Raw genomic sequence first — 72089 nt, forward strand, 5'->3', positions numbered from 1 at the left:
TCAATTCCAGCAAGTCAGCTAACACTTGAACGAGTCTGCTCCACTCCATGTCAGCATTGTGACTTCTCTAGTTCATCAGAACTGCAATTAGAAGCCAACATAAGAGTCCAACCAACTCAGATTCTCCACTGAAGCCCCATGATGTAGATTAAAACAAAACAACTCACCCACACACACACACCAAGGCATGGTTCTTGCTTACTCAATACGATCGCATTGGTCATTGAGTTACTTGGCACAAAGTTTCCCTCAACCTCCAATTAAATAAAGAATGTCCTAACAGTCTTGGAGAAAGATGTTACACACCAGCTTGCATCCCTTATGAGTCTGGCAGGCAGTTAACAGAATGCTAAACGAAACACTAATCACCCAGGCAGACAAAATGCTACTGCTATCCAAAACTGTGTTTTTCTCATTGTAGACACAAACCAGCTACATTAAAACTGTAAATATGATGATGATCAATAATAAAGTGACTTTGTGTCTGCTCCCAACTGCTGTTAGGAACTAGCTCCTGCCTATTGCAGGCACCTGGGGCTGGAGCCCCCCTTACCCAACAGATACTGTGGGTGTTCACAGTTGCTGTCACTGGCTACCTGCTGACACCTTGCAGACCACGGGTGAAGTAGCATTGGCTAGAGTTGTACTTACCTGGATTTATAGTAGTCGCATGCACTTATGCCTTTTATATAGTCAAACATTATAAAAATGCCAAGGTTTCTAAAGCTGGAACAGAGACTGTCCAAACAACTGCCTCACAAATATTTCTTTCCACGGTTTCAGAAAATGAGAAATGCACCATATTAAGCTTGACAGCTTTTTCTTTCAGTACAATTTCTCTGTCTTGTCTCCCCCACACTCCTCCAAGAACTGACACGTAAATATGAATAATAAAGAAATCTCTAAATTATGCCAATAGAACAAAGGAAATATGAAGATTATAAACCATTGTGCTTCAGAAGGAAAGCCAGTGATTTCTAGCCAAGTTTTCAACAGGGCAACAAACGGAGCGATTTGTTTCAGAGCTTCAAAGACGACTTGAGCTCATCTCAAAAAGCTGGCCTTGAGGTGAGTGAGAAATCCCCTCTTCCCTTTATGGGTGCCCAACATCTTCCATGAGCACATCTGGTACTTCCCATGGTCAAGGCAGGATGAAATACCAGATGGATCCACACAACTAGAGGCATGGTTCCTTCTGGTAATATGGGTAGAAGTGCAGGATAAAGAGCAACATTTAGCAGAGCTGACTGTCTCCAAAGGGGAAGGACACACGCCAGCTTTCAGCCAGCAGGAATCTGTCACCACTTTCAGGCATAGTCCCAGACAGGAGACAGCACTCGATGGGACAAGAAGCTGAAAAGTGAAATCAAAGCAATTTGCAATTAGTGACTTTGCTAAACTTGGCCAGGATTTCGGAGCTCGTTACTTCCTGAGATAAGCCACAGAAACAGCAGGACCTCAAGCGGTAAGCATTACTCTTTGTGGAAAGGGTACAAACAGCTCTGAAAACGTTGCAGCAGTCATTATTTTTTCCCCCCAGAGTTTTCACCCTCATTTCTGAGAATCTTCCTCAGAATAGTTTCGATATGAAGCAAGCATTGGCAGGAGCTCTGCTGTATTTTTTCATTCTATTCATGTGGAAGAGCTGCTTGTACAAACTTCATTTCACGTTGATGGAACAATTCTGGGTTTTGTGGACTAGAGAGAACCAGTGAAATCTTGGCTCCATCAAAACCAGTTGCAAAACACTTGTGCCGAAATAAGCCCAGGATTTATCTCAAAAATGAAAAAATAAAAATTATGACAGGAAACCGCAGGGCAGAAATCTAGCATCTGGGAATGTCCCCTATCAGGAGAAAATTGATGCAAGGATTATATTAACACTACTGTCATGATCTTTATAATGGGAGAGTGAGACTCTGATTTACTTAAATTAAGCAAAGATATGTATCTGTTTAGCATATTCGTGACTGCAGTACAATATATTTCATCACTGTGGTTGCAAAATAATCTTTATTTTTTTTTATGGGAGATTACTCAAACCGCAATAATGTGTTTTCCCAAATTAAATAGATAACTTTACAGACTGCTGGGTAATAAAATATGAATAAACACAGAAGATATACCTTATTAAAATATTAGCTTGTCATTTTTCAGACTCTTCTTTTGATTTGCAAGTTAATAAAAACCACAGCCAGTTGCCATAGGGAGGATAATTAATTAGCCATCCATAAAATTAATGTTGGGGGGGGGAGGCTTTCGCATGAAATATCCATAGCACATAGCAGAAACATACTCCAGCAGTAGAGATGGTGTTAGAAGTCTGCCACATAGTCTGATGTCCTTAAATAACTGTAATTGGTTTTTTTCCCCCAAAGGACAGTTCCGATGGTGATAAAAGATGGTCAAAGGAATGACTCAATTTACCAGCTCTCCTGCTAAATGTAGTCACCTGTATTCCTCTAGAGGGACAAAGAATCGCACTGCTGCATTCAGACAATGAGCTGCACAAGCTGCAATCCCTTTCCTCCAGCCCGTTTTTAAATGGAGCTGGTTCCAGCCCCAAGTCTCCCTGCAGAAGGGGTACAGCATATTGAACACCATCTGAGCAACCTCCTGCCACTCACATGCATGTCCCAGAAGCATGCACATTCAGCTGCACCCACTGAGCCCCCAGGAGCTGATGCCAAGCCTGGCTGGGCAAGCACAACTCTCCCAGAGGTGCATCTGGGCATGAAGTCAAACAATATCTCCAGCATGTCCCAAAGATCAGTTGAAGAGAGGTCAGTGAGAGAATTCAGTCCCCAGCCTGGTATTAAGTTTCCTACTCAGGCAAACCAGGAAGCCAGAAAAAAATTAATAAGAGGAGATAGCAATGTCCCCAAAAGCTGGGCGAATATTTTTAAATTAAATATTTATTCCAAAGTGAAGTAAGACAATTTTAACTCTGCACGAAAGTTTCCACCCAGAAGGTTTGAATAATGCACTAATTCAGAGGTTTAATTAATTCATGCCTCTTTCTCTGTGTCCTTTTGCAGAGACATCACAACATCTTTAAATTTGCACTGATGCTGCTAGTGAGAAAGTAGGTAACTGTGGAGTAGTTCTTTTGACTGAATGTACTCCCACATCTACTAAAAAATTGAATAAAAGACATAACTAACTAACTAATTATCCCACAGGACAGTGAAAAGCTGCTAAATAAGTACCTAATTTTTGAAGTCTTGCTTGGACCAGATTTATGCTGAGTATATGAATATTCTTCATCCTTCCAAGTTCTTCAAGATATTATTGTTGCTAATTTTGCATCACCATTACACGATGTACAGAGACCATGCTGGCCCCCAAAGACGTCACCATCCAAAGGCAAGAGATGACAGCAATGTGCAGAAAGAGGAAAAATTACAGGGAAACTGTGAGAACAAGATGATCACCATGGCACACAGCCTCCATATGCCTAATCATTATCATTAGGCAACAGGGAAAAAAGTATGGACTTCAAGGAGGATAACGGCATTGCTGTGTGTAGGCTGATGGTGGGTTTCCTCCAAGAGTGAGGGATTGCCTTGGAGAAAGGAGCAGGAATGTGCGATTGAAAATTTAATGAGCAGGTGATGAAGGCCAGCATTATGGGCTGATTGGAGGCAGGAACTTTGATCTCATTTGATACAGACTAAGAAAAGTGGGGAAGAGTCTGTGAAAGCTCTGAAAAGTGAAGAAAACTGATTTGGTGGAGTAGAGAGGGAAGGATGCAAAATACATGGGCAGTACAGTCACAGTGATATATTCAGTTCCTATAACTGAGCCACATGTCATCTGTCAAAGACAGAGGAAAAACGATGTTGCTGAAATGAAATAAAAGCTGGCACCTGGACACAAGTTTTATTTAAACCAGTAGATAGAAAAGGTCACTGCATCAAATATTATACAAGACCTAGACAAAATGTAGATGTAAGACTTGCAGAGCTACCAGAGTCTAAACATTGCCTGGATGAAAGACATCTGTGATAAGCAAAAACGATGACGATGTTTTGACAGTAAAGGCATTTGGGACTGTAAGTTAAGGAAATTTCGACAACAATCTTGATCTGATGTCTAGACATTCACAAGGAGCTGTTAGAGGCCCATATTTTAATTTGGCAGGAAGGAGGGCTGCAGAAGATAGTTGAATGAGGTGTCACGCAAAGACAATAGCATCATTCTGTCCACATTTTCACTTGCGTGATTGCATTTTACTGCCACAAAACTGGCCATGCCCAGACAGCATGAACCAGAGATGCTCTTCTCCCCATCACATTTCTAAACTGTCCTGGCTTCACTTTGACATATATTCCAGTGGGAATAGCATTACCATGCCTCACAGAGTAAGAGCACCTGCAGTCATCTATGAAGTACCTTAAAGACAAAGTACAAAGCTCTACGGTACTATTTGGCCTCTTTCTGGAGAGGACATCTACTCAGGTAAGAGTGTTATTAATTACAACTCATTAAAGGGGGAGTACCACATGGGAGGATAAAATCTTATTTTTTCCTGAAGTTTAATAATTCCACACTATTTTTAAAAAGTAAATAAACAAGGCTACCATTCTGAGAAAGAAGCCACTGTTTATTGCCACATGCAAGTCCTCATTTATCACAAAATTTCCCATTCACTCTCCCCTCCCACTAAAATCCTCTTACAAATAAGAAGCTGAAGGTTCAGATCCCAGTTAACTGTCAGTGATTCATTTTGCTAAACTATTGTTACCTAAGTGTGATGTATTTTAAAACACATTGAAATAATCACTGGGTCCTTATGGTGTTTTCTGAAGTTGAAAGCACAATGTAAGGGTTGACATTTGCTAGCCAGCAGAGCAGGTAGAAGGCCACCACACCTTCCACAGAAGCCATCTTCTTACGTGAGGACTTCTCATCTCACTAACCTGCCCTAACAGCTCCTGATTAACAGGAAGCAGAGGAGAGAAATCATTTGTGCTCTGTCATTGATCCAAGGGATCAGTGTCCAACCTAGAAAACACATTGCCCTGGGGACATTTACTGTGACATTCTCCATTTTTGCCTTTAAGAGGACCTCTATTCATTTTCTAAGAATACTTCTGGGTGATACCTCATCCCTGATTGTTAATGTGGCATTTACAAAATGCCATAGTCCTGTATGAAATGTGTCGGGATGACAGCTTCACAGACTGAAATCTCCTTTTCTTACCGTTAGGATTCATATAATCTGGACCACAAAGATACTAAGACGACAAGGATTTGGAAGTTTAAGTACCTGATTTGCAAGCACAATTACCTATTTACATTCCAGACTGTCACTGAAATTTCAGCCTGCAGGCAAAGATTGTTGAAGAAAGAAAGGCCTTGTGAAGACAGATAACAGGACCCTCAAATTTGTACCACTATTTGGCAGGACTATCATGACCCTCTGCCCATTACTTTGTACTCATGTTATCATTTACTTCTGCCACCTCAGAAATCCATGTCCAGCTGCTTCTCTCAATGCTTTTTTCAGCTGATGGTTGTGAGGTCCAGCTCAGGAAGAATTTCGTCCTTAACTTAATGATGTTCCCCCGTTTGCAGCCTCAAGTATGCCTTGTGCAATAGCTTTCCCCAGTTTCCCAGCTGCTTCCAACAATGATGCGATTGGAGATGTCCTGCCTGCAGGGGCCAGGGCTCTGTAATATGGACCTACTCCTCTGAGAAATAAAAAAAGTTGAAAACAATTGAGTTCATGGTCAAATTGGTCTGTCAGGAGAGAAGAGCTTCCACAACTTGACATTCCCCTTGGCATCCTCATTTTCCATAGTGCAAACCTGTTACTTACTCCTGCAAAAGTAATTGAAGGACTTTTGAGGAAGTAATGTCAGAGCACTCCCATTTCAAGTAAGCCAAATTTAAAAAAATAAAAGGGGGGGGGGAGAAAACACACCGTGGACAGCATCATGAACCAGATTGCTCAGACACATCTGCTGCTCCTCTCACCACTATAAAGGATTCTTCAAAGACACAGTGAAGGTTCATTAGCAGACATTGCGTGGGTGAAAAAACTCAGAAGCCCACAGTTCATCAGCTTATATCTACACTGGGGGCAAATAGAGGTCTTCAGGTATCTGCCTCAGCTACTCAATCAGCAAAGGATTTACTTAAAAAAAAAAAAAATTTACAAGACACTGTCATATTATCCAGCGAGGACACTGTTCTGTTATATTGGATTACAGGGTGGCTGTCCTTGCTCACTCACCCCTCTCATAGCATTAGCTTTCAGCGCAGCAGTAGCATGCTCACACCTTTTCTTGGGAGTAACACAATAAGACAGGCCCATATTGAACACTAGTTAGGAAGACAAGAAGAAATGGAAACATTACACTGTGTTTTCTAGACAAATTAAAATTTCACTACTGGTTCTTTGAAAAGCCTGAACACCATTTACTCCGTTCATTCTGCCCTACAGCATGGCTAACGGATATAGATAGCTATGAGTAGCAAACCGCAGTCTCCCTCAAACATGATGGATGCTCAGCATTGCAGAGCTGGAGCATTTAATTTGTCATAGACAGGCATATGGTGTTAGCAGAGAGCAGTGCTGCTTCTTCACCTTCACCCTCCTTTGCAGAAGGGGTCATAGGAGTCTTCTGCTGAACCACGACTTACTTTTGTGACTGAAGAAACCTGGAGTGAACTATGGCATTGACTTGCAACAAATCTCTACAGTGACTTGCCAAGCAAGAGAAGATTTCTCTGCATTTGTCAGTCATGCTAATGGGCTCCTTGCTAAGCACATAAAGCCAGGCATTGCCAGCCAGCTCTAGCTATACCAGGTCCTTTGAATGGCTTGAGTTCTTAATCCTATAAAAGGATGTTTCCACTATTCTCTTGCTTCTGTCTCAACCATCCTTCCTTTTGCACAGGGGCTGCCAAAACAGGGCCGTATGAAATGTTTATTATTATCTATCTTGTCTCCAGGAGAATATGATGAAAGATAGGAGAGAAGTTGGAGCCAGCAGTTCCTCGAGCTACCCAGTTGAGAGAAGACCTGATGTTCAGCTATCAGAAATCTAGCCCAGGTAGGCAACAACCCAAAGCTGTCAGATTTACAACAGCAGATGATGTAAAAGGTAGGGAACAAAACCAACCAAGGACAGTAGCAATTTGGTTGGGGTGTACCTACAAATCTAAGTCGGTAATTCAACATTTAACCTGGCCAAGCAACTCCTCAAAAATAGTCCTTTCACAGAGGCCCAAAACATAAATGCTGTTAAATCTAAAAACTGCATTTCTCTGTGTTTTGTTTCATGACTGACAGATGCAGTTCATCCTTCCAACTCAAGAAGCCAGAAAGAATTATAAAAAGAGGGACTAAAAGAAAGCAGCAGAAAAATTTGCAGAAAAAGATCTATAGAGAGGTACCAGTTTGTCTTGCATGGGTGAAGACATTGCTGAATTATAAACCTTCTCTCTTCATCTTTGGTATTTCTGAAAGATTGCTATTTAACATTCCAAAGACTTTTAGTTTCAAACCTTTTTTAAATTTTTTTTCATATTAAAACAAATCAGCCTGTAGATGAGAAAGTCCCCCTAAGTTATACCTCCAGCATTCAGTCAGATTTTAAGTTCTGTAATTGGCCAAATGACTAAACCATGTATGTGTTTCAGCATTGCACTCTCTGAGCCAATAATTCACCCACGAGTTTCCACGAATTTAAGTATAAGCTAATGGAGTTTTATGTAGCCAGAAACATAGAAGTATATATTTTAAAAGATTATGGAGAAAAATGAGATCTCACAGTAAGCTTGGTTCCTTATCCCCACACACCCCCCACAGAAAAGGTCCATAAAAAGAAGAAAATAACAGTTTTTTCACGGGAAAAGAGTACCTTGGATGAACTGATGAAAAAAACCAAAATCCTCAGCCCTCAAGACTTGCAAAAACCTTCCAGAGTTCACTGAAAAATAAAAGCCAGTTTCATTGCGTGACGAGCACTGACAAGCTTGATTTTCTTCTTCGTAAGTATCATCAAACCTAGAAATATTAATTTCCAGTTTGGCTAATGGGTGTCAGGTACAGCCAGAACTGTGCTTTCATGTAAAATTCATAATATAAATCCTTGAAGCTTTCTGATTAAGATCTGTATATATCCGCCTACTAATAAGTCAAATTACTTATCTCCCTTATACAGAAATATAAATAATTGTTGACTAAACACAACAGCTCTTAGTAATCAAATGGAAATACTCTCTTCTCAATATGAAATTTGTTTCTGACATGAAGTCATGTACAAATCAGGCTCTTCCAAGCTAGCATATTTCCACTCCAATTCAACATGGAGAGTTATACTCATGTCAACTGTGGCATGATATACTTGCACTAATTACATGTGCAGTAACTCTACTGTTGGGTCTGAACTCATCTTTATTTTGACAGTTCAGGTCTATATCCACATGGACAAGTCAGACAGTCTCAGAGCTTTAGTTCAGATCCACCTTATCACACACTGAAGTAACATCCTCCAAAAAGATTCACCGAGTTAGGCTTGAGGAATACAAAGTACACCTGTTAGGTCTGCTCAGGTTTATAGGAAGTACTCAGCTGTTAGTTACAAGGAAAATAAAACAACTGAACCACATGCTCCCATTGCCTTGGCACACAAGAGTAAGCTCAAGATTTTGCTTTAAGGATGTTTTTGAATGGGTCCTTTACTCTGCATCCATTTACACTATAAAACAACATCGCTAATGAGCATCTTCCAGAACCAGTTGGAGTCCCCAGCCTTACCTTCCACATGGCTCAGCTCTTCAGATTTCTACTGCTTTCAATGGGATTTTTCACAAGCTTTTTTGATCTTTAAATCATTAGGCATTCATCGGACCTGTTTATTGCCGTGCATCTTTCCTTCCTACAACGAGATATGAATTGGAAAACAAAATGAGAGAGGACCTATGTTCCAGAGGTTTGAGCAAAAGCTCAGGGAATCAAGAGCGTGGAATTAGTTACTGAAGGAATTACCAAGTGAAAAATGTAAGTGGCTCTCCTTCCACCTTGTTCTGAAGATGTAAAAAGCGGCTTAAGCATTTGAAAAGAACAACAAAAAATCCTTTCCAGGAGCAGCTAATAAGGTACCTTAAAGCACCCACACCCAGAGAGGCATCTGTGTAAGCCTTTAACCCTTTGTTAAACTAAGTTGCTTTCTACTCCATATTCTGGCTTTTGTGTACTACACTGACATCCCAGGCTCTCCCAAGCATGTTGTACTGGAAGTCTGGGTATCTTATTCAGAGCTGTGGACCCAGAGCATTTTGGGATGGAGGAAAGGGACAGTGCATTTCTTTAGTCTCTCTGGGGACTTGGACCTTCCCCTTACCTGGGCTTTTACCTTCCCATATAGAAGTTGTGAATATTTGACAGACATTTATGAAGAATTTCAAGATCTGCAGATGAAAATTACAATACACGTGCTATGTTGTTATTTCTCATAGCTAAAGCAAAGGACTCCAAATAAGAGTTCCTAGGATCTAAATACAGATGCTAATGACCTTGGGCAAACCACTAATATTTCTTGGCTTCCACAGATCCACTTAACATGATCCAGAGTTTAAAGAGAGAGGTACAAAGGGGAACCAGTAACTAACAAACAGATCAGTAAAATCTTCCTTAAAGTAGACAAGACATAAGGAGAACTAAATAGTTTGAGATCATGAATTATCTGGGGAAAATGTAAATCTCTTTTTTTAATAATCTCACAGCCTAGATATAAATCCTGCCTGATATATATTTTGTTTCATCGTTGGAAAATTCCACAAGGAAAACACACATGAAGGAATGGGAACACCCTAGTTTGCTGCCGAAAGCTGATGTGAAATAGTTCACGCAGACATTAATAGATAGCAGTTTACATCAAGACAACATCTCTGAAAGCATGATCTCACTGGCTATAAAAGTATATTGCAATAGCGAGAGGGAGAAAGAATGGTGAGGAAGGATGACTGCAGATTTTCACAAAGATGCTCAGAATTACTAATCAGACTCACCTAATTCACCAACTACCCATCTTTGCTCAAGAGCATTTCCTCAGTACATTAGAAAATGTATAACCAGGGGGGAATCAAATCAAGAAAAATTCAATTGAATCTAGAGCAGAGAGAGATAAATGGCCTGTAAAAGATTGTCCAGCCACAAGACAGTCTATAACACAGAGCAAGCAAGATATTTTGCAGTGTAAAAGAGCCAAGTGGACCACGTCGAGATAGCTGGAGATAGGATCATGAAACCATCAGCAATTGTGTGCAGCTGCAGGATTAGGTAACCATCAGCAGTTGCACATAGCTGTGGGGAGAGGCTCTTTGTTCATTAAATTACCTGTGGTACCCATTATCTTTGGGATGAATTTGGCTAGAGGCCCGGAGAATTTAGAAGATGCCATCTCTGCTTTCATCAGCTAGACGAAGAGGTCCTGCCTATTTTCCAGTAGCTTGTATATAAAACAACTTGTTGCTATTCCATAGACTAGCTTGTCTCAAGACTCGGATCGACCCCTAAAGCATTTCTGGAAAGGAAAGAAGAAATTTAAAAAGTGTAGATAGTGCCAAGAAAACTCCATGCTGTCCCAAAATTCATTTTGCTAGGCGCCCATTCCTTTCTGGTAGGCTGCAGAGCTATTAGGCAGGTGAGTTAAGGCTGGCTGATGGAAACTCCTGTGAGTACCTGGATGAACACAAGAGACAGAGAGGTTAGATCTAAAAAGGAGCTTTGCCCAAGTAGAAACTTGAATTTATCTTGCAATGTCTTCCTGAAAATGTTATTTCCAATCATTATTAAATAACTCAAAGACCAATGGTAAAATCTGTATTGCGAGCCCAGAACATGAATAAATTTTGCTTCCATTTTTTGTTGTTTGCCACAAGCTGAACTTAAAACAACTTGTGACAGAAGCAGCATTGCTATATTAACAAGCTAATATGACTCTACTAGCATGCATGTAACCTCATTACAGCCTGAATCAATCTCACCCCAATCAGATATTGCATATTTTACGTATCAGCATCCTGGATTCTTCTCCTGTAGAGCCTTAGGAGAGCTAGCAATAGGGCAGGCTTACAGGACTATCATGGGATTATTTACAAAGCAATAACCCTAAAAGCTTGAGGGACTACTTCACACACAAAACCCAGTGTGGGACACCATGAACTCCCTCCCTCAACTCCACTTTTAACCTAACCTCATAAACCAACTCTTACTCCTGTTCTTGTCAAGCCCAGATAACCATAGGGCCTGGTGCCACACATTCTCTCCCCATGTCACCCCGCACCATTTCAGGATTTTGTCACAATCACTGCTAATACATTTACTGTTGCTGTGTTTTGGTTTTTGTGGTTTGTTTTTGTTTTCCATTTGAAACCTGTTGTCTTAAGTGCCAGCTTTGTTACTGCCCAAAAGGACCATCTGACCATGAAGTTCCCAAAGCCAACTCCCTGTTTGTGGGTCACTCAGCCAGGTCCCTGCATGGTTGGTTTATTCTCCCCTTTTCTGCTCTGCTCTCAAAGCACTTCTCAGATGAGAAGAGGAGCTTATCCAGGAGATCTTTCCATGAGGTCTCTCCACCCAGCTCTTCCCTCCAGCTAGAGAATACTGCAGTCTGGTGCCAAATTCAGCAAGACGCAGCATGTCAAAAAGCACTACTTATTTTCTAGGGAAATAACTGCAACCTGTCTTTTCACTTCCACCCTAAAGGGTGCAGACATCCCAAGCGCACACCCATGATTTTGAGTGTCTTTCCGATTACACTGAGCTCTGTTGAACGAGCCCACAAGTGGGTTCTGGGAATGGATGTACAGAAGAGCTAGGGTCAACTTGCAATATCTACAGGCCCCTGAAGTGATCTTTTTAGGAAATAACTATCTAGCATTCACCCATGGCTACCTCAGAAGACAGACGGCCCACCCAAAGAGCTGCAGTACATTTACTCCAGGAACGTTTACACCATAAAGCCTTGGCTGTTTATTGTAGAGGTTAATGAAGCTGTGAAGAGAACATGGTCTTACTGAGATTATTGCTTCTGGGCAACACAGAACGCTAGCCGTTCTTAATCCAGATGAATGGCATGATAGACAGAGCAATTAAAAGTGTTTCCAAACAAGCTTTGAGACACAGGGCAGCTGTAACATGACTATTTTTTCTATTCCCTCGATTCTACAAACATTATCTAATTGCAGTACCTAGCTATCTCTGAATCCAGCACTCTCAAAAAGATTTGCAGTGCATTACTCGAGACACATTCTTAATGCAAAGCTCCTAAAGCAACCCAGCCCAGTCACATTGCCCAGGCTCATGCACAAGTCAAACAATCCCCATCAGAGAAACTTTGCTGCATTTTTATTTATTTCTTGCCTCAGCAGTTAAAAGTTATTTCTGAATGCTGTCTGGGAAAAGCACAGCTATTCAGAAAACTGCTGCTATCCAGTCCCCTTGATAGCTCAACATTTTCTTAAATCATCACAAAAGCTTTTTATTCTGCAGAGAGAGTTCACACACATACATGGCTGTGCACATATATACAACATATTGCTTGGTTAACTCTCCCATAAACATTTTCTCTGCTTTGGTATATCGTACAAGGGTATATGATAAAATTTCTCTGAGAGAGAAGTTTTGTTCTCAAATGTATGGTTTGCTTTAGTGTGTCTAGATGCACAGAGAATGCAAAAAGGGGAGGGGACCACATGCAACCTCTATTTGTAGCACTCTCGGGTTTATTATTAAATAACCAGAGAAAAGCAAAAAGAAATACAAGTTTCTGCAGTTGCCTGATATTCCTTCCCCCCTAAATCTTCAGTAATCATTCATATTGCAGTTACATATGCTTACCTAGAGAAATAGAATGGGCATCTACGGGACTCAACAGAATAGAGGTCTCAATTAGATGTACAAATAAGAGCTATGTCTGAACCTACCACATTTCCAATTTCCACCATCTCAGAATTACAAGCTAAACTCACTAAACAGGTGTAAGTCACTGGAAGGCAGGAAACCATATTCTTATCCTTGCAGTGGATTCTACCTACTACTGGTGGACCATTAAGGATGCATCTTAAATTTAAAAAAAAAAAAAAACCAACAACAAAATGCTATCATTGTAACAAATTAAGCTCTTCCCCTTCTAAGTCTTGGCTGGCCTAAGGACTATTCTTTCTTTTCCAACTATTTTACAACTATGGGCTGCTCCAGATCTTACTAAAGGAGAAAAAGTAGAGCAGAATTCAATATTCCTACTTTCAAATAGAAGTTAAGTTCTGATGAGCCTCAACAAATATAAACAGTGCAGAAGTACCAAAAGAGGAATAGACCAACTTCATAATGAGCTTATGATCCTGTACTACCAGATCTGAAAATGTTCAGGGAGGAGTCAAGCCCAGTGGGAACAGACTTCAAGGAAGGAGAAGCCTGTGCCTTGGAACTCGCCTCGGCTCTGTCAGTGTCTTTGAATCCAACAGGGCAAATCTTGGGATTTCTCCACTGATGCAGTTCAGGATATCACCAAGTCTCTCAGTGCAATATGCCTCTATTCATTTCAGCTCCCTGCTGCTGTCAGTCTTTTAGATTTCAGTTTGCTCAGAATAGGATTGCCACAAATTTCAGAGTTTCCATTTTCTTAAAAGATACTTTCTTCAGCTATGCTTTACTTGCCTTCAGAGGTGGCCTCAAATGATTGTCTTTCCCCATAGACTGGGAAACACTGTTAAGAGGCATAAGAGAGCCAGGTTCAGACATTCAGGTCTACTTTTAGCTACTCTACTTTTTGAGAATATTTTAATCTGATTTTCATGCAGCGTTCTGAGGATATCCAAAAATGAACCTGCTAGCCCAATGCCAAGTCTTGCCACTGGATGGGTCACTGGTGCCTGGTGCAGATGATGGATACCCAAGAGAAGATGTAGACCTGAAGCAGCAACAAAAATCTCGAGTGAAGTAATTTCTGTGATCCTCAGGACTGAGCCTGAGTGAAAATGAAGGCCATAAAATTTCACCTAAAGATTTGTTCAGGGTCCAAACCTTTCAGCTGAACCTCAACAATGACATTCCGTTTGGAGTGACAGAGGAAATGACAGGAAAATCCAGACCATCCCTTCTTGTGTGCATTGGCACCAAGCTAGAAAGGAATAAAAAGAAATACAGTCTCCCCTGCCCATCCCATCCATTGGAGCATATTTCCAAATGCTTACTCTTCCATAGTACAACAGATCTAGCAAGGAAGGTCAGCCTCAGTATGCTGGAGCCTTCAGGTTCATTTTCTTTCACAATTAAAATATTTACCTTGGAAAAGAGAGTCCTACCCACTACTTACTGCATTTTCAGATAGTTTCAAGTAGCAATGATGTAGCAAAGAGACTGCTCTGAGTATGGATCATTTTAGCAACCTGTGTGGGGAGGTTTCCCATTCCATAAGTGACACCATCGTTCAGATAACAAGTGAATACTTGTTTCCTTATCAAGACTGTGGAATTGAAACACCTGGTCTCCTTGATTCATGGATTAACCAATCACACAAAAACAAGTCTGGGAGCTGGGCTGAACATTATTGTTGGTCTATGCTGTATTTAACCCAAACTCCCTAATCTCATATTCCATTAATAGAATAACAAAACTCATTATTTGAGGGAGCTCCAGAGACAATAGCTTGTTGGCACTAGGTGTTATCTCAACAGCTGGAGCATTCTTTCAATGAGAAAACTGAATAAATATATAAAGCAGTGGTTTTACATGGAGATTTCTCAGGGGAAAAAAAAAAATTCTGGACAGCATGTTGCTTTAGAGGTAGATTTTTCCACGAACACCTCTTCCCTCCCTTCTTCCTGGCTCTTCTCCTTAGATTTTTCTGGTTTTCTTTGCCCAAAGGTGTTGGCTCCTTTTCTCTGGCTTGGCCCTGTATGTGTTTCAAGAGTATTACAAGTTGTTTTTGCACAGCCTCCTGGATCATGTTAGGAAAAGGTGCTTTACAAACATGTTAAAATAATGTTGTTTTTAAATAGAGTTCAGGACTGATGAAAGGTACTGGGTTGACTGAAATATCTAATTTGTTTCCATTACAAATACATTTCAGGTTGGCCAGTCAAAAGCACGTAGGCAATATTTATTGACATTCCCATGCAAATTTTCTGTCATTAGCATTTCCTTAATATACTCATGCTCCAAACCATTTGTACCTTTCCCTTCCTTCCCATTCAACCAGTCATTTACTCTGCATCTTGCATGCGCATGGAGGAACACAGAGGCAATAGTCAAGTAAGAGAGGTCTGGCAAAACAGACAGGTTGTACGCAAGCTGCCAAGTTGTTCATACCTTCCTGCACCAGGGTTGGAAGCAGACTGGAGGCAAAGACCCCAAGCACAGGAGCACCTCTACACATACGTCTATGGTTTGGCCAAACCCATTTGGTGAAGTCTTACTGGAGGAGGAGCTTAATCCATGCAGGAGGTAAAATATAGGATGAACATCTGCCCTGCTGTGTCATGCTCAGGGGACAGCTTCCCCCTCATTAGTCTTACACAGTTAAGCCACAGTCAAGTCTTAACAAGACATTCCCAAACATGAAGACCTAGAGCAGGAAGAAATCCATACATAAAGAGTACAAATGTAAACAAACATAACAGCCCTCCCCATGGCAATACCACAATATCAGTAAGATGCTACCTAAACCATCCTCGGGCCCTCCTAAAAGCAAACTTGCTCCCTGCTGCTCTCCACCTTGGGTTTGGGTTACCTCATTGCTCAGAGCTGGGATGTCGTATCAGCTGTGACTTCAGGGCCTTGCTGCATTTCATAGACAGAAAAGACCCAACACTCCCTGAAGGCCCAGCCCCGCAAGAAGCCGGGCAGGTTTCCCACATATACACAATACCTGCTGCAGGGCAACAACGCCTGCTCTTGGCCATCGACTCCCTCCTGCAGCGGAGCGGAAAGCACAGAAACCCCTTTCACACCTGCTGGTCTTTCGAGGGTGTGTTGGTTCCTGACTTGTCTCCTCCCCCATCAAACTATACAAACTTGAACTTACTCCATGACACTGTTTATTCAGCATGTTTGACAAACTGCATTGTGACTTTATTGTTGTGAATTGTTTGCTAATTTCTGGGAAGAGAGTGCACTTTCCACACCACTGGGAATATGTAAAGGGGACAGCTATACAGCCTTTGGTCATTCACTTCTCAACAGGGGAGCTCATTGATTTAATTACAAAAGTTTGCACTGTGCCGAGAACTCTGCATTTCTCCATATTACAACTTCAAATTATTAAAAAGATTACTATCACCGTTACAATTAAAACACAGTTTCTGCTCTCAGAAGAGGAAAATTCTGCTTCAACACAATAAACTACTGATTGTTTTGAAAGCTTGAGTTGAAAGATATAGCATTGCTAGCCCCTGGATAAAACTTAGAGACTTGGTAGTCTCTAAATTTCACGTGTCACATGCTGGAAAAAAAATATACTCTTTAAAATAGAACTGGTCCTTTTTTAGGAAAACAATTTACAAAGACACTGCTCCAGAAGGCAACATTCAAGCCACATGCAGAAATACTGGCTTCTTGATGCTTCCTGATGTCTTTTCTCCCTCCTGATCCAAGCTCCATCAGGTTCCAGCACCATCAAAAGAGATATCAATCTCCCTCATTAATGGGAAGCCCATTGCTGTGCCTAGCTCTAAAATCAAGCCTATATAATGCAGTGCTAAAAAGGTTCTGAATCCATATGGAGAACATTCAAAATTAGCACTTAAAACTGTGATTTAAGGAAAGAACAAAAAATATATCCAGCTCCAGTAAACTCAGCAAAAATAGGCTTGCTCCCACAAAATTCCTTTGCATTGTTTCAACAATTTTAAAAAGTAAGTAAAAATTTTAATAATGCAAATTTTAAAAATATCCTCCAAGTTGAAACTTCTTGGGTCAATTGTAACTGAATCATTTTTTGTTTGTCCACTGAACTGAAAAACACCTAGAGTGTCAGAAACTCTAAATATGAACCAAACCCTACAGCAAACACCGTAAGGGCTCAGGTTATTTTATAGTGTTGATTCCCGTGTACATCTGCCCCCAACACTGTCATATCTGCGGTGCAGATCTGAAATCCACAGCTCCATCCAGCTCCTCTCGCTGTCCATGAAGTGCACAATCTCACACTGTCCAGCCAGTCCTTAGCCAGCTAAGGACTCCTTTTGGGCTCAAAGGCAGCTATATTGCCAGAATCTCACACAGTGCTTCACAAGAAAACATACTGCAGATAATCAGTGCATCTGACAAACAGGAAAAGGGTCACGGCTCTGAGAAATGGGTTCCCAGTGAATTCCCTTCACACACGCAACCTTGTTCTCCCTAAACGAACAGCTGTGAGCCAGCTGAAATATAAGAACCACTCTCCTCCAGACTACACTTTCTATTCAGGGTTTAAGACAATTACACAGTTATTTTGTGTAAGAAAAGTCAGTCAAGGGGGAGAGACAAATGGTTTTATTTCTCACCCAGCTACATAACAGATTACTAGGAGCACTAACTCATCTGTCTTTCCACTATTTTACTTTCATTATAGGTTGGAAATGGGAAGTCATTTTTCACGAGATGGATCTTTAACTAGTTAGAAATTAAACTCCTCAAACTGGTGCATCCTGCGAAATGGAACATCCATTATCTGGGGTCCGTGGCTTTGGATGCACCTTATTTATCATCATAGCAGGTCCTTCTCCAAACCTAACCTCGCTCACCAAGTTCCCAAGCAAGAGTCAAGACACAAAGACAAGCAAAAGGCATGTGATACTGAGAGAGAAATGTCCAAACCCAAAACCTAATTATAAAAAAAAAGACAGTAGAGTATCAAAACCTAGCAGTTGTGCTGGAGAGAAGCAGGACTGTATCTCAAAACAACCTCATCCCTAGCTGAGTGGGCAGGTCTTTCTTTCATCATTCCCAGCCTTCTCCTCCTCAGTACATCCCCTGCTCAATTGCTGCTGCCAAGCTCCTGTCTAAAGTAGTAAACAACACGTAGTCATGACGTGTGGCTGGTCCCAAGCAGATCAAAGCAATCACCACTTCAATAACCAGTCTCCTGCTCCAGCATGATGTTACATTTCTGTGTGTGGACTGTCCCCACCACTGGGCCTTCAGAGGACCTGAGCTGGAGGAGGTCGTGCAGTGCAAAGGGCAGAATTAGCGTAAGAGCACAACTAAGCTGGTCTTCCCTGATTCTCCTCCTGAGGCTGCTTGGAAGGGGCAGGACACTATTACGTTTTTACTCCCGGTGTGTGGGGAGCATATTACTTTGTCTGAAGAAGTTATCTTTTTTTTTTTTCACTCCTTGTTACAGCATGCAACTGTGCTCTGCTTCATCCTCTCAGATCTTAACAGCACGAGCTGGCTGCAATGGGTGTTTCACTATGACCTCATGTGTAACACATGCTACATAATATGCAGATCTCTGCACTCTGCTCCTGGTTGAAAGAGAAAATTAGATTCTTAGGAAAAGCAAACACATTTTATATAAGCAATATTTCCACACAAGGATACTGCTTGCCACTGTACTCCTAGGTGAGTTGTTCTAACAGCAAACTTCCACCACTGGTAAAAAATTGAAAAAATAATAATAATTTTAAAAAAACCTGTTTTCAGCTGCTATACGTTAATGTTTGGGGGAGGGTCCCTTTGTCAGATTATAGTCAGTTGTTTCCTATGCTTTCAAGCAGATACCTATGGATTATTGATTTGTTTAAAAAAGTTGATATTATTGATAATCTCAAATTTCTCACTATGAGATGAACTTTTAAGACTTATTCCTGCCACCTCCCTTTCCGTTTTTACCCCTACAACTTTCTTTAAAGAAGGGGAAAACACCCTGTCTACATGTTCCGGGGCAAAATATATTTCCAATACCTCCTTGCTTACACATGATGTAAGCACATCTACCCTCCCTACCCACCACATCAAAGACTTCTCTTTTTTTCCAATCTCAGCTGAACACCCTGAAAGCATCCAGTGGTCCAGGGCTGCTTCAATCCCTGTTTAACAAGTGTTACAGTAACTGCCATTTACTATTTATGAGACCAAACCTCCAAATTAATTGCTTTGAAACACTATCATTGTGATCACCAAGAGCCCCTAGAAGTAATTACATGGATTTTATGACCAAATGCAAGAAGAAAAAAAAATTAAAAGGTCGAGCCTTTTGCACCAAGACTTTTGATTTTTTCTTTTTTCATAGCCAAAAGGATTTCTAAGAGATACAGGCTGAATTATTGTGACCTTTCTTTCTCCCAACTTTTTAATTAGTAGAATTGCATAGCTACACCTTAAAATACTGTCATCCTGAGAACGTGGTGACTGAATTTACTGAATGTGATAGCCATATTTACTACATAAATTGCAGGGCTGTGCACTTCTGAACCACACTTGCATTCATCTGAGCATCATGCATTAGACCCCTTTATAAACATGTTATTTAAGACTCACAGTATGCCAGCGAGAACAAGCAGATGTTAGAGGTTGAAAACCTACTCTGCCACAATTGTTTCAATTACTCTTTTCATCTTCTATTTTACATCAGCAAAACCTGGAAATAACAGAGCAATGAAGACTCAGGAGCGGAGTGCAGGACTGTGAGAACAACAACAACAAAAATAAAGATGTTAAAAGCAGAATACTTATTGCCAGGAAAAGCTATCTTAGAATAACAAGGGGAATTGTTTTTGCAGCCCAAAGGCTAGTTTGAGATCAAATCTCAACTCAAATAAATTCACTGGTTTATACAAATGTTCATAGCTTACACACCTGCACACGCGATGACAGCTTCCCTTTTAAAAAGGTACTTCAAATATGAGTCAAACATACCATTCAGTAAAACAAGGGGCAGGTCTTGGCCCTGATCTATCATGATCTTTCTTTAAAAACCTTTTCACATGTTAGTGCTGTTCACAGTTTTAGTTGTGCCCAGTAGAGAGAAGTAAATGCCCCAAGCACGAAGTTGAATACAACCAAGTTTCCTCAACATTTCTATTTTTCAATCTGTCACCTCTTGGCCATTAAAATCAGAGTATACACACAAACCAACATGAAAGATCCCAGAGGTGGAAAAGGAAGATTTTATTCAACCTAAGGAAGCCGCTTACTCTCTTCTGCTGTATGTTCGCATGCAGCAAAGCCTGATCACGTTTATGATTATAGGGAGGCAGATTTCTTAGAGTTTCTGATCTTGTTGGGCAGTTGCTGAATGGCACTAGTTGTGTTCCACCAGCTAGCAAGGAAAAGGCATCTGGACTGCAAGTCAACAGCCTGCCTGAAATCCATCGCTTGCTGTGCCCGTGTAGTCATGGTCCATGCATTAAGCCCACATAGATGCTGATGACGACAAAATGCAACAGTCCTGGAGGGACCTGGTTCAGAACACACTGCTGAGGAAGGGCTGAACTCCCTCTGTGTCCCAGGACTTGAAAGAGTCAGCCAAGTGCATCACTGAAGACTGTGCACTTGTATCACAAACATTACTGCTGATAGCCCTGAAGAAATGTTTCTGTTTGAAATCCTGCCATGTCACTCAACTGTCCCTTTTAATTCCACTTTTTGACCACCTTCCCTTCCCATGGCATGCTGTTCTCCTGCTGTTGGGCCTCCATACAATTGATCTGAGCTCCTGGGCATTTTTTTTTTTTAATGCATAACAGCATCATCTAAACATCATCTAGAGAGCACTACAATTGCAGCAAGGGCAGATGGATGTTGGGAGGTGAGGGTGTCATGGCTGCAGCCAGTCCAGGCTTACAGACCCAGCCTCTGAGCTGGGAGCAGGCACCCAGCTGTATCAGAGCCTCCTGATGCAACACATTGCAGGTCATTATGGGGTGTTGCAAGTGTCTAGGCTGTAAAATGAATGAATATTCTTCAGGCAACACTACCATGTCCATTCACAAACGTTTTAGAACAACACTACCTGGGAATAACTTCCTACACAGACAATTTTGCTGGACAGGCTGAATTTAAAAAAAAAAAAAGACAAAATTCTCATAATGTCACTAGCGCTCAAGCTAGCTTTCTTTGAGTTCATTCACATGGCTGCCAATGTGCAGGTATTGCCTTGGCTGGGGTGACTCGTAAAATTCATGCACAAGACCAGGACCTCAATGTTTTATTAGAATTGCTTTTGTAAGGTCAAATCAATCGGAGAGATTCATATGAGTTTCCACCAGTTAAGAAGTGCTGGGGGTGTCTGGGGTGCTTGGCTCTGCTCTCCTAGCTAACAAAACAGAAACCCAGTATCTGATCTTCCTAAAGGAACTGAGTCATGGTTTCAAAAAACCCATCCAAGCTTTATTGCACACACCTGCACTAAACACTCAGAGGTGTGTTCTGCATATATACCTTTGCCATCTTCTCAGCATCTTACTCAATACACACTTCCCGAAAATACCCAGCTGGCACAAGCACATGCATTTGAAAGCCAGACCCTGATGCAGTGTGGCATCACTCCAGGGAAGACAATTTACACCGGCTGAGAGTCTGACCTATATTTACCTGCTTAACTTAGGGCACTCTATAAGTCTCTGTGCTCATTTGCAAAAGCCTGATCTGTTGACTACATCACCGTGCTCAAACCTGCTAGGAAAACTCATTTTTAGTTCATTCCCACTGAGTGTATAATCAGGTCTTTGCCTCTACTGTGCATAAGGGGGGAAAGAGGGAAAGAGGGTATGTAATTTTTTTATACTTTTTTTAAGAGGTGTGATGTGATTTTGTTGTATGACTATTCACCTGCTTTCTGTGACCTCCTAAGCATATTTAAGAGGGAATCTGACACTGGGACCAAGCATGAGGCTGAGGGAGAAGTCAGCTAACAAAAACCACATGTGCTCAAGCATTTTGCTTTGCCTTGCTAATATTGAAGAGATTTGTTTTGCTCAGTAAAGCACTTGCATTTCAGCTCAGTCCTGCAGGGAAAAGCTAATCCTCAAGTTATGGCAATACAGCTAGTTGATATGGGGAAGGAAGGAGGGGGCCAGAGAACCACGGGAAGGAGAAAGAAAAGATTCAGCATTTTAGCCTGACCTGACTCCAGGTTCACATGAGAAGAGGTGAAGCTGCAGCTGTCATGCTGAAGGGAAATACAGTCATTTATAAATCCAGGGAAGTCTCCTGGGAAAGAGAGGCAACAAAAAAAAAAAAAAAGAAAGAAAAAAAGCGCATTCCTCAAGACTAGAGTTAAGGGCAGGTTTTTCCCACCACATGAGAGAGCCAGTGCAGCCAGACCAAACTCTGGCACTATTCTCATTGCAGCTCTGGCCAGAGTTCCTTCCTGCCCCAAGAGGGGCAGATGCCACTGGCCTTTTCCACATTTTCTCTCTAGGGGAAGACCTCCTCTAGTGCAAGAAGTTCCACCATCAAAGCATGCAAATTCATTCCTTTGCAACCTCTCTAACTTCCAAAAGATCTCACGGGAACAGCTACTGTCCAAAGTGGCTGAACACTGAGAAAAAACAAAATACATGTTCTGTTTCCTTCCCTCCCCCCCGTGTTCTGAACGTCACTTTCACTAGAGGTTTGACTCATCTCTGCTTTTGGTGAGCATGCAAAAATTTTTGTCTGTGCAGCTGAACGGGAAATAGCCACTGTGAATATATATGATTTGATCTTGGTATCTCTTCAGATATTTCAACACATCTCAGAGGTGAGGGAGAGAAGCAACACTGAGTACTCAGGAGGTTATCAACCACAGCAAACAGAAAATCATTCAGAAAAGCATTTGATCAACACAGAGACAGAAAATTGTATACCAAACTGGTCTGTGACCTACAGGGCAGAAGAACTCAAATTGCAAGAGGGGGTCATGGGGAAGGAAAAAAAAAAAAAATAGCCAGCAGGATTCCCAGACTAAAATAAAAGCTACAGCTGTCAGCTACTTTGTTCACATTGAATAACCGAAGCGGGCATTCTGGTTGTCTCTAAACTGCATTTCATGAGGAAAAATAAAATTAGGATAAAAATACAGTTACTTTCATACTGCAGCTACTTGGGTTCATTGTTTCTGTGACCTGCCAGAGAGAAAGAAATTATGGGAATGCTCTTCCTTGTGCTAAGTGCCCTGGCAGCCAGTGCTTAGCCTGGCAGGGGAGCGCAGGGTTTCACCAAAGGGCAAATTATATCCTGCTAATTGAACCAGCATCATTTTAGAATCTCCCCATGAGCCTGTCAGGTTTGTGCATGAGCAACCAAGAAGATCTTAATGGACCTGGGAGGCTGAAGCAACTAGGAGGACCAGGCAAGAGCAGGGAAAACGGGACACAGCGGAAGGGTATCAAATCCTTTTGGGTTAATAACACACCTTCCTGGGATGCGAGGCAGAAGCCTAAGACTCTGGGCTGTGTTAGTTAATTACCGTACAAGAGAAAAACTCCACAAGGCTGCCTCCACACACAAGGCTTTTACAAAAAGAAAAAAAGAAAAAAAGAAAAAAGAAAAAAGAAAAAAGAAAAAAGAAAAAAGAAAAAAGAAAAAAGAAAAAAGAAAAAAGAAAAAAGAAAAAAGAAAAAAGAAAAAAGAATCTAGCCCCCCCCAACCAGTGCAATTAATACATTTGCTGCAGCTTTCCATCACGTTCCCTCACCACCACTCAGCTCCAGTTGTCAACATCTGTCTGAAATGAGCCGCTCCATGAAGCCAGCAGCCCTGCTTGTACAGAGAGGCAAGGGATAAGATTTCAGGAAAGGCCGAAGCCCACTGTTAAGGGATTCGTCCCAGATAAATTGCCTGTCAGCTACAGCTGAAGTACAATGTTGGCTGCCCTTCTCTTGGTGAGTAATAATGGGACTTTGCTGAGTACAGAGGTACCTGACTTCCATGGAAACCAAAGTTTAGTTCTCATGTGACAAGTAAAATCCAGTTCACTTACTTGTGAGAGGAGGTACCTATGATGAAACAGAAAAGGGGATTCAAAGGAGTAACATTGCTTTTACTTCTATATAATCTCTGTTCTGCAAGAGTACAGGCTGAAACGCAACAGCAATACCTGGGTTAATTAGTGTTGGTAAAAATCCAAACAAAATCAAGTATGTGCACAGAGGCAATTCCTGTTTCAGAGCACTAGGAATCAGAGTAGACAAAACAGATAAAAAAGATTTTTTTTTGTCACCCCAGATGTACTCAGTAGAGGATCTGAGGCCCAGAGAAGCTAAATGACTTGTCCAAGATGAAGCAAGCGGTTGGAGACAGATCTAGCATATAAATCCATGTTATTTGAGCCTATTCAGTATTCTGACCATGCTTTCTCTCCCATATGGTAACTCATAAATAGACTTGGGTGTATACCTCATAATACTGTTTATTACATACATACATCTTCTAGCATATGCAACCAAGCTCCTTGTGGGATTTGACTTCTGTGCTTAATTGGCAGGCTTGTTTGTGGAGCTAACAGGTGTGTTAGAAGTGAACAGAGAGCACATTCTCACTTTACAAAATCTGTGCTGCAAACCATGTTATGAGAGACCTAAGCCAAGGAGCAAACACAAAACCATCCAGCACCATCCAGTCCCTCCCAATCCCCAAAAGCCCAGTGACGAGCACCATGCCCTCCCAACCAACAGCCCATGATGCCCTCAGGCTGCCCACACATGCACTTGAGGAGGGGTTGAGTCATATGCCCCATCTTTTCCCTACCTCTCACACCTTTTCTGCTCAGCGCTTGATCCCAGTGAATAAGTAAAAGAGCTTTCATACTGGATTCACTTTGATTGCAGGAAAGAGAAATGTACCAGAAGGAAGAAGCAAGAATTTGGAGCAAAGTTGTGGGTGACATGGCATATCTGCATCATTGGCCAAATGTTCTTCCCGACCCCCATCCCTTTCTGTCTGGTTTGTATAATGAAGGCAAGGAACATCTGATGATGCCAGTCTGTGCAGACTCACTTAGTAAGTCAGAAAATGCAGGTTTGTGATAGGGACTGGAAGGAAAAGTGTCTTCACCTTTCATTCACTTCCTCCAACTCATCTTGATACTGTTACCTAGGGCAAAAAATCTGGACTGAAGGTGGCTGGTTCAAAACTCCTTTAAATGAAGAGCCACACTAAACCAGATGAAAAATTCCCTTGTCCTCACCTTTCCAAAGTGATTTTTCTTTTTAAAATTCATTGCTAGAAAAAGAAGAGAATGGCTGAAATGGAAAGAAATTATCTCCATTGATTCAAAATATTTTCCATGGAAATTCGGGGCCAAAGAAAAGGTGACATCTCCAAAATATTCATGTGACTGAAACCTTCTCTAACCAGGCCCAGATGGGAGTGATGCCTACAGGAGTGTTTAAAATTAGTCTGAGTAACATGACTGCTGCTACTGTTGTTGGGAACTGTCCTACAGCCAAATTTATTTTACTCTCAGTATGTTTTTCCTGATGTTCAGCCAAAGTCTGCCCCTTTGTTTCATTGTTAAACATGCCTGTATCTCTTTGTAACTCTCAATGCCTTCCCTCCTGGGAGTTTTTGCCCTCAATAATGTATAGTTTATTTATTATTATGACTCTTCACACAAATTTAGTCATGGCAGTGGGTGAAAAGGGTTGGGACAGGAAGATAAAGCTTATCATGTGTATTTTAAGCCTCATCTCTTGCTCCTGCTAAGAGGTACTTTCCCATCTGAACAGTAAAGATCCCCAGTCTGACACAGCAGCTTTTCAACAGACCCAGGAGGCAAACCAGTATCTTATGAAACCTGGGACTACGTCCTACTCTATAGGATGAGACGATACGCTCTAAGAGGATTTTACCCCATGCAAGACTCAAGCCCTTCCTTTTTCCTTTGAAAATAAGCTGCAGATAACTGGATAAGCAGTCTCCTATTTCCAGGATATAGGCCAACATACTTGGAGTTGCTCCAGTTCCTCTGCTGTGATAAACTCAGCTTAGATTAGCCCCTCTGCACACACAACACACAAAGAGAAATTGGATTGTTAAAAGCAAAGAAACACCAGTTTTGGAAGGTCCGCTAGTGCTATCCAGGATTCCTTCCCACATTGTGGTGGGTTGTTTGATTTTTAATACACATGCTTCTCTTTGCTGAACCATCCAACTGCTGTTCAGCAAGACCCAATTATGAAAAAGAAATCATGTCAGAAAAACGTATGGTAAATGCATAAAGAAACCTTTTTGCAATGGTCCCAGGCTAGTCACATCTTCCCAAGATGGTATCATCTCCAACTGTATTATGGTTGTCCAAACCATGCTGCTGGTCCCAGCTAGATTACAAACTCCTTGAGGCTCGAATCAACTTGATCTAAGTTTGCACAGATGCCAGGAGATTTCTTACATTCAGCAAACTGTTTCCCTTGGGCAGAAGCCTGACCACACTCTATCCACCACTGCAGCCCCCAGCATTGTTTCTTTTGGGACGGGCACCATTTTCTGTCCCCAGTGCTCATTCACATCAGTAGATACTTTATCCCAGGGAAGGACCTACAGGATTCAGTCTACCAGGCCAGTCTTTTCTGACACTGATTTTCACAAGGGGGCCCAAAGACAAGGATAACATAACTGGGCTTGCAAAAAGAATGGGATCCAACAATTGCCAGTCTCCCAGGCATTCAAACTCTCATTCAAGAAAAGCATTTCTCAACCTTTTAATTTTTTTTTTTCCTGACTCAATTAGAAAGCTGCACTCATTTTTTCCCTGCCTTTAGCAACTCACTCTGGTTTCTCCTTCCAAGGTAAGTTGCAGCATAAGTTGGCAAGCCCCGTTAACAGGAACAAAAGCATACTCTATGATCCGAGAGGGGTTTGGACTTGTGATTTACTCTGAACGCAGCTAGAGAGAAGCTCTCTCCAGGTGGGATACATAAGACTGAAAGATGCTCTCTACATAAGGAAGGTAGCTGGTATTTGAAGCGCTTAAAGCCATAGGATGGCACCAGCCCGTTGGTCAAATAACCCCCAAGTCACAGGTACCAAGGAGAGGTTTGTCACAGAGGTGGAAGTCTCCTTTCTGAGTTTTGGGAACAGCTGCATGAATAGAGTTCCTCAAATGCCTCCATAGGCACACAGAAACAGATATTTGCTTTCTGGCTTTCTAAGAGGAATGCAGTTGGTTTTGGCTCCTCTGTCCTGTCTGCTGGGTGAGGAACCTGATGAGGAGCAAAACCCAGCCAGCCTGGAGCAGCAATGCCCCAGTCACCAGGTGGACCAGTCCCAGAGCCACCTTCATTCCTGCCCCAAAGTCAGCTTCCAAGGTCCATATAGACATAAAAACTCAGGGAAAGTACTCGTGTAGCAAGGATCTTCTGGATGCCTTTACATTCTCTGTGAAGCCCTCAGGGTGTTGGTAGCCCAAGGATTTCTTCAGCAAATGGGACCCTTTTATGGGAAAGTCTAGACTTCCTAATGACCTTGGAAAAGCAGCCAAGTCCTCCTCCACCCAGCCAACACCGCCTCCAGGCTGCTGTCTCTGTCCCACTGCCTGGGGAGCCCTTCTCCTCCCACCGCTTCCACATTCTGCAGCTGCCTTTGGTCTTCACTGTGGCAAACCACTTGCTTCATAGACCTTTCCTCCCCTGATATTCCTTACCTGTGTGGCTAACATAACCCTTCCGCACCTTCATCGCCAAACTTGCACCCTTAGAGGTACCATACTTCGCTCTGGTGATCAAATACCTTTATTTTCTTTAAAAAGAAATAAATTCAAGTAACATACATTTCCTGACTCATTTCTACAACAACCTCTTAATGTTTCCCCTTTGCCAGTATTAGCTACACAGGCAGCCCAGCCTCCACTGCTGCTTTACTTTCACATAGGGCTCAGCTAGAAATTCCCACCACTCCATCTGTATATCCAGGTAGGTTTTATTCCCGTTTCAGCTTCTTAGCAGCACACTAGATCCATTTCCCAGTGCCAGCAGGAAAACAAAAGCAACTAGAATGCAAATAACCCCTTTGCAATCTTCCCATCACCACCCTTGACCTTTCCTTCCCTATCCATGGGCTTCTGGAACAAACCACACAGAGCAGAAAAGGCGTTGTTGATGGTCCCTCTACACATGTACAACAGGACGGCATCCTCATGTAAACCCCTCCCCAGCGAGTGGTCGTGACACCCACATTTAAGGAAGGAGAAAACCCTCCCTGCTCCCACACACACCTCCTGGCTGCAAGGCTGCTAACCACCACACACAGATCCTCTTTCTCCATCTTTACACCTGTTGAATGGTTCAGTTCAGACCAGGAATGCAGTGTTTGACTTCAGCATTATTTAATCGAAGAGGAGCAACTTTCTTTGGCTCCTCTGGCACTGACGCACAGCTCTCTTGCATTATTTTCCCTAATGAAGGCCACCTGAAGCCTGAAACGGTGTCTGAACACAACACAGTGCTCTCTTTTCATGATGGGCTAACACACACACACACACAAATACTCCGAGTATTTCTCGCTCGCAGATAAACTTGGCCATCGTGCAAAGGAAATTAAAGCAAATAGAGCCAGTCTGTCAACTGGAACACTCTGCCTGCTGCCTGCTCTGGCTGTTACTTTACATGGGTCTTAAATTAAATGTCAAATAGTGTTTGGCACAAGAGCCTTGTGGCTGCCCTTAGAGAAAATCTGACACCTTCGCTAACTGTTTCCCACTGCTCTCTACTGCTTGGCTAGGGGTAGGGGAACTACAGACTGTCTCATAGCTCCCTGGTCTTTTTCCTTCAGTTTTTTCCACAAAAAATGCATGAAAACAGATATATTTCTGGTCGATCTCAAAGGGACTGCAAGGGGTACAGTGCTTAGTAGCATCAGGCACAGTTTGGGGCAGCTTGTTGAGTTTGGCTTCCTAGCGCTTCCACCCCCCTTAAGCTGACATAACAGATATCCAGCAATGCTCTCTCATCTCTGCCCACTGCTGTTTCAGTCCTTTCGACTCTGAACTTCAGCATCTTTTAGCAACACAAAAGTGTAATAACACTACTACGTAAGGTCATCCTGCCACCTTGCAGTGCCAATACATCTGTGCCAAGCTGGTGAGACCCCCCCTGCCACAACTTTACCACCAACTGGCTCTTCCTTTCTGCTGCATCCCCAGAAGATAAACCATGATAAACCATGTACAACATACTGAAGACCTCCCTGTGAACTGGTATTCCCTACTAACGCTAGGTTAGGAACAGGGCTGTCAGTCACATTCCCGTGAACTGGGCTTCGAAACAACAATCAGGTTATTATAGCTAAACAGCAATGACAACTGAGCCACAGTAACTCTCCATGAGCACACACAGACCCAAAGGGAAATGGAAATGGGATTGCACTCAGCTGAGACCACCCAGGCTGCCTGCACCATGCCAGTCTTCATGCAGGGGTGAGTTTGTCCCTCTCTGTCCTTAGCTCTTGTTATTCTTCAGGCTGAGACACCAATCCAAGCAAACCCATCCATCTGCACATATGCAGTATTCCCTCTCTCCCATCAGGAATCATTGAGGAACAGAAAGCGTTTAACAGGACCAAATATAAGTAGCTACTCCCCATGTGAGGGAGGAGACTGGGATTGGCTCCCCCAGCACCAGCCACTGAAGGACTGTGGCTTACCTGTACCCCAGGCGGGCAGCCCTTCTGCTACGGGAGAAGGCAAGAAATGTGCTGAGAGGTGGCTGCTTCCTTGCTGCACATGGAGAGTTTGCAGCTGCAGCAGTCGCTGCTTCACATGCCCTCGCTGCCAGCAGGGCCAGAGAGCCCTGGAAGAGCTTGGTTTTTCTTCTGCCTCTCATCCCTTCACCCCTGGGGCACCAAAGTCCTCTCTTGGCTGTACTTCTTTTGAAGCATTTGAGTCAGCTCAGAGAGGAAAGTGTAAGTAAACAGAAGTTGTCCATCTGGCCCCCAGGGGCTACGGTTCATGGAAACAGAGCACCTGCTGTGAAAGGGCAAAAGCAAAACCAAGTTATTGTTACGTATCTGGACACCAGAACACACCACTAAGCTGATCTTGCCGCCTCATGTTTGTCTCTTACACCAGAAATGTGTTTTTTCTTCCAGGTCTAGAAGTTACCAGCCAGAGACACATAGTACAGAAATAGCCAGCTGCCAATAGCCACAGATTATATATTTTTTTTAAACTCGGCTGAGGACCGAGTACACTGTTCTTCATACACACCTTGAATCCAGCTTGGGTTCACACACACATCATCTCCACCCCATCGCTTTACTCCTGGCAGCATCAGTGAGGGCTTCAGCTCTGCCACTGTGCTCTGGGAAGTTCACACTGAGCTTGGAGTGCTGCTGTAAGGGCTGTGAGAAGATAAGCCTTTCCCATGGACTTGTTACTATTCCATGTCTGCACCCAGCTGGAGCCCAGAGCTGCAGAGAGGAAAAACAGGAACCAATATATTTATTGTTTTAACCCTTCACCTCCCAGAAAAAAAATAGAAGAGTAATTGCCTGTGGTTTGAGGTGAAATTTGGGCAGAGGCTAAAGGGGGGGACAGTGTGTGGAAAATATGAGGGAACAAAGAATGGGTATTTTCTACAGTATTCCAGCCAGGGTCAACCCACCACAACTGTACTACTTTAATGGAGTCCTGCATTGATCACACTGGCTGACAGAACTCATACAGTGATGGTGGTACTAGACCTGTCCTGAATTTGTCGCTGCCCCTGTGGAAATAGGAAAGATTGTTAGTGATGGGGAGGATAAGGGGGTCCTCCTCATTCGAGGAAACTCATTCATCAAGACAAGAAATCCATACAAAGCTAGTGACATTCAGAGGCTCAAGGGATGTGTGAAACCAAAGGTGCCTGAAGACAAAGGCATAAGAAATTGGCTCCAAAACCTGCACTTGGCTGCAGCATGTTAACGGAACTGCGGATTACAGCAGCCCCAATACACTGTAAAGAGTGGGAGTCTGAGTGCTCGAACTAAGCAAAAATACAGGTATGTAGTTGATAACAGCTTTCATGTAAGCATCTTGGAAGAGACAACCTCTGTGCTGATATGCACATAGTTAAGTATTATGCTCCAAATCATAAAACTGATGCAGAAAACTTAAGTGACAATACCCAAAGGTTCCCCAGCAAGTTCTTGGAGCTGAGGAGGGAGCACAGGCTGGTAGTCACCTACCTGTGGCCATTCACCAGCACTTCCCTGCCAAGGACAGGCTCAAAACCCATACCTTCTGCTCAGCAGTCTATTGCTGTAATGGAGAGATAGCACAAGCATCCTCAAGTGTTACAGTGCTGGCTGGCTGCAAACACAATAGAACATAAATATTTTCTTCTTCCTTCTTTTTTTTTTTTCCTCCCCCAAGCAGCACGTCGCTCTCTGTGATGTGCTCTGCTGATGGGTCAAGCAGAGCAGGAAAGACTCTCAGTACTTCCCATGCAGAAGGGAAGCCTAGTGGGATAAAAGAGATGCTCGATCTTTTTCTCATACTTACCTCTCCCACCGTATTTTCCAACACATAACTGCTTGTTCTGAATGAACTCCTGAACTGCTGCAAGACTCTCTAATTAATTTCCTACATGCCCCTGAGGCCTCCCAGGGTTTAAAAGAAAAAGGCCTTGAAAAATGATCAAAAATGGTGAAGGGGAACTTCCATCATATGCAGTACACTTATTTGCAAACTGCTGTGCAATTAAAGTGCTGCCGGAGTGCAGCAGGAACCGAAGGAAGTGTGCCATGAGCGGCACCCATTATATCCAGTCTCAGTCTGGACCCAGCCTGTAGGACTGCACAGCTGATGTGCCCCCTTGCCTCGCTAGCTGACCAAGCTGCTGGAACTCCAGCAGGGTCAAGGTAGTGGCCACCTAAATGACTCCTCCTTGGGAGAGAGCAGGCTCATCAAGAACAGGGTTAGAGGGGCAGAGCTGTGGGTATGCAACACAGGGGGTGGTCTACGTAACCTGCCCCTCCCCACCTTCCTAATTGCACTCTCAGTAGAAAAGATCATCTTGACTCTAGGTATTTTGCTCAACCAATGGCAGACACTGACACACTTCTTTTTTCTTTCATAAAATCAGTTACCATCAGATATGCAATGCAGGAGCAGGAAAGAGCACTTCAGCTACAGGGATTCTCCAAACAACGCAGCAATTTTCATATCACTTTTCCACGATAGCAGTGAGTGGTGTTGCACAGACAGAGGGTCACCACTGGAATGCAAGTGTGGGTAGAGGAAAGTTTGAAAAGGCAAAAAAAGTCTCTCCCGCCACCAACACTGTATCTGATAGAAAAGAAAAACAGGAAGAAGGATGCCAGCTGTTTTGATAGCTGTTCTCAGTTTAATGTCTCTTCCAAGGTAAACATACTCTCCTAAAGGAACAAGATTATAATAGGGTCTGTGAAAATTTCCCTCTCAGAGTACTAGAAAACCCAAAGTACTGCGTCCTGCAGTCAGGAAAGAAAGGCAAAGGTAGAAAATGGTGCTTGAGGGCTACAAAATATTAAGGCCTGACAGGAGAAGTGACATCTCACACAGCCACGGAAGAGTCATTGCAAGAAGAGCCAACAACAATTATTGAGGTGATGTCTCAGTCTGTAAGACACAGCACTGGAGAAAAGCTTGGAGGGCGAACTCACTCATATTTTGCAAGAGAGCGCTCACCCCTGATCATGTTTCAGTGTGCTCTACGGGACAGTTGGCAACCCGCAGCTGGACCAGACTGGCAAAGGTCCACCAGCATTTACACAGCCTTGCCCATTGGCACCAGCCAGCCAAGAGCCCAGCCACAGGGACCGAAGGCATTTATTGCTGTGCAAGGTCAGCCCTCTACCACTGCAACAACAGACAAGCTTAGAATCCAAATTCTCTCCTAGCACCTATGGGCAGCAAAGGATTTAACTGGAAAATGCTAATCCCTTTTAATAAGATGACCTTTTTGGTCTGTACTTTACTAGTTTTAATGAGCCCGCCTGCAAGGGTTGATTGATTTACTTGCCTGGTGCTCTTAGACTCAAATTTATTATAATTAAGTTGTTAGTTAAAGAAGCTTGCCTTACTCGCCATCTCTGGGACCTCAGCTCATTATTATTAGACTCTCACATGCATCTCCCTCATCATGCCCCATCTAGAAATTAATGAGAGATTGGCAACGCCGCTTCTTTCCTCTCCGCCCCCCTGCACGCCGTCCCTGCGATGGTTACTTTGGCAGGAGAGGGGCATGAGCAAATGGAAAGGCAGGACAGAGGACGGGTTTCTGTGCAAAAGTGAAGCGCCTGACTCACAAAAACACTTGGACCAGAGCAAGCACAGCTAAGGCAGCCTTCCAGATCCACACGCTGCCCGCTTTCACGGCACTCAGGGGCAAAGAGCTGAGTGGATGGTGACGATGCGCAGAGTCTGGGCAGATTACTGTGAGCCGGAGGAGGGAGTACTGGAGAGTCATGCTTTTATTTACTTAATCAGTAAAACAGCTGTTTCCCCCTACCCTTGTCTTTAGAATAATGGGGCATTATGCTCTTACTGCAGTAAAGGGACTGCACTCACACTATTACATCATGTCACCATGCAGCCAGGGATGAAGAATCAGCTCAAGAAGAGCCAACAACAATTGCTGAGGTGATGTCTGTGAGGCACAGACCTGGAGAAGACATTGGACAGAGATCGCCCGTGGTTTGTGAGCTCCACCAGAGGCCAAGGGATGGCAAATTCAAGGATGCTTGTACTTCATTGCACTCCAGGGATGCAGTCCCAGAGCCTCTATCTATCGGGAAGGACCTGGTGTGTGTCTCAACCCCAACCCCACTTTGAGCCACAGCCGTGTTACCCATGGAGCCGCAGAACCCCTTCATTTCCCCACTGGCACCGTGTTTCTTCCACAGAGCCAACAGGTACATAAGCTTATCACTGCTGTGCTCAGCCTGGAGATACCTTGCTATTGAGGGTTTGCAACATCGAGATTATAAGTTCCTTTAGACATATGCTGTATTTTTGCTGGTCTGTTTGAGGTGTCCCTACCCTAGTGCAATCTTAATCCGTGATTAGATTTCTTAGGCATTACAGCAAGCAAATAGTAAGATTTTATTGTTGTTATAATAATAATAACCTTATCTGCACAGATTAAGCATGTGTTAAACAGCTTTTAATGCAACTATCCAGTAATTTTCTTTCCTTCTCTCTTCCCTCATCCCTTGGAAATGAGGTTGCAGTACCTGGTCCAAACTATCTTCCTTTCACTTCCACAGGTCTGGAACTCACTCAGCAGTAGTCAGTAATGAAAGCTCCCCACCTGCAAGCAACCCAGCCATCTTTCTGCTTTTAGCTGCATCAGAGAAATAGTCCTTACACACACACACACATCCTTTCAAGCACTTGATTAACTCTTCAGTAGGGCCTTACTACCACCAAAACCAACCAAACACAAAAAAACCCAGAGCTCTTTGTGAAAGATACACGTACATTAAGGCTACAGCCTTTTTTCAGAGACATTGGCCCATCTTCCAACCTGACCAGACACAAGCCAGCTCCAAAAAAGAAGTTGTGTAACTGGATTATGCAGTGCCCACTGCAAGCTAATAAATTCTGCTCGAGTTAACTGTGGCCATGCGGTTTTTGGTCAGGTCAGCTCACAGCAGGTCAGTTTGGAGCATGGGTCGAACAAGCACTTGCTGGAAGGAACTGGCTGGGTAAACCCTCTGAGCACACTTTGAAGGCAGATTAAGCCAAGCCACAGAAGGGCTTGCACAGTTCAACCTATGACAGTCTGCTGGGGAAGGAGGACAGAATGCACATGAAGTGTATGCTAACTTACCACACAGGGGCCAGACCAAACAGTACTCCCCAAAGTACCTGAAGGAATCGGATCTGGGGAATCGCCTGCAGAGGTGAGAAGCTCAAGAAAAAGAGCCCAGGCTGACGTCCTGCATGTTTTGGTTTGGACATCCTCCTCTGAATGAAGCAGTCAAAATCTTAATGCCCCTTCTCTTCTACAATCTAGCCATGGGGCTACGTAACCATTTTTCTGACCCTAGCCAAGGTAATATTTTAATGAGACGCTCTCAGCCATGATTAAGTCTGCAGACATGTTTATGCACCCTTCATGAAGAGACGGAAATGATGGGAATGAGTCATGACAGGTGATGGAATGATTCAGCCATCCATCCACCCGCTTTCTACAAACTGTATCACTTCTGACTGCAATAAATTGCCCATAGAAAAATAATGGGCTGTTAAATTCCAGGGCATCTCTCAAAGTCAGGGACTTGTATTTCTAGGATGATTATTTTCAATAAGCAGGTGAAAAACATTTGAAATTTGGAAAAATAAATGCTCTCTTGCACATTTAAGCCCAATGCAAAGACTAATACTGCTATTTAATTAATTAGATTTTAGTTTTATGGACTCCCAAGTCAGTCCAGCTCAGAGCAAGCAAAGAAATACAGAGACCCACAGGAATGTGTTGCCAATGAATGTGGACAGGCGAAGTTCATAATCAGACTTAACTATCACATGTGTTAATGGCTGGAAAAGCTATAATTATGAGTTCATTTCTGTGCTTTATGAGATGTATTTACATGTTAATGACTATGACAAGTATAGGAATCAGTCTGGAAATGAAAAAGTTTCTGCAGAGAGGTAGTGAGGTACAACCAGGCTGACAATGTGCTAGGGACAACAAAGTCATCAGCAAGAAGGAAGAAATGTTTTACGGTCAATTTTGTGATGAATTCTGGATTTCAGTAGCTTTTATGGATGTCTCTTCTGATTCAAGATGAGATTTTGTGAGCATGCTATAAAAAAGTAGTCACAAGTAATTAAATTTATCCTGACTGGTGATAGAGGGACTATGAATGACTGAGTCTAGGGAAGGTACTGGCCCAACCTTTTTTGGAGTCAAAGAGGACTCATGCACTTGCAAGGGAGTAGAAAAAACTCCCTGGTGTTTATGAATGGGAAAAGAAAAACCAGAAAGTAATCCCCTGAAAACTATGACGGGTGGCGGTTCAAAATCCTCTTACACCATACTTAAGGTATATTTTTCAAGCCATTTGTAGCAATGTCCCCGCCAAATTGTAACCTTGCTGTGGTAGCCTGCTTACTAACTCAGGTCAGCTCCTCGTTTTCCTGCCAGGAAAAGCCACCAAACGGTGCAGCTGTATTTCTTTTAATAGCATGTCCTAACCAAGAAAGAGCAGCAGAAAAGATCATGGTGCACCTTGGTGCTTCCTTCAACTGGCTTCGGTATGCTTCACTTACCAAGTGCAAAGTTTCACCGGGGATATGTCTGACCAAAACCTCTCAAAGCCCCTTAAAGTCTTTCAGCTTATCTCAGGGCAGGGTTTAGCCCTTGCAGTTATTTCTTTGGTGAAAACTTGCCATTTCAGTGGTGGCTTTCACTTAAAGTCAACACATCCATTTAGCCGTTGTCCTCACCATCTACTACTGTCATCTTTAGGTTTAGGTCCAATTCAGCAGCAGAGATTTTCTGTTGACTCCACCACTGGAAGCAAAGGCAAACCTTACCCGTAGCAATGCTTTATTTCCATCCGGGAGCACAGGTCCCGCTGTAAGCCTGAACCATCCTCCCTTATAAGATATTTTCAAAGCACACTTGAAATCCCTTTAATCTTACCCTGTTCAGAAACAAAGTCCATGCTGTCTTTCCCTGACTCTCTGAAAAGCATTCTCTCCAAGAGAGTTTGCGTTAGTCTCCCACAACACATGTAACTGAATTATGCTTTCAGAAAGTTGCTGTATTGATCTCTCCACTGATAAAAGAAGGCATGTTTAAAGACATTTTTTACTGCTGACATGACTGCACAATAAGCAGGATAGGATAAAAAACACGTTCTTCCTTGCTAGCAGACAAAGGGAATCCCTTGACTACTCCTACAAAGGAGAAGAGCAGATACTAATGTAAAACCAATGCATTAATCATGTTTGATTAAGTAAACAGCGACTTTGCTACTGTGGTGGCCACATGTCATTTATAATATAGACTCTTTCTGGTCTGGTTAAATGAAAACTAAATTGGGCTAAACAAGCAAATCTGCTGACTGCTTTCAGGCAGATCCAATGGGGGGGAAATTCTGTTAAAGGTAGCTGTTTATCTTTCCAACCTAGCTGAAGTTAGTTTATATACGTGTATTTACACATGGGTAGGTATGTATATTAATGACAGAGTATATTGATGAAAATGGAGGGTTGAACTGACCAAGAAAACCAGCGTGGGGAGAGGAGGGGAGGATCCAGGAAGATCTATGACAGAATGGGATCTCCCTTACACAAAATAGAGATTGTGCCAACTTTGTGGTCAGCTGACTAAACCATACTATGTCCCTAATCCATGCATTTATTTTAAATTCCCCTGGCACCTTGAACTGCCCAATTACAGCATCAACTTTGACAGATCAGAGCAATCTGCTACCTAAATCAAATCCAAATCAGATCCAAAACCAAGGGGTTTCTCTGCCCACAGACACGGTCATCCTTTCCTCCGCCAGCCTTTCCTCTATGAACCTCCATACCCGTGGCACCAGGGCATCCAGCAGAGGAGCTGATTCCTGTGTGCACTCAATGCCATGACTCAGAGACACAAGACATCCCACCTGTCTGTCCAGCTTCCCCCACACCAGTGTCCGGGCTTTAAGTCAGGGCTGCCACATGCACTCTCCCTCTATACCTTCCAGCCCTGGAGCAATGCCAAGGACTCCAGTCCACTGAGGTCAGTGGAAATTTTCTCTTGGTTTGAAGGAGTCTCCCAGTCCTCAGCAGCGGAGCTGGGAAAAGAAGCCAAGTTGGAGAGACACTGACCAACACAAGATTTCTCTCCTTCCAAAATCAGCTGCCAGTCCTGCAGAAAGTCACCCATGTCTAGCTTCTCTTTCACCATTACTCCATCATTTTCTCCTTATTCTCCTCCACATCTATACTATCACTTAAAAGTTTATAATCTTTTCATTCAAAGCCTAAAGAATTCCAGATAAAAAATTGGGACTTGTGGAAGAGAGACTTTTATTATAGCAGGGAATGAAGCTATTAATATTCTAATAACAAATTCTCTCTCCCTTGAAAACATCTACTTTTTCTCTGTTTTGACACTTCAGCAACATCTTCAGCAGAAAAGGTAAAATGTTACTATTCTAATTCTGAATTAATCTGTAGGTACTGTGCTCTGGTGTAGGTGATTATAGATATAGCAAAGAATGATGAATCAAGAACCCACACTTTAAGAGATGGACAGATGAAAAGTCTTCCTCCAGAATGTGGAGGACTTTGTGTTCACACATACTGGTCTTGATTATTTCTGCTGTAATGAAGGGAAGCCACACTGCCCAATCAACATAGTGGTTTAGGTAATGAAATAGTTTTGGGTTTCAGAACATGTTGGGGGAAACAATCATCACATAAATAAATAAACCTCTTGGGAAAAAAAAGCTATGCCAGTTTTGGCATCATTGATAGATAATTACAGCCTCTCTGATTTTCCACCCTAAATTGCAGGTTTCTGGCAATTTTTCCCCCCTCTTCACATGCATTCAGTTAAAGATGCTTTAAGATAAACTGCAAGACTTCTATCAAGCTTTTTCTTCAGCTCCCCCCTCACTTCCCTGCCTGCTCTCCCCCTCCTATTTCTACCCTGCTAGCATCACCCTGAGAAAGGAGCTCTGATATCAGGCTGAGAGAAAGTCAATAGCTGACAGCAAGGAAATAATCTGAGCCATCGATCGTCACTTCAGGCTTCAGATTCAATACAAACCAAAGGGGAGACACACGCTTATAAACACACACAAAAGGGAGTGAATATATTAACTCTTGGTGTGCTACAAAGACTAGGAATTGCTAATGTGATTAATGAGCACAAGAAACACTGAGACACATCCAGAGAGTGAAGAACCTGCATATCAAGTCATTAGAAATATCTTTCTAAAGGCAGACTCAGAGAACAAAATGTTCATCTATAAGGATCAGATTTTCTATTCAAATATCTAAACTCCCATGGCAATGTATAGGATACAAGAATGAAGTGTCAAAATACTCTCAGAGATGGCCTATTTCATGTCTGTCTAAGGGCAAAAGTGACAAAAAGTCAGTTTTGACTGATACTCATCTCCTGAACTGAGCTGAAGTCTCTTACCAAAAACATTCAAAAGAAAAGAGTTCAGTTCTGTGAAAGGATGTTGATTGCACATTTAAGCTTGCCAAGGATGCCCTGATCCTTGGCAACAGACTTTTCCTGGAAAACAGCTACATCACCCAAGACGATGTGACTCTTTTATTCTTCATTCTATCATCAAACTCTTCCTTTACAACTCTATTTTGCAGATTTGTATCTGATCCACTAGTGAGGCCTTTATTTTACATAAATCTCATTTTTCTGTCAGATATTCATATAGAATTACAGCGTGCCATCAGAAGCTGAACTGCTACATTGAGCCTATTGACTATATGAAGTATTCTTCATAATTAATTCACACAGCATTCTGAAAATGAATTCTCAAGCACGTATTATGGTCAGGCAATACCCACCAACAGTGAAGATGAGTAGGGTCTTTTTTGACAAGAGTAAGCCAATATTGATGATGTAACACTCCACTTAGATACACTTATTTATTAAGCAATAATAAAATATATAGTTATTGGAATTATATAAAGCATACTGATATCACATCCATCATCCTAACGCACATTGTCCAATTATCAGACACTAATTTTCAAAAAAACTGATATGTAAGGGACAACAGGTTCTGTCCATTCTTTAAGGTTTTTTTCTTATGAAATGTTAGTTCAAATATTTTTAACAGCATACACAAGATGGAATAGCTTTAATGTCAGTTATAGTTTATTATTACTTGTATTTAATATAACAAAATAGTCATGTTTTAACTAGCACACAGAACTGCTAACGATTCTTCTTATCAATGATCAACTCTAATAGCTTAATTTATAAAATGCACCATGAAGATACTCCTGAAGTTGAATCTTCTATTAATTTGGATCATGACTGAAAAGTGTACACTAAATTAATCAGTGAGGGCCATATCTGGAAAAGCCCAGGGAATAGCTAAACAGTTCTGATATACATTAAGTCTTTGTAAAAAAAAAAAGTCTCTCCTGTGAGACTCCCTAATTCTTTCTGCTTCAGACCATGATAAAAATGAAGAATAAGCATGCCTTGTTTCTGCAACAGTATTTACATAAGTAATCATCCACATTCTGACTGAAGTTGAAAGAGAATTGCATTTCGGGTAAACATTTTGTCCTTGAAAGGGAAACTGCTGGCAGTGTGTAAGGAATCATACAGACCAAGCAGCAAGCAAAGTGAAATCCTTCAGACCTTCAGAGCTCTTCCAAAGAGCCAAGGGATGCAGACATGCGAACTTAAAGCAGTGAGGGGAGGCTCTCGCATGTATCCAGCACCAAGTCAAAGCCCTTTCAGGTACCTTCCCAGCAAGGACACCGTCAGTGCTCAGGATCAAGTCCTGCACTGAACTTCATGGTCAGCCATAGATGTGCTGCTCTTCTCCCTCCTCAGCCCCAGATTCCCCCCTCCAAGACAGTCTCCAGTGCCTGCACATTTCCAGATAAATCTGGATATAGGCCTAGCCCGTTCTCTTGGAACAGAGATTCAATTAAATCCCACTTTCCAAAATGATCTGTGCATGCATCTGTGTGTAGCTGCCTCACCTGTGCTACAAATAACACCTGAAATTGAAAAAGATCATGAGTGATATTCTTGGCAGCGTTAATCACACCACTTTATTGACATCAACTTCTATTATACTGATCTACACCATCTGGTCCCAAATCTAATTTGCTTTTCACTGTCTACTTGCCAGCAGTTTGCTTTCAACATTTTTCTGAGCTGGTAGAATGAGAAAAGGCTGGTCTGCTTCATTTTTAATTTGTAGTCCGGCCGCCTCCTGTCAGCTTCACTTCTGCAAGTCCTGCCTAGCATAAAGTTGCTATATTCCTGATGCAATCAAGACTTATTTCTCCCAGTTAAAAAAAAAAAAAACAACATTAAAAGAAGTAACTCTACATTTTCACAGACCAGACCTTCACATTATGTTTAAGAGAAAAGGATAACATCCCAAAGGTCTAGCATGAGACACAATTTCCATCCCCCCGATCTTGGCAGCTGTAGGTTGTGTTTAACTTTGATGGAACGTGCTGGCTTCCGTGTGCGAGACAGATGCTATCTGATGCGACCCCCGACACCACTAATGTTATCTATGGGTTGAACCTTATGGAACAGGATGGATATCCAGGCATCAGGGATCCATTTCTGAATCACTGTCCCATGAATCCACCTCTGAAACAGTCTCTAGCATCAGGAGTCTATGCACAGTTCCCTATCTGTTCCTTTTCCAGTGTTATTTCAAATCTATAAGTCCAGTATTAGTTACTGGACTCCCAAATTAATGCCTGCCAGTTTATCAGCCCAGAAGAAATTCTATCCATTTTCTGTTGAATGCAACCGTTTAGAAAATGGTTCATGCAAAATATTAATATTCCTTACATGTGAAGTGCTAGGATTAGGTCCTTCTATGCATATCTGAAGAGATTACAAGAAAGGTAAACTATATTAAAAATTCAATTTCTTTCAGCATTTCTTTACCAAAAAAACCCACAAACCTTCTATTTACAGATTTTATAATTGCTAAATCTAGAAGTAAGTAGACCTGTTTTTCAAGGCTAACGCAACCTCTTTCTTATGAATCTCCATCTTCTTTCAGCTACAGTTATGTGAGAAGACAAGTTTATGATCCTCAGTGCATTCCAACTCTCCTGTAGGGTATTATTAGCCCCTTCGTTAGCTAAGTCTTTCTTGTCAAAATGAGCAAATGAGCTTATAAGAGTTTAAGCAAACTGGATCATCTTTATCAAAATGAGTTAAAATCACAGGAGCAACCCCATGAGGTGCTCTATGGCAAGTAGCTGGAGACAGCAACCTCTTTAGCTCACAGACTCCAGCAGAACAAATGTAGAGAATGGGTGGGTTTGTGGATTTTTTAGAGCATGATTCATCTCCCAGTTCCAACCTTCTGCTTGCATGGGATCGTTTCCATTTCACCACAGCCTACCAAGCCAACCTCTGCTCCCCACTACTCCATCCTCCTGGCAAGAGCCCATTTAAAGAAATGAAAGACCCAACTTCATAACCCTAAACACACTGTACAGTATGATTTGTCTTTGCAATACTGTTTTAATGATACAAGTGCTTAAGCTGGGCATGTAAATTTGTCCCAAGAACTAAGATGTCAGGATCAGTACTCTAGGTCACACATTCAATTCTAAGCACCTCTGTACTGTTTCACTCTGTGGTGTATTGATCCTGGACATGGTTGCAGACAGGGAGATTGAAAGCATGGCTTGTACTTTTCCCAGTGTGTCAAACATGCAGGGCTGTCTTCACATGGGACATCCCATTTTACCTGTAAAAGCAGTGCACAGCAGCTCAAAGCTCATTTCCTTGCTCTTGGCAAAGCAATCAATTATGGGGCTGACCAACACGCAATTCATCTTAGCAGTACGTGGAGTGCTTGAAATGGGAGAGGAAGGTGGGTAGATGGGCTAGACAAGGTCTGAATGAACTATCAGGTTAAAAACAACCTGTGAAGACACACAGGTCAGCCTATCCTGTATTTCCAGCAGGCACTGGAGTCACAGGGCATAGCGATGGGTAGGAAAGGGCATGCCCATACTATCCTTAAAACACATCTGTCTTCAGGACTGGGAAGAGATGTTAAACCTGGTCCAGCAACAACTGTGAGTCTCCCACCCACTGCTGAGGTGATGTTGTGCAGGCAAGACAAGCCATAAACAACCTCCTTTAAAGGCAAATCAAAGCAGGAGATGAAATCAGGGGCTGTGAAATCCTGTCTGAAGAAGATCCTCTCTCTCCAAAAAAGCATTTACAGACTACCTAGCTCAGGCATCTAGGCATGACAGCATGAATAGGTTCCTTGGTCTGTATGTCACCTTTATGGCTAGCAATATCACTTTTAACACCAGTTCTGTGGAAAATGAAAGACTGAATGATCATATCGTACAGCAATAGAACCTGATAAGTGGGATCGCTGACTTTAGTTTGCCTTCAACTCAATTATTCATGCCCCAGCTAAAATAATTCCAAATCTTTAGACCATCTACTAACTGAGAATTACTGAATAAACTCTGACCCTATTACACAGCCCCCCAGGGAAATTTATTTCTGACAACATTTTAGAACAATCTATGTATTGCTTTTAGCCTCTAAGTTTAGAGACCAAAATGAAGCCTTTCCAAGACTACAGGATATATGCTACTGTGATTTGGGGTGAAGACTTAAGTGTTGTGGAGAAAAGCAGGTCAAAAATCCCATGTCAGAAAGGGAAAGGAAACACTTCCACGGATATCAAAACCCAACACTGAATAGCAGTGAAGTGAAACTAGCTATCAGTTTTTTCTTGGCCCAGCTGAATCAAGTGTGCCCTGAACAAGTAATATAGCAACCATTGTGTAAAGCAAACCTAACATTAAAATTCAGTTCTCCTGAATAATTAACAGCCTGATTAATTATCACCTTCATTCAGCAAGGTACTTAAACAGCTAAGCAATCCCATTAACCTCCCTAGGACTACACAGAAGATTGACGTTAGGTGAATGTGTGTTGCTAGACCTTGCTGCAAAGCAAGGGTTTTACAACTAAGAAAAAGTCTGTAGGTTATCTATCCATCTTCCTAGGCTCTCAATCTCGTGAATATATGGCCACCCACGTATCTCTATGCTAGATTATTGCCCTTCTAGTCAAGTAGAACAGACATCCCTCTGTGACCAAGTGAGGAAGAAAGGAAGAAAAAGTGGCTGAAGGAAAAATGTGTGGCTGAAGAGATCTCAGCTACTCAAGAGGTCTATCCAGCAGCAAGGAAGATCTATGGTCTTTATATCCCTCTCCTAGAGGCAAGATTTCATTTTTAGATTAAAAACTTCAACACCCACTTGCTGTATGTGAACAGCAAGTTTCTCCTGTGGCTAAAATTGATAGGATGCCATATGCTGTAAAAGGTTAACACCAGTACTATTGTAATCCTTGGCCACAACTTTCATTTCCTTAATTTGCTGACACAGAGTAATGTAGGACTGAGCTGTATGAGAGAATACTAAACGATCCGAGTTGCAAATTTTCTCTGAACGTCTAAGCTGACCTTTGAAGCTTTCAATAAAAATATAATTTGAAGAGGGGGAAAAAATTGTTAACATGGAAATGGAATTACAAGAACAGGACCAAATTCATTCCTTTCACTTGGTATCTGCTCATGTTTGATGTCAGCTATATAATTATACAACACAGCTTGAGTGAAAAAAAATATTTTGCTCCATGCTAAAAGCAGGCCACATATAAATGGTTTATTAACTGGAAAGGAATCATCAGCACTCAGGTGTTTGGGGATAGCCACAATCATAGCATTTTGTTAATGATCTGAGCATCCTCCCTCTCACATGCAGGCCTGATTTCTCATTTAGGGCTGTCTTGCATTGCTCTGGGAGCACAAAGGGAAATTTGAGGGCCATTTTTATTTGCATCTACCCTAGGATGCCATGCATTGCTAGAGAGCTGAAATGTGGCTTTTGTGTACGACAACCTGGCCTCTAGTATTTTAACAGAGAAAATCTTCAAGAGGAGCCACCAGCACAAATAAGAAGGGTTCCCTCCAGTCCACAGCCTGTCTTCACAGAAGCAGAGCAGCAGAGGTTTCCAAACTACAGATTAAATACACCATACAAGAGGTAAGTACGGCTATTCGGTCACAAGTGGTGTTCCACAGGGCTCAGTATTGCGGCCAGTTCTGTTTAATATCTTTATCGGTGATCTGGACAAGGGGATCGAGCGCACCCTCAGTAAGTTTGCAGATGATACCAAGTTGGGAGGGAGGGTTGATCTGCTCGAGGGTAGGAAGGCTCTACAGAGGGATCTGGACAGGCTGGATCAATGGGCTGAGACCAATTGTATGAGATTCAACAAGGCTCAGTGCCAGGTCCTACATTTGGGTCCCAACAACCCCATGCAACACTACAGGATTGGGGAAGAGTGGCTGGAAATCCGCCCGGTGGAAAATGACCTGGGGGTATTGGTCAACTGCCAACTGAATATGAGCCAGCAGTGTGCCCAGGTGGCCTTCTTGGCATCCTGGCTTGCACCAGAAATAGTGTGGCCAGCAGGACTAAGGAAGGGTCCATACCCCTGTACTCACCTGCACTGGTGAGGCTGCATCTCAAATACTGTGCTCAGTTTTGGGCCCCTCACTACAACACAGACATTGTGGTGCTGAAGCATGTCCAAAGGGTAATGAAGCTGGCGAAGGGTCTAGAGCACAAGTCTTATGAGGAGCAGCTGAGAGAACTGGGGTTGTTTAGCCTGGAGAAAAGGAGGCTGAGGGGAGACCTTATTCTCTACAACTACCTGAAAGGAGGTTGTAGCGAGGTGGGTGTCGGTCTCTTCTCCCACGTAACAAGCGATAGGACAAGAGGAAATGGCCTCAAGTTGTGCCAGGGGAGGTTTAGATGGGATATTAGGAAAAATTTCTTCCCTAAAAGGGTTGTCAAGCATTGGAACAGGCTTCCCAGGGAAGTGGTTGAGTCACCATCCCTGGAGGTATTTAAAAGATATGTAGATGTGGCACTCAGGGACATGGTTTAGTGGTGGACTTGGCAGTGCTGGGTCAACAGTTGGACTCAATGATCTTAAAGGTCTTTTCCAACCTAAACGATTCTATGATTCTATGATTAATATTCTCCAGAGATCCCAGAGCAGACAGCAGTTGACATGGGCACGCTTCCTCCAAATCCCTGTCAATTAGCAGTGCTGCTTCAAGAACAAGGCATGCATGAAATCAGGTCAGAAAAAACAGGAAAAACAAAGAAGCCAGTCTTGTGGCCCTTGTGATAAATGTGACAAAAGAGAGGGCCCCATTTTGCTTTTACATCAGGCAAGAGAGAGCAGAACGAAGAAATTTAATTCCTGGGTGGGGGGAAGCTGAGACCATGCTGGTTTCCTTGCAGGCAAAACCCATGAGTCAGGATGTTGCTGGATAAACCACATAATAGAGAAAAGCATCCACTGGCCTCAACAGGGAACAAACAGCTTGAGAGTCAATATCCCAGTCTCTTCCTTTGAGATCTTTGGTAAAGGCTGAATATGATCTGCTTGATTTTCATGACAAATTTTGCTGCTGTTCTCCAGTAAGAACAAAACTAGAAAGGGAAAGAAACACACAGTGGACATCACACAAGGAAGGGTGGAAGCAGCAGTGGATTCATTCATCCAAAACAGCGGTTAATAGTTGTATTCAGTCACTCCTGTGCAGAAAGGACCTGCCTTTATAGCAAAAAGTATCTCTGTATTAGCAAAGTCTGCTCTCTTAGCTGCTCAAATCCTGGTGTTTGTCAAACTTCCCTCCTGGATCACTGGTTATAAGACCCAGCACCACTCTTCTGTCTGGAGATCTTTTCTCCCAAATCCAGCCTGCTGCAGAAGCAATAAAGAAAACATGGATCTAAGCAAGATACTCACAGACATCCTTAATATTTGGCTTATGAAAGGGTCCACATTTTGTCACCTTTCCCTGACACTACAAGATGCACACTGTAGCACTCAGCTACAGCAGGTCAAGGTACAACACCACAAACTCTCCATGCACTCAAACTGAATGCCATGCACAGACAGCTCCCCCAAATCCTCCCAGACCCACAGTAACATATGGCAAAATGGTTTTTAAAAGTGTTGCCATAGTATTTAAATGCACCACAGCTTACTATAGCAAGTCCGGCTTTTTATGGTCCAATGGTAGTTAATTTTCTAAAGGTCAAATTTTACATGTTTATTTTGACCGGTGCCCTGCCCAATACAAAGACACAGCTATATTAGTAGTTTACAAATTAAATGCTCAGCTCATTCTAGGAAACTGTACAGAGTTTTGCTCTATTTCATCCAGAGAGTGACATTTCATCCCAGAAAAGGCCAGGGCAGCGTCCCAGCACAGAACATCTGGTTGGCTAACACAATGGAGCACAGCACCTGCAAACACGCTCAGTGTTTGCTTTGTAACTATTTGTCCCTCCATCCACCTAAAAAATATGTTTTTAGGCTGTTAAAATTCATTCCTTGCCGGGGGAGTCTGGTGTGATAATGCAGCCTGTTTGTCTTGGAAAGTCCTCGTTTCTGGGCCATGCATGGCTAAGCCAAGATTTCTGGAAGGTGAAAGGGGGAAGAGGAGGATTTCTTCCCTCTTTTTCCTTGCTGCATTTTTTTTTTTCCTAATTTTTGCAGCTTTTTAGACATTCTGCTGAGTGTCTAGTGGGATCGGACTGAGCCAAACAGCACAGTTAAGAAAGAACAGAGATGGATTGCAGCAAGGACTGTGGTTTAAAATCTATCATCCAGGGGCTAAGGAAGTACAAACAAACTAATAAAAGCAGAAAATTATGAAATCCTGGCCTTAACGCCAAGCAAAATTTCTTAATTTAGGGCTCTCCTAATGGCCGAAACCACCACCAAGTTGGCTCTGGGGAACGATCTCTCCTCCTGCCAGACCCTTCGTTTGGAAGAGAGAAACTCCAGGATCCCAGCCAGCCTAAGGTGTTAGTGGGGGAAGGAGGTTTGAGGAGGAATAAGGCTGGGGGAATGCAAAAGTCTTATAAAAAGTCCTGCCAAAAGGGAGGTGCAGGATTATAGCTGCAAGTTCGAGACATATTGGATAGGCTTCAGTTTGTTGGCCAAATTCTCCACCAGTGCATATATGCTGCAAAAACACAGCAGGACTGACCTCTGAAAAAATCCACCCAGTGGCCTGGAAGGAACTTCCAAAGGCCCAGACCTGCCTGAAGATGTGGCTAGAACCATGATTTGTCCCAGGCTGGAAAGCAGGGGACACGCAAGGTGGGCAGAAAGGGATGGTGAGGGGGATGGATGAGCCAGCTGCTGTTACTGCTCCACTGCTAGCAGCTCCTGGCCACATCCCTTCAGGGTCACAGCAGCCAATGGCCAGTTTCAACCAGCTCTTCCTTAGTTTTATTTTCTGAGTTGTAAGCAGCTTTTTTTTTTTTTTTTAATTAAGGAACAAACAATATGACATGGATTTCAGCTGAGAAAAGATAACAGCATGGTGAGGATACCAGTGTCTGACAGCATCTTTCCAGTGTCAGACTGACAGACCACATCTGAGAGGCCATTTCTCCTCCTACCCTGCTTCTTTAATTAACCTGTAGGAGTTGCCGACATTTTGTAGCACTGAACACCTCAGTCAGTGGTGGCACAATGAGATTTTGTTATAAAGGACATTTAGGGGAATAAAACTCTAAGCAGGATATTCCTCCTGGCTCAGCCACTTGCTGTGTAGCCTTCAGCAAGTCAGTTCACCCCTTCATATTGTAAGTCAACCCAGTTGGAAAACTGGGTGAGAAATAAGAATCCCACTGAAAACCAGATGCTACAATTTAGTTGAGATTCTTCTTAATAAGCAGTTACCCACATATGTTAAATAAGACAGCAATTTTGAGGTACATGAAGAAGGTAAAGCTTGGCATAGCCTTCACTCAAGAAAAATCCAGCTTATAAATCGAGAGCTCAAATTCAAGATGTCCTTGTGATGACTCCTCCCTCCTTTTACACATGCAGTAAGCCTGGACACGCCACTGGTAAGGCTGTACAGCTGTGGTTGCCTCGAGGAAGAGGACTGGCTGGAGACCAGGACCTGCACAGATGACCATTCGAGCAGGAAAGAGCATTCACTAACCCATAGTATATGGCAAGGAAGCAGCACATCATTGCCTAACAGATAGACTGACCACTCTGGGCACATCAGACTCTGACATGACTTGCATTAAAGGGAAATGCAGGGACTCTCTTACCTCCAGGAAAATTTATGTTCACACAGATTAGATTCAATTCAGGTTTTTCACCCTCCGGGTTCTCTCACTTCCTCTGTTGATGTCTTTAACAAGAGCCAAGGATTATTATTGCCATTTTCAGTCTGCATGAATAATTTGAAAGCCTGTGGGTTGTATCAATCAGATGAAAAAAATAAATACATGAGTAATCAAACCATACTACTTTGCCGAAGTTAATCACGCTTCTGGGATTTCATCTGGCTTTCTCCTTTTCCCTTTATTTCACATGGTCTTGCTTACCTTGCACCCCCCAACACAGAAGCTGCAGCAACATATGAATGACAAAAAGTTTCCCCACATATACATGCATATCTGCCAGCACAGAGGGGTGAGTAGAGCTCCCTGCACCTAGCTGCATCCACCCCATGGTTTCAGTCCATGGCATGGTGGTGTCTCTGCTTTGTGTTGGGAGCACAAACTCTTCTATGTGGATGGAAGACGAAACAGATTTCCAAGTGAATGCTTACCTGGGTTGCCAAATGTCACTTGAAATTAGATTCATACTGCAATTGCAAAGGCTCCACAACTCACTAGCCTGTCTTAAGCACTCTTCTAAATAATTGTAGATAAAACAAGACATGGTCAGAACAAAGTGCCAGATGAGTTGTGACATCTATTTTTAATTAAAAATAGCAGTAATTGAAATGTGTTTAGCTCTACTGAAATATTCTGTGTTGGCAGCCTTCAAGAGATATTCAATATGGACAATGAAAGAGCTCAGTCATTAAATTCCTACCTCCTTCCTAGCATGCTTCAAACATACCCTAACAAACCACGTTATTAAAAACAACAAGAAGATCCATTTAACAGAGTCCTTGGACATCCCACAGAGACTGCTGGCCGAGTGTCCATTAAAGAGGACAAGGACAGAAGAATTGCCCTTTTAGCCTTCGCTGTAACCTTTCTCTTTGTCTTGCCCCTGCTATCTTCCATTCTTCCCATCCCCTCATCCCCAAGATGCTGGAAGAACTGACTTTTCAATTTCCAGCTCCTTCCTGAGCATATCTGCTGTTTGTCAAGCACAGGCATTAAAGTGTAGCACTCTTGTCTTACTCTAGTGAGCATGTTTTGGAGGCCTTAGATAAAAGGTAAGTACGTGTGTGCATAATACAGTCATTTTTCATAGCAAGACAGACATCATAATTGAGTAACATAAATCAGATATCATTAATTATATGGACAGATTTCCCCAAACTACTGGCTGAAAGAAAGATGAAGGGGAAAAAATAGTTATCCCTATAGCAGAAATGAGTTAATGATGTATATTTCCTTCTTGTAACATTTTTCAAATTAGAAGTTTGCACAGAATTGGTTTTGACCTGTAACTGAACCATCCTCAACTTCTCAGGGACAGGAAACCTGGTTAAGGATTTCTCACTGCTTCTTCCTTGTGTTGTGGGAAAGCCAAGAAGCCCTGTTCACCCCAGGACTTTACACATTACAATACAGATACAGAAAAAATTGACTTTTCCTGATGCACAGCAGTTGCAATCCAAGCAAACTGGAATAAAAGAAAGCAATTGTCATCAAAATATCTTGGATAAAACACAGTCTGGAGATGTAATGAGGAACATAAATTTAGCGCATCCACTCTCACTGGTACCATTTTGGTGAACTGACTGTATTTTAACTATTGAGTCATGTCAAAATATGCCACACAAGGGAAAAATCACTAGCTAAGCAGCTAAAGAAAGATAGACTTACATATAGTTCCAAATGCTGTGATAAATATTTAGATGAGTGACCATAGTGTTGTAGCATAATAAAAACACATTTTAGGCTAATGCAAATGTATATATATCTCTTCACTGCAATACTACTCTCTACAGATCCTTAAGCAGATAGACACTATAGGTATTTTTCACGATGTACCTCAGTGTGGGTTTTGGCAAACAGCCAACATGTTCAGCTTTGAGTTTCAAAATTCTCCTAACCTGCATTATTTCCGCTTGTGATTTTAGTTTTCAGCCTCCCAGCCAGAATAAGACCAGCCAAACATTTAAATGTAAACTTCTCAAGATGCCTCATCTCTGTTATTTTCCAGTGAGGTGTGGAAATTAATAAACTCCTGTTTCTACTGGAGCCATACAGAGAGAGAAGGCTTTCATATCCCAAGCCTCAGGCAAAGCCACCAGACCAAGCTGGAATTACTAACAACATCCATGGGCCAGGAGACAAGGTGGGGCAAGAAGATCAGAGCCCTCAATGTTCACTTTGATTCACCTAGTCTAAGGACAAAAATTTATTTCCCCTGCTGCATTGGACACAAATGTTAGCAGATACTTTGGCATCACTGGGACAACAGCATTTCGAGGTCTCTGCAGCTGAAGGATGTACTCATGAAAGGATTTGTCTCCCAGAGCAAGGTTAATGATCTTAATAGACTTTAATGCAGAGGGAGCACAGAGGAAGGAGTTCATGACCAGCACACATGGTGTTAGAGGATTTCTGTGGGGAGCAGGGCATGGCAAGTAGCATAAATAACCATATCTCTCCATACAAGACAAAAACAGGACAAAGATGGAAGATGGAAAAGCAGAAAGCAATGTGTTATTGGTGTGCTTGGCATTTCCCAGTGGATTCATTCTGTTCAATCCTTTCACCCATACCTCCCAAGTGACCAATGCACACTTTGGGAAGCCCCCATGTTGGCCAGTCCAAACTGAGACAGTTAGACATGGCCAAAATCTTGCAACAGCAACTGAGGCAACTTCCTTCAGCCAGGAAGAGAACAATGTGCATTGCCCCAGCTTTCTCATCCCTATCTCCTACACTCCTAATCTACACACCTCGGGCTCTTAATGTGCACCTGGAAAATCCTGTGATGACGCACAAATCCACTGGGACATAATCCCTCCACCGCTTCCTTCCTGGGAAGAAACAGATGTGTATATTAAATGGGCAGAAATCACCTTACAGACATAAGGTCACAAACAGGTCCATTCAACTCCAGTTATGTGATGTGCAAGCTACCAATGTTAACTCCTCCTATGTTCCTCACTAATGCAGAACATTTATCACTAATAGTGTAATAATAATGAATTCCACTGGCTGCAGAAACATTAGAGTGGCACAGATGGTAAAAATATCTTCTTTTCCCCCAGGCTTGTTACACCTGCAAATATACCAAATTTAAAAACAATCATGATAATATTAGGTCCTAAAAGACATTTTTCTAATTCCATCTGCACAAAGAATGAAGCATTGAATGGGAAGTTCACAGTTCTCGATTTTCCAACAGCACAGGAACAAGATTAAAAAGACCCAGCAGTGCAGTACTACCCAGGCCTGTCATTTGACCAGTGGGGAATGCTGATATTTGCAGTGATCCTTCAGGTCTGAGCTTTCTAGCCCACTCGTATCACATTCCTCCTAAACTGTCTGCCTTGTTCCCGCCAGCTAAAAGGGCAGTTGCTAATCTATTTATGCAGGGCTGACAATGAAGGCAACCAGATCATGCTCAGAGAGAAAACAGCAAAGGGCTTTTCGACTCAAAGACCCAATATGGCGTGTTGGATGCTGTTGGAAGGCATCTGCAGCGCTGGCTGTATTTACAGAGCTGCTGAGTGTTGATGGCTGGCTTCCTCCTGAACACAAGCCAAGCATCATAGGCGTCTGCTATTAACGAGTGAGCAGAGGATCCTAATGGGGCTCTTGTCAGGCTGAACAGTACACACAGTTTATTCTTGCTGCAACCTCTGAGGGTGGTTACTGGATGCTGAAAGGCCCTACTGAGCCGAGGGTGCCCACAGAAAAGGGGGAAGGAAAAGAGAGCATAAGGCTCTATTCCCTGTGCACTGCCACTTCAGGTAAATCTTTCTGTGCCTCTGTCTATTTGTAAAGTCAAGATGATACTGCACATTTCAGAGAGGTGCAAGGAAGCCACTAGTGCCTGCAACTTTGACAAGCTCTTTTGACAGCAGGTGCAGAGTAATTCAATCTGCCTTCTGCATGCCTTGAAGCTCCTGCACAGCATGTCCATAAATGATACATTTAATCCAGCATTTTGATACATTAGTATAAAGAAATGAAACCCTAAATAGAACAGTAAAGAAGTGCAGGACCAAAGGGTACCTCCAGCTGGCAACAAAACTCAACTGCAGCAGGCAGCTGGGAAGCCCAGAGGTACCTTCATGGTTGGGAACATGAAATATAATTTCCACTTAAGTCAACCAGTTGGTGCCTCTGGTCACAGGGGTTACTGGCATGGGGCTGATGTCACTGACACCCAGTCAACACACCACATTCCCATCCACATGCCCAAAGCCATTTCCAAATAGAAATTACTATGTGTTGTGCTGCAGGGATATGAGAAGGGAAACAAATGATGACTCTTTCAGGCCTTTTGAGGATGACAGAACAATTGTTAAGTCAGTTGTAAAAACACTAGACAGATTCTGAGAGGGTCTTTTCCCCCCTTACACTTGTGTAACTCAGTAATCCAAGCACAACGTAACTGTACACTGGGCTCATACACATGGCTATTGCGACAAAACAGGGAAGTTGCATACAGGCCAGCAGCTCTGTAGCTAACTTCTAAACTGCATACCCACATTTGCACACATAAGGCTTTTGGCACAAAACTGGTTTTTAAGAAACTGGATTGTTAACATTTCAAGTTCCTCTAAAGAAACCAGGAAAATAAGCAAGTTCGAAAAAAAAATAGTGGTGAATTTTGATGGGTTTTGCAGGTGTGAAGAAAACATAACACAGAAGAAAGAAACCCCTAAGTGATGAATAAACCCCAGGCTAATAGAGAGGAAAGGAAAAGGAAGCTTACTACAGTGATTAAAACTTTCCTGCAACTCCACGAATGAGCTTCAAATCTCTTAAGAGGAAGTTCTCTCCCCAGATTTCTCAGACTACTCAGGTAGTTCTGTTAAACACCGTTTTAATACTTCCAAGTCCAGCCTCAGCCAGAATTTGACAAAACAGACAGTATTTGAGGCATTAAGAAACAAAAAGGGAAAAAACATTGACACGCTGACTGAGGATTTCAGGGCCCTCAAGAACAAAACCAGAAGTGAACAAAAAGCCCCAATTCCTGCCTCCTGAAAGAACTACAAGTGATCATTACTAGTAAAGAATTAAAGGACTAAAGAACACCTAGAATATTCTTAAAGTGTGTATTCCAGCCAGCGGTCATGTGGAGTATTCTGGGATTACTGTGCTGTGTATGGGAACAGATTAGGTAGATTTGTTGACTCTAAGGCCAGCAGAAGCAGCCTATTACCTAGAAAGCTAAATGTCATCACCACTCATTAGAGTTTCTGCAGCCACATGTCTAAACTGCTTTTAGGAATAGACTTTTGCTTCAGCACCTCCTCAAAACTCACTTTGGGTCAGAGTCTTTGAACATTTCACCAAATATATGGGAAATAACTGACTCCAGTTAAAATGTGAGCCCACCTCTGCTTAAGCTGCCTTTGCAGCCATCCCAAATGGCAGAGAGGGCTCAGGGAGAAAAAAAAAAAAAAAAAAATAAAATCAACCTTTACAAAAGATGTTTGAATGTCCAGATTACATCTAAAGCCAGTCTCACTCTCACTTCCCATCATGCATTACTGAAACATCCCTAGCTTTACGAGGTATCGACATTTCAGCTCGTTAGTATTATTTACCACTGCAAAGTCAGCAAGGGCTTTAACACTAGCTCAAACCACAGAATATAAATAAGCAACTAACAGATCATCTTAAGGGCTGGGTGGAGTTCTTTCCTTTTCATCCCCAGCACCTCTCCCTATCCTTTGCTGCTGTGAACAGAGAAAAGGAGTGCTTGGGATGGAGTGCAGAATTTGGATTTATGCAACAAACACCCATAACAGGGAACAATCCTGCTAATCTCTCCCTTTGGCCCACTGAGCCTCAAACAGGAGCATCAGGAACCAGAGGCTCCTTGTTCTTACAGTTGGGGGGGGGGGGGGGGGAACAAACCACACACACACCCCACAACTTTTCTCTTTTTTTCCTTTTTTATTTTTTTTTTTTAATCAAGTCAATCTTTCACTTGTCTTGGCCATTTTTTTTCCTCATTGCAGCCCTTTTACAAACTCAACCTTGTGGCTAACCAGAACTAGTCAAGCAATTACACTTCAAATGCCTCTTGAAATCCACCTCCTTGGTAACCCAATAGCTCCCACTACTGACCTTCTAGAAAGAAAATTGATGTACTCATGCTTACCTGAGGAAGTATATAACAGAGAAGGCAATGGGTCATTTCAATCCACTACTTCTCATTCTGCATTTTGTTTCTGGAGCTAATTTTCTACCACACAATTAGTACCAACAGGTACTGGGACTTTCTTAATACCACCTCTCTTCACCCAAGCAAAGTATTCTTGTAGAGAATATGTATAAAGTACACAGAAATTTAGTATTACCATTCCCACTATATTAGCCCATGGCTTATTTCACCATGTGGTTCCAAGCTCTAAAGTGCTGCTGATGTCTCACCAAAAGATTTTAACTGGTTGCTATCATGACGCTAAGACAGAGGCACTTGTCTAAATACTGTGGTTTTTTTTTTTTTTAACCTCACAAAACAGTCCTTTTCTTTTCTCCAAAGGTTTTTTCCTGAATTTTGGACTTAATTCCTTTGATCTTCATAATGGTCTGTTGGCCAACATTATACTTAGCACGCTGTTTGTGAAACAATATACTAGCCCAAAAATTTGACATGAGAGAACTGGACCTAGAAAGGCAAACCACTCTCCAGTGGTCAAAACTACTCTATATTTGCACTGTGAAAATAAAAAGAATCAAAGTGTTTGATACAGGACAAACAGCATCTATAATTCACTAGTTAGGTCAAGGACACACTTGTTAAAGAAAATCATCTCAGAAAAATGTTCATCTCATGTTAGATCTTTTCTATAAGAGGACCAATAGGTAATTAGATTTTTTCCCAGCAGCCAAAAGGGACATCAGATTTTTCTCTTTTAGCTTCTAAAAAAAATTTAAAAAAAAAAAAAATCAGTATTCTTCCATTGATGCTGGAGCTGTGCCACCATGACACATACCATACTCAGCCAATGTGTCAACAAATGCAACACAGCAGCTGCTAACATAATTTTATCTGTTATCTTTTCCTTCAAGAAATCTCAGTCTGTCCATCTGCTTAAAAAAAAAAAAGCAAAACACAAACAAAAACAAAACAACACAACACAGTTAACACCTGCCACAAGAGCATCCCAAACATTGTTCATTTTCTATGTTTATGAATGAAAACCTGGCTGGAATTTCAAGGATAAACTTCATCTTTACACTGCTGCTCCACAATCAACCCTACCCCCACCTCTGGCCCGAGCACAGCAGATGTGAAATGCTATGGAAAGTACCTATGAAGGTGGTCAACAAAAAAACAGTGAACATGTCTTCCATCCTACACAGACTTCAGCTCCAACAACGCTTCTCCTGCAACACCTAAAACAGGATTACTATTTCAGTTAGTGCAAGAAACAGCTTGGGTCTTGATACAAATTCCTCTGTGTCAGAGAGGATAGAGAGAATGACCCCAGAACAACTCTATCAGCATGTTGCAGCTGTGAGAATGAAGATTTCATCTAGTCTGATCCCCACTGTACTTCCCTCAGCTGTGCTTGTTTATTTGGGCTCCACTCAGAGATAAGAAGTCAAATTCAAACGCATAGTTGTTGTTGTATATAACCATAATGCAATGGACCAAGCTATTTCCCTGTGGTTCAGGCCAGCAATCAGTTCCTAGCATATCATATTCCCATCCATATCCTCCAGACATTTTATTGGCTGGTCTATTCCATATTACGAATTACAGGAAATGGAAAGGATTAAGGAATACAGTGTTAATAGAAGGTACACAGCACAGAGTTTCATGGCATCAGTTGGAAAGGCTCTAGGAAAGGTCCAGGTTCTCTAATGCAGCTGAGCTTACTTTCAGTATGGTCCAGTGTTGTGTGATTCAGACTTGCCAGATAGCACCTATGAAACACCAGGATGAAGAGACAGGGGTTACTTGTTCTGCAAGACTTTCAGTGTTATGAGGTTTTTATGGAGGTGGGAATTGGAAGTCCCAAGGATAAATCCCTCATGCAAAAAAGCATACTTCTATCCAAGTGAGGAGAGCATCGTCAAGGATGCACCTGGTTTCTCAAAGTGGCCCAGATAACTTATTTCACCACTTTCTGCCTCAACTCAGAGATTGGAACAGTGGATATACATGTATATATGAAGGAAAGGAGAATACTATTGTTGTTGATTAATGTTTACACAGGCCTTTCAGATCCCACGGGAAAGGTGCTCCAGATTTGCAAAACAGTCCTAAAAATCCAACAACACAGCAAAAAGGAGCAGCATGTGAAGAAGAAGCATCTTTAAAACACACTGCTCACCAACCACTCCTAAACAAAACCATAATAGGAAAAACAAGCAAAAATGCTCCAAGTAAAGATGGATCAGAAGTCCAGCTTCAGCAGAGATAAGCTGTTCTGCCCAGTTTTCACAACTACTGAATGCAAACTTCTCTTGGACTCAGTTCCGTGAAAAAAATCAAGCCATAATTTCAATCAGTTGCAGTGGTTTTTGTAAAGGTTCACAGCTTTCTATAGGAGGAAATGGATTCAGAAGAGACACTCAGATTCCATTGGCCTCCATAGTTTTGATACAATTGGAGATGTTGAGAAGCTGATTGTCCCTTTGTTTCCCCTCTTTTCCTCTTTGTAGACTCAGAGAAGCATAATCCTGAATTGATAGCTTCTCCCAATGCTCAGGCTATGATTTATCAGTCCAGGAGGCTGCAGTGGAGAAGTAATTGCATTAGCACTGCCACTGATAAATAGTGCTTTCTTCAGACTTACGAGCCGCTGAGGGCTAATTACTCCTCAGATTCCAGATTCCGTTTGGCTTTAATCACAGGGTGAATCATCTCTTTCGAAACATGGCAGATATTAATGGCAGCACATTTATCCTAATTAATCTTCCATGGGGAAGGCCTTTTCTTTTAATTAAAGACATGAAAATGTGCAAAAATGACAAAAGAGCATGTGGCCAAGTAAGGACAACAGTCAAAGCACCTCAGAGGATGGTGAGGATTGTTTTCCCAAGGAGATAACGTAATGAGCCATATTCATCCTTGGCATCTGGATTTTGACCTTATTAAGCTGACACATTGAGACAAATTCATCTTCAACACTTCAGCTAAGGGAAAGTGGTGTTGATGAAGGAATGGAAGACCCACTTCTAGCATCTTTCACTTTGTGGTTTAGCCATTAGTATTCAAGCCCCCCAGAGAGCTACAGCTCAATAATGATGATATACAAAAGCCAGAAAATCAACAGGTTATTTGGCTGCAGAAACCTCCTGCTGCCATCTGTCTAAACATAAGACAAACGCTAGAGCTCAAGACATGGTAGAATCAAAATTTCCATCAAATCTAAGCAAAAGTAATGTTTTACTAAATTCTCACTAGTTCCGAGGAGATACACTTCAACCTATCAAGCAAGTTAATAGGATTTATTATATCAGCTGTTATAAAGCTTGCTAGTTGGAACATTGTTCACAAATACAGGCTCAGATGTCATTCTGCTGTGAACTAGATGGTAAGAATGTGAGTTTCTTTCAAAGGCAGGCTTCACATAGGTTTTCTGTGGGCAACATGCAAAATACGTTCTGTGAAATATGTTTCTGTGAATAATTGAGGATCCTGTCTAGGTTATGATGTTTTGCAGCATCAAGAATTCCTTTAAATTAGAAGTGAATCTATGCTCATGGCATAAAACCCTCTTTGGGTAGACATAACTTTTCCTATCCTGTATCTCAGAGACAGGCTGTGGAGAGAAAAAAAAAAAAAAAAAAAAAAAAAGAACAAAGTCAAGAATAGCAAGAACAACTCATCAGTCAGCCTTATTACATTATTTGGAGTCAGTTGTCAGATTGCTTACCACCCCCTGTATGGTCAGTTGATAAATACTCAGCTAGAGTCTGAGCAGTGGGGTTACAAAGAGACAATTATTTTCACAATGTGAAAAGATGGTGGGATAACATTTTCTTTGAGATTTCTTATAGTATATTTAACTCAGGAGCTGTTTTGTTCTCAGCATCTCCAGTAATTGCTAAGAAGAGACCTTCACATGCTGCTATCCCTGGGGATTTTACCCACATTTGTACCTTGTTGCTTCCTTAAACAAAAGGCCATTTGGGCTGCACGTGCATATACTGCTCTTTTAGTTTACAAAGAGAAAAAAAAAAAAAAACCACTATTCAAAGACCCTCTGAAAGGAGACCAAGATGCAGAACTGTTCTTGCCCTGACCTAGCATATTTTAAATACCAGAGCTTTAGTCTAACCTGATGGTTATGTGGTGTTCCCAAGTACTGAAGAAATGTACCTACTGGTACATTAAGTGAGACTGCAGTCGATACTTCTAAAGTGCCTGTTTATGCTGCAGCAGAGAGCTGATAAACAGCCTTGCTTCTAGTTTCTCTTAATTTAGAATTCATTAAGTCTCTCTTTCCATGAAAGATAAACCAATAGCTGCCCTTGACAGCTGTTTTCTTTGGGGTCATTCTCTCTATCCACCCATCTACTCTTTCTTCAGGGGGTTTTGCTCACTGTAATGCTAGCTCTATCAATTTCATTCAATTCTTCCAACACAATCTACAGGGACTGAGGAGGACAGCAAAGCCAAATGCATTTAACCATTTGGGTACCAGGTATCAGTGTGAATTACAATAGTTAAACGAAGTGCGGGCAACAGCAAGAGCTCTATCGCAACAAGGAGCATGAGTAAATGAGAAGATTATGCCAAAAGGTGAGACACTGAACAGGATGCCAGCTGGATTGACTTGAGATGCTTTATTTTGGTTCAGCTAGTATTGCACCTGGCTGCAAACTCTGCCAGGGTCTCAGCTGGAGATTCAGTTGTGTTAGTGTGCCAGATATACATACAGGGCACATCCGGCCTTTTTAGAGCAATGATTACTTTCCAGGACTCTGATTTATACTCAGAAAAGGACAGATACGACTGCTTGAAAAGCATGAGAATCCCCTATTAGATCAGTGTTTCGTGTAGCCCGATGTCATTTCTCCAACAGTAGCCGTAGGAGATGCTATTTACAGAATATGAAGCCTGTGTTATCCCTTCCTCAGCAGATTCCATCAACTCCCACAGTCATTGCACAAGGGATGTTGAAGAGAACACCCCTGCCTACTCCCTATAGTATCCATTCAGAGACTAGTTATTTGTGAAATTATCTTTTCCTTTTCAATCCTGCTGATGTTATTTAAAAAGCTTCTCCAGTTGTTCTCTGCCTGAAGAAATCTGCTCGGGTGGGAAGCTTATGAAGGAAGGTAAAGAAGGGTCTGGAGAAAAAAAGAGGGCAATGGAAGATGAGCAGCTTAAACTACACCATCCTCACTGGTAACTCAGGTAAAATTTTTCCCAGAGCCAAAAGTCTGGAAAACCAGCCTGACACTGTACAGAGGGTTCCCAGGGGCATGCTGAGTATTTAGTGTCTTCATTCCTATGGTGGCACCACACAGCTAAAACATTTAGACTATAAACACCTCAAAGAGGAAGCAAAGGCAGTAACTTTCATATTGCCCCTGTGAAAAACGCAGTGATGTCCTTGGTAGAACTTTTCATGGTACTGTAAGAACATCGTGACCCCTTGTTCTAGGAGGAGCATGTACTATCCATAGGTTTCTCACATTATTCATTCCTCAGCCACGTCTTCAGCATCACAAAAGATGGGACACAGAAGAAATCCCCAAATTATTTTTCTGTTCACAGCTGAGCTTATTTCTGCTCACATGCTGTGATCAACATTTGCTCACTGAAGCTATAAGACCTTCTATCTGAAAAACGCATGGTTAACAAGAGGTAATCTGTGATAAACTAGTGCAGAATGACAAGAGCAATATTGACAAACCTTAGATGGTCAAAGTCCCAAAATGCTGAGAGCAGCAATAGAATTTAATTAGGTTTTTAAAGTAATCAGAAAACAGAGTGAGCATCAAAAGGCTTTCAACTACACTGGGACTTAAAAGGAGAGTGGGCTAGGTCTTGCAATTCATTATTCTTCAAGCTGAAGAGACTTTAATAAAACCACTATAGGCTTTTTAAGCTGCTTTGTCAGGGACATCCCAGAACTCCCTGCTGCCATTCCTGGAATCGTTCATTCAGCATTTGTTCTCTCTCTGGTTGATTTAGACTGTCTGATACTGGCTCTGTTCCCAGATCAGCTGATTTGAAAGTTTATAGGGACACGGTGGACTTCAAAAAGCCAGTCCATGACCTTGCACCAACAATCCCATGAGCAGTCTTCAGTCTCAAGGGTTTATGGCTAAAGACAACTGGGGGAGCAATCTCTGAACTAATCCTGGTAAAGTTTCTGTGACAGCACTCAGTTCTGTCCCTGTGTTGGTTCTGTTCTACAAAGAGGGGCACAGGGCAGAACATTGATGTGTCTGACTTGGGGCCATTGGCCATAAATTGTTTGTGGTGAGATCAGAAGTCAGGGGGGAGTAGGAAACAATCCTTTCTGGCCTACCACTGTCTGTACACCAGCAGAATCACCTCTGACATTACCAAACTGGAAATGCTAGTTAAAAAATATCTGTCCCCCTCCAACCCACCCCCCAAAAAGTGAGAGAAATGCCACCAAATATCAGAATTGAGAACGATATGCCAAACCCATCTCTGCAAAGCAAAATCCTGTTGCCAGAAAGCAACACATGGGGAAAATGCACCATTAACTTTGCCAAACCTGTCCACTCCCTCAATAAAAAGGAGCAGCTGCTGTTTCTATTGTGGATGGGAAAGACATCTACCTTTGTATGGCACTGGAAGGAGATGACATTCCCTGGCAGCAAAGCCTTCCCCTCTCCTCAGCTGTAATAAAAAGCCACCTCTCCCTCTCTCCTTACCAACCTCTCATTAAAGGTTCAAATGATCCCCAAGCAGAGAAATGTAATTACGATCTAGCTCCTGGGAATTGCTATCAGTTTGCTCACACTGGCTGGTAAATGGCTGAACGTCTCCACCCGCCTGCCAGCCCATGATAGTGTTTCCAGTGTCTTTCGCCACTGTACAGCACGATGGCTCCCAGGGCTCAGGAGAAATACTGCCTGCAAGCCCTCGGCACAGCCCAGCTTCTAGTGTTCTTCTGATAATACATACTTCCAGCCAGCATTTTTAATTACAAAAGCAGTCACAATGGAAGAAATTTGAGATTAACCCATTGAGTCACCCCGTCCTGTTTCCCCACAGAGGAACAATCTTGTTTAGAACTTCCTTTCACTAACAAACTCTATTAAGTGCCATCATTCACATGGAAAAAAGAGAAAGGAAAATAAAACAGTCGGTTCACACTACTGAGGCACATTAGACCTCAAAAAAACCTGCACTGTGTAAACAACCACAACACTGTAAGGAAATGCTCCTCTTGTAAAGACAGGTGGTGAACAATAGCAAGGGATCTAGGAGAATTCTTCAGTCCTCCTCAATCATCCGGATGGACTGAGCCTGGAGAGCAGGAAATTTTTCCTTACCTTTAAAGCCAGGCTCTGTGTGACCTCAGTCATGTCATTTTGCCTTCTGGACCTCTTTCCCCACCTAAAGATTCAGGAATGGTTATAACAACTCAAATGTTCAGCCAAAGGTCCCTATGTGGTTACAGAAGTACCACATCAAATGCCCAAATCATTAAGGAAAAAAAAAAAAAAAAAAATCTCTATTCTAAAAGCTCCTGTGTTTTTTGCCAGAGATCTAACCAGTCTACACTCTGGTTCCTTTCTGGCCTATTAATCTGTTTTTTCTTCCCATTTAAAAAAAAAAAAATTATTCAACCATGTCTAGTACAGCACCCATCACTAGCAACTGGGAACCCTGATGTTCTCCAGCTGTGATGTTTTGCTCTCATGGCATGGATTTCATCCTCAGAGTTTCCTTTATCTTCAAGTCCTTGTGTCAGCTTTATTCCTCATGTTAACTCCACTAGCCTGTCCTGTTATTTATGTTACCATGTGATCAACTGCTGCACTGCAGCATGCTGATGTATAAAGGCTTTTTTGTTTTTAAAGGGTAGTCTGACTTCTCCCGAAATGCACTTAATGAGGAACTGCCAGAAATAACCACTGCCCTTGCCGAGGTTCAAAATAAAATTCTGCAAAATATTCAATACTCATTTTATTATATAGATCAGAACCTTGGCATTTATGTCAAACCTTAAGATTAAGTGAGAGAAGGTTGTACCATTCTGCCATGGATCAATTTCTAAGATTAGGTAGAAAAGTGATGTTTTCTGTAGATCTTTAAGCATAATTTTCTTTAAGAAAGAGCTAGAATGTGTCCCACCATTGCAGGGGGTGAAGAAATGAGACTACAAGGATGAAATGCAGGTGGAGACATGTTAGACTGAGGACTGGGCCAGAGGTCAGGATGGGGAGGTCTCCTTGTCTATGGAACAGTAGAGTTCCCATTACTATGAATATCTTAAATCAAACTGCATGAGGTACTATAGCAAGCAAGATCAGAAAAAACTCAGAGGGAAAAGAACTGACCCAGTTCATGTCTTCCCTTTGCAATGCCCATAATTAGGTCTTCCCTTCACCCTATTATCCTTCATTTTATTATTTTAAACCATCACACCTACATTCTTCTCACTCATTCCTCCCAGTACAATTAAATTCTACTAAAAACTCCACTTTAACAAGAAACAAACAAAAAAGCAATGTGCTGCCTTTACTTGCTCTCTCTGTTCCAGCAGGTAGAAAAACACCACGCTTAAATTGGCAGCCAAGCTGTTCACAGCTTTTTTGAACTGTATCTTTAATTTCAGCTGCATCTGGGTTCAAAGAAACAGATTCCTGTCTGCATTTTATATCTGAGGCTCAAACAAGAACTCTGGATTAAGATGAGTTGATCCTTGCTGTATCTTTTGCAGGTATTCTTCAGGGCATCCAAGTTTCATTTGAATCGTTACCTTAGAGTCAAGAAATATATTGCTCATGGATCTCTGGGGAAAGTGACACAAGTGAAAGTTATTAAGTGCACAGCCTCAATATTTGTCCATCCCTTCCCAAAGATACATAAGACAAGGCTACTTTCTTCCTGGACAATAACCGGTCAATCGTTTTAAAGCCTGAGGGGAAGCAAAAGCACTAACTGTGGTATTAAAGCAAAGCATCGTTAACAGCGCTGTGCGTTCACGGGAGCAACATAATGAAAAGGGAATATTTATAGCCAGTATCAGTTTATGCAGTGAGCGCATCTACCCCTACCTCAAAGCCGGATTCTGAGGTTTATTACACCTTAAAAAAAGGTCAGACCTAGACTTATAAAACCTGAGGACCTTTATCAGATAGTGCTTGTTCATGGCATGTCAGTGTCACATCCTAAACTGCCAGATTTAACTGCTTCTCTGGCTATACAAGACAGGCAGAAATCATCATTCTGGTCAGGCAATAAACATAATCTTTTTAGTATAGTTTTTCAAGTCTAACAGCTTTAAGCACACACACCATCCCTCCCCCCATCCCCTGAAAAACAAAGCCTGCTTGTAATCCCCTACAGAATTAACATGCTACCTGCCTAGCCAGCAGGCTCTTGACTCAGCATGACCTTGCTGAGGAGAATTTTGCTAAGACATGGCTAGAAAGCAAGTTGTCAGCATCACCATACAACAGTGTGCCCAGGTTCAGAGGGCTTCACAGGCTGGCCAAAGTCCGAAATGCCAGCTGATTTGGAGTTATTTGCTGAGTTTTTGTTGTCAGAGGTGGAGGAGGCAACAGGCACATTGTTGCCAAACGTGAAACTAAAAGCGCAGCTTTGAAAGCACAAGAATGGAGGGCTGGTTGGAAATTTTATATATTTGGGTATTTATCACACCCATAGTTGGTAGCTGGCAAGTTGTCAGCAAAATACAGAAGCACTCAGTGGGTTATTTTCAACCAGCTTATTTTTGCAGCCAGAAGAGGACAAGCTTGACAATTAACAGCAATCATGTTCAGAACAGATGCCAGCAAATTAACTCTGGGTTTTGGGTTTGGTTTTTTTTTTTCCTCCTTGCCATATAGTGCATCCTAAGGTCTGTGGATACAAGCAGAGAATAAAGTGGATGCTGAAGGGAAAAATGCAAGGTCTCATTTACAATGCAATCAGAACTGTAGGAAAGGGAGGATAAAGTATTATTGCAAGCTAACTACAGCTGGCAAATGGCATGAGCCATAGCAATGCTGCTGATAACAAGGCATTTATTTAGAAATTATGAGAACAGGGAAGTCTGCTTTTTTTCTTAGTGGATTTTTGGGTTCACAGGCTTTCATTTTATATTTAAATGTTTTTTTGGGGTGGGTTGTTGTTTGGTTTGGGGGGGGGGGGGGGTCTCCTTTTCAGTGTTACTTCACAGCCAGGTTGAGTCAGACTTATTCTAGCTGATCTGTAGCTACGTGTTTAGAGTTTCATAGAAAAACTCTTCCTTTAATTTGGGGGTGGGGTGAAGGGAGTTGTTACAGGGGAATAGGACAGAGGAGGAGGTAGAATTTGTTCTTCACCATTGGGGCTCAAGAAAGAGCTTCACAAGCTTTTAAGCCAGACATAACCGCAGCTGTGCAACATGACAAATGCAGGCTTTGTTTCGCTGAGCTCGAAGGCTGATCAGCTTATGCTAATTAGTTCAACAGGACAACTTTCTAGCTCTTAAAGTCTACCTGTCCCAAATGCCCCACTACCCAACATCAGAGCCCCAAATGTTGAAGGCCTTCAGACAGACAGTGCAAGAAACAACTGCAGCATTCATTAATACTGTACACTCCTAACACCCATAGAACAGAGGCATGTCTTAGAACGAAAAAGAAAATCAATGAGATTGAAAGTTGTTCTCTGGACTGCAATGTAGCTTATCAAATAAGGCACCGTTCTTTGTCTTCCCAGCTGACAGACTTCCAGACCTCTGGTCATTTCCCCAGCAAGGGCTTTGGAGCACTGCAAATAAAACCTCTTTGCAATAGGCTGCAAGCTTAGGTAAACTGCTATTCCTTATTACCATCAACATCCATTCCTGGCACATCGTACTCTTCAGTACTGGTTTTGGGAAAAAAAATTATGCATGATGAATCTTCTTGTGACCTTTAGTGTAAACTTCCCACAGCAAGAAGAATGCCTGAACTCTCTTGGCCAACACACTCACGCCCAGCCGGCACAGGAAACACCACCAGAAGCTGCCCTTTAGGCTTGCATCATTTATCAAGATAGGAGGCTTCAGGCTCCCGCCTGACATGCACTGGCCCAGGAAAGGGAAGTGGTGGCAGTTTACCTGAAGGAAATAATAGCATACGGCTGGGTGTTTTGGCAGGAGAAAAAAAATCTACACAGCAAAATTATCATAAGGAAAAATTGGAAATACTTGCTGAACAGAGGCACTCTGAAGACCAGAGAGATCATTATTCTAACCCAGGGGAAGCATACCCCTGAGAGCGATTTGGGTGGGGTAACTGGAAGATCATAAAGAGAGAACGCCTCAGCCTATGTTTAATGCATTAAGAGATTTCAACCCATTAACACCTCATATCCCCATTTCACTCGTGTTCTGCCTCTCCCAAAGAACCTGAATTCCACCATGAACTGTGAGGAAGGAGGGGGAGTATCACTGAAGGACACACCTAAGTAAAAATGTCTTTCCCCTCCTTGCTCCTTTTTATATTTGTATAGAAAACCAAAGACTACTTTTGATATTTACTCAGGGAGTGAAGGCAGTAATCCTTCCCACAGCAAATAGTATCACCTGGAGCATCTCTCACTACCATCTCACAAAAGCTGCATCAAACTTGGGAGGGATTAATGCATTACCTTTTTAAATTTACATTCACAATACTTTACAACATGAATCCAGAACTCCTTGCCTTATACTTTGTACTGAAAAGGTTAAATCATTTCCTTTATGAAGATGTTTGGAGTGTGAAGAAAATAAATGGGTGCAATAAAAATAAATCATCTCTTGCTTTGCTGGTTAATGCATGTAACCTTGCCTATTGCCTCATTCAAACTCCATCCTCACAAAAGCTTTGGAGAGCGGAGAGACAAACTTAAAATAAAAATGACAGTGGAGAGAGAGCGGAAGGGGAGAGGAAAGGAAGGAAAGATGAGTTTTCAGATGAGATCTGAAAACAGATGGGGAGTGACTGAGGCACAGACATTCATTGTTCTTGCAGAAATAGCTCTGAACAGATTATTAAAAGCAGCCCATCTTATACTGTCACACTGATCCACAGGAGTCTTTCCTCGAAAAATCTAGCAGCTTTCTTCCCCATTCCCAGCTCACAGCTTTCTGCAATCAGTTCCATGAGTAACCACATCCTTTCTCTTGAGATCTTCTCTTCCCTTTTGCCCCTGCTTTCTTCTGGACATGGCTATGAGGGTGCACTCAACCTGCCCTACACCAGCTCTTTACTACCTGGCAGTGCAAGCAGAAGTAGTCCCAGGGCTTCTCCACTTTATTTCAGGACACTTGGCTGGCAACCTAACAATGTAAGCACATAGTGAAGCTTTTCCCAGTGCTCAGATGCACTGCTGGAATATAAGAACACATGCAACAACTTTTAATTCTCTGCATAACTGAGCACAATAGATTTGACTCCTAAAGAATACTAACACAAGACTCAGATCTGCTTGACTAAGTATGACAGCCTCCGATTTGATCATTGAATCTCACCTTGGCTGCATGAAGGTCAAGGCACGCACATTTTGCATACATTTGTTGTCCATCTTTGCTAAAACCAAACCAAGTTTCTCCTTAACTGGAAGCAGGGCTTTGGTGGCTTGCAGAAAAAAAGTCAGAGCTCCTTGGTTAGGTTTGAGGAAACTCTGCAGATAAGACTTCAAAAAATGTAGTCACCAGAAAGACTACACAGCCGTTTCAGAGAAAGACATTCATTGCTTTATGAATTCGCTCCTAAGATATAGGCTTTGTTCAGATTCTTGATCAACTGCTCCATCAACCTAATTCTGTCAACCAGGATCTTGACATTCCTACAAAAGAATAAATTATGGTCTAGGCAAGGAATTTGCTCTTGTTATGCCTTCTAACGTCCTGAGAGGGGAAAACGAGCTGTGCTTACAAATTGCTGAACTTATCACTCCCTGTGCCCTATGCTGTGCTTAGCCACTGGAGCACTGGTATAATTATACTTAGTGAAACAAGACCATGTATGAGCGTGACAATTTATTAACGGGGGATTTTAAAGTGACTTTCACTTGCTATAGGTGTAATGCCCAGGCTTATTTCAGCCTTTCCAATGGAGGGCTACCTTTCTGAAAAGGTTTAAAGCTTTTCAGGTAAAATTTTCCTTTAACACAAAGGAGCAGAACAAAGGAAACATTCCCCCCTTTCCTACCCCAACCACATTGATTATGATATATGGCAATTTCTAAGTGTATCAAGTATATTTACACTGAGGTCCTCACTTGAGGAAAGCTGCATTGCCTGCCCACTGGCAATTGATTTGCCAGGTTCCAGTTCAAGCAGCAGATTGCCACAGTTACCCAGGCATTTCACATGCCTTGCATGGTCACTTATGTCAAAAACACAAAGTCCTTTTTGGATGCTCCAGAATACACTTAAGAGGTAACTGGCAAGTCTCAACAGCTTCAGGGCATCTTTGCTTGCCTCATCTAAACATTGCCTTAGGTATTTACTTAGTATCATTTCATAACAATTTCAGGAATGCTCTAAGAGTTTGAGTTTTAAAGCTCTCCGAGGAATTTTATCTTTACAATTGGATAGCAAGTTCCATCAAAAGATCTAGGGCTCGAGGTTTGGCGTTATGCATGGTGCCCTACAACAGCCCTGGCACATAGCTATGTACTGCTAACTCATAGAGAAACAAAGGTACAGTATCTGGAAGACCAACTTCAGATATTTCTCCCTAAAATAAAGGGCTTAAATCCTGTCAAGGCATTTGTATATGCCAAGAGTGGCCTGTGGCATCACAAAGGAATTGCCTCAGAGGCAGAAATACCATCCATATTTCTAGCCTCTGTCCAAGGCACTGACCTCTCCCTTTACTGGATGTATGGCAGAAGGGATAAACAGAGCCACTGACATGTCCAGACTAATCCCTCAGATATCCAAGCCTAGGCTAGGACCCTTTCAAGGACCATAGACACCTCAGGAGACATCTCTGGAGACAACATATTGAGAAAGAAATTTCAGCACTAGAACCTCAGTTCGCGCTATTTTTCCTAGAGCTACATTAGACTGGGCCAGAATCTACCTGGGCAACCAAGCTGTGGAGCCTGCTGATCACCAACCGGCTTTGTGACTGACAGCCTCATACATAGTGCCAGTCAAGAACAAGCTGTGATGGATGATTATCTTGCTTGAAGACATATCCTAGCAGCGCTACTGGTTGTTCATTGTACCATTTAGCTGCAGCTGCACTCCTGTATCTTGTGACCATCCCTTCTTCATGCTATCCACAGCTTTCATAGCATTACTGCTGCCTGATCCTGATCAAACCTCACCTTGCCTTTTCCCGGAGCACGTAGCACAGACCATTGGCTTTCCAAGCATCAGCCTCCACTTGAATAGCATTCCTCACCCAATCTCTTGGCTTAATATCACCCTATATTCCTCCAGTTCTAGACCTCTCCTTTCCCTTATCAATGCCCTTCTCAAGTAGGAAGGTAAGAAACAAATAACCCTTAACTTGTGGCATCTCCCCAAAGATTCCAGTTTCCAGAGATATTTCTGCGAGCATATGGAAAGGCTTTTGTAGCTTTCCCCAAGACTGCTGCTGCTGTTGTCAGAGAGAAGAACATCTGCAGAGAGAAGTCATTTAATATATAAGTGGGAGGAGAGATGCAGAGAGCAACTCTCAAGCCCAGTGCCAGTTCTGGGAAGGGAGCCACAAAAGGCTAACAGCTCATAGCCACCTCCCTGCCCTATGAAATCCAGGAGCCGTTCCAGCAAAGCTACATGGTATAAAAACGTTTCATTATCATACAAGGAGGCCCTCTGAGACATCAGCGTCAGAGTTTTCATCAAGACTATCCTTAATATGTAACAGGCAGAAAGAAAAATATCTCCATTCACAGTGAATATTTGCCACACTTGGCTGCAGACAGTCACCCCAGCTGTAACATATAGGCTCAGAGGAAAAAGCTATTGATAAGCAGCTATTAAGTCTTCCACTGATGTCTCAGCAATCTCTGCTTTTGTTCCCATTCTCAGGGTCTGTAACCACATGCACAGATTTAACCAGAAGAACAAAATCATTGTTCTCTACGTGACTATTCAGATGCCAAATCAGTGCCCTGGAGGGGCTGAGACAATATTCACACACCAGTGACTGTTGAGAGAAAGGGAAGAAGAGGCAGAAGGACAGAATAAGACCAAGAAGGGAAGAGCTAGAAGTCATTTGCAAACTTCTATCAATCACACTGAAAAGTAGCATGCCTCTCCCCAAAACACCTGATAAAATGTTGAGGGTGTTGCTTTCAAATGCTTCTCAGTTGGTTTTGTCACAACTCTTAAAACTTCAGTATAAGTATCTGAACATAGGAATTTAGGCCTCTTGCTACAAAGATAGAAGAAAAAAGGTAAACTAAGGCTGAATACAGCAGTAAAGAGGAGATTCAGATTAATTTGAATTGAGTGCTATTTTTTTCTGACATTTCCTCAGTAAATGCGAAAGGCCTCATATGAATGATCCAGCCACCCAAAAGCTGTTTGAACCAATATGTTTTCATAAGCAGCAGCTTGATAAATTTACCTGGGCATTTGAGGTTTTCAGGTTAAGTGCAGTCCTTAAGACATTTCCCTCCCCCTGAGAAATTAGCTCTTCTGGAAATTATTGAATCCTTCACACTATTTTTCTAAAGTCATTCAATGCTGTAAGTACCAGCGATGGATTATATACCATGTCATGAACAGCCATAAAAATAGCTGGAAATTCACCCTAAAATTGTGTCTGTCTACCAGAAATCCTGCTATCACTCAGCTGAGAACATCTTTTGCCTCAAGAGTTACTCTGGTTTTGTATGGTTGCACAGGTACAGAGCATTTGCATAAGGATACAAAGCAGTATTTTCCCTGGCATATTTTATCTTGTTTTATTATTGACCCTGATAAGCCTGAAAAAACAAAGGTTACACATTGCTCTAGATGCAGCAAGCTCGGCAGAGGTCACCAAAAATCCTACAAAGTTCTACCAAGTTCCTTGTTTGGGGGTTTTTTTGTGTTCTCCCCACCCCAGTAAGATTCCCTTTCCTTAAGGATTCTCGTTTCTCACATCTCCGCATACCACCAGACTCAGTCCTGACTACTTTCACAGAGCCATCTTTGCCTCCTCTTCCTGACCACTGACACTCTAGTCTCAAGTGCACACTCCCACTGTCTGTCAACAGAGTCAAAACAGTAATGATTTTTCTGCCATGAGCATACAGAATTTTGAAGAAATTCTCCAAAGTCATGGACTAAGCCAGAACTTGAAGTAATGCCTCTAGGAGCATGAGGTCTGTGGACCAACGTAGTCCTTCACACAGCTTCAGCAGAGCCAGGCAATTGCCACTTCAGTTGCTGAGAACCCTTCGTAAGTGACATGTCATTAGGTGAACTCTCCGCAACTCTGTTTTCACCCAACCTGAAACATTCAGATTTGTCCTTTTTTTTTTTTTCTCCAGCATAACATTTTTAATACCTCCATAAGTTCTTGAAATGCATAGACAAGGGTGCAAGGTAGCCATCACTTTGGCATCATTTTACTTATTCTTGTAGAACAACAGTCTGTCTTCCAATAAAATAAACTGAAGAATGCCTGTATCTCATGGTGGCCAAACAAAAAAAGCCACCAGGGTGAAAAAAACCATTAAAGCAATCTCCAGCTTTGCTGTGGGCAAAGCCTTTCATTCAGCTTGCTGTAGACCACTATTCCAGGCATCTTATTTTGTCACTAACCACTCCAAACACATGCATGGACAACACATGTTGAACAAAATAGTCCATATGGCAACCCTTATACCCAAACGGAGAGGGCTTTGCAGATGCATGCTCCAAGGAGACAAGCTGGCTGCTGGGCAGGTCCATTGCTGACCTCTGATGGTTGGAGCCAGACTTACATGGCCAGGGACAGTCTCCAGGACAAGGCGGAAGGATCCCCCACCCCTGTGTTTGTCACTCCTGCAGTCAACAAACGGCTCCTGAGCTGTTTATCTCAGTTCACCTAATCATCAGTGACAAGTTCAGGGTGAAAAAACAACTTGGAGAAAAACTTTGC

The sequence above is a fragment of the Harpia harpyja genome, chromosome 14 (assembly GCF_026419915.1).
Source record: "Harpia harpyja isolate bHarHar1 chromosome 14, bHarHar1 primary haplotype, whole genome shotgun sequence".
Classification (NCBI taxonomy): Eukaryota; Metazoa; Chordata; class Aves; order Accipitriformes; family Accipitridae; genus Harpia; species Harpia harpyja.